This window comes from Lampetra fluviatilis, chromosome 32, assembly GCF_964198595.1.
Source record: "Lampetra fluviatilis chromosome 32, kcLamFluv1.1, whole genome shotgun sequence".
NCBI classification, from domain to species: domain Eukaryota; kingdom Metazoa; phylum Chordata; class Hyperoartia; order Petromyzontiformes; family Petromyzontidae; genus Lampetra; species Lampetra fluviatilis.
In genome coordinates this window covers 5,683,387-5,755,475 of record NC_136306.1, presented here as the reverse complement: position 1 = coordinate 5,755,475, position 72,089 = coordinate 5,683,387, and the positions used below count along the sequence as shown (strand labels likewise).

General features: G+C 50.7%; 2 long non-coding RNA genes across 2 annotated transcripts; one reads left to right on the top strand and one right to left on the bottom strand.

Moving 5' to 3' along the window:
• Positions 1–30,656: 30,656 nt before the first annotated feature.
• On the bottom strand, positions 30,657–62,000 carry LOC144943822 (uncharacterized). The gene is made up of 3 exons (XR_013639535.1): positions 61,895–62,000; positions 56,162–56,231; positions 30,657–30,820 (listed from the first exon to the last, which is right to left on the bottom strand). It is a non-coding gene; the product is annotated as an uncharacterized LOC144943822 (long non-coding RNA).
• On the top strand, positions 47,307–48,971 carry LOC144943821 (uncharacterized). The gene is made up of 3 exons (XR_013639534.1): positions 47,307–47,374; positions 48,177–48,232; positions 48,865–48,971. It is a non-coding gene; the product is annotated as an uncharacterized LOC144943821 (long non-coding RNA).
• Positions 62,001–72,089: the final 10,089 nt, after the last annotated feature.

Below are 72,089 nucleotides of genomic sequence, written 5' to 3'. Positions count from 1 at the left end.
GTGGTGGTGTGATGGGGAGGGTGCGGGGTGCTGTGGTGGTGGTGGTGTGATGGGGAGGGTGCGGGGTGCTGTGGTGGTGGTGGTGTGATGGGGAGGGTGCGGGGTGCTGTGGTGGTGGTGGTGGTGTGATGGGGAGGGTGCGGGGTGCTGTGGTGGTGGTGGTGTGATGGGGAGAGTGCGGGGTGCTGTGGTGGTGGTGGTGGTGTGATGGGGAGGGTGCGGGGTGCTGTGGTGGTGGTGTGATGGGGAGGATGCGAGGTGCTGTGGTGGTGGTGGTGGTGTGATGGGGAGGGTGCGAGGTGCTGTGGTGGTGGTGGTGGTGTGATGGGGAGGGTGCGGGGTGCTGTGGTGGTGGTGGTGTGATGGGGAGGGTGCGGGGTGCTGTGGTGGTAGTGGTGTGATGGGGAGGGTGCGGGGTGCTGTGGTGGTGGTGGTGTGATGGGGAGGGTGCGGGGTGCTGTGGTGGTGGTGGTGTGATGGGGAGGGTGCGGGGTGCTGTGGTGGTGGTGTGATGGGGAGGGTGCGGGGTGCTGTGGTGGTGGTGGTGTGATGGGGAGGGTGCGGGGTGCTGGGGTGGTGGTGTGATGGGGAGGGTGCGGGGTGCTGGGGTGGTGGTGGTGTGATGGGGAGGGTGCGGGTGCTGGGGTGTTGCGCGCTCCACGGTTTAACGACGCCGCTCTCGCTGCGAGCTGAACCCGAACGCCGAGCGTTCGGATGGGTGGAAGGAGGGCAGCTATGGAAACTGTCCCGGACGATAACAAACGATTGTTTGTCGATGCTGTTGATGCTGCGTTGGCAGCGGTGCGCACGTACGATTAACAACAACAACTCAACGCACGCGTCAACAACACTGCGGTCTTAAAATAAAAACAAGAATCGACGTTTCGCGCGAAGTGCCATTAAAGAAGGGCCGTTGCCCGGAAAGTCGCCGACGATATCTCTTGTGCGTTGAGTATTTTCGAACGATGAATCCATCGGGAAATCTGCCGCGCACAGGGAAATCTGCGACACGACTTCTCACAAAAAACATTCCACCACCAGCAGCTGCATCAGCACCACCGCCATCACCAAAGACTTAAACCCCCCCCCCCCCCGTGTAGCCTTTGTTGGGGCAAGCGTTGTTCGCGAGCATCTATGAAGGCCGGCACGGCACACGAGGGGGTCGGTGGCCAACACCACGCTCGGCCGCCTTTGTCTCCCCAGTGGCGATGTTTACACATAGTACCAGGTACTCATTTGAGGCTGAGTCGATCTCGGGGAGGCCCATAACCAGTTCAAATAATCGCCGCTGGTGCTGACCGTCAGCGGGAATCGAACACCGTCGTTCCCCAACACCGCCAGCAGCACCAATAACCACCAGGACCACCACCACCATCAGCACCACCGCCAGCACCACCAATAACCACCAGGACCACCACCACCATCAGCACCACCGCCAGCACCACCAATAACCACCAGGACCACCACCACCATCAGCACCACCGCCAGCACCACCAATAACCACCAGGACCACCACCACCATCATCACCACCGCCAGCACCACCAATAACCACCAGGACCACCACCACCATCAGCACCACCGCCAGCACCACCAATAACCACCAGGACCACCACCACCATCAGCACCACCGCCAGCACCACCAATAACCACCAGGACCACCACCACCATCATCACCACCGCCAGCACCACCAATAACCACCAGGACCACCACCACCATCATCACCACCGCCAGCACCACCAATAACCACCAGGACCACCACCACCATCAGCACCACCGCCAGCACCACCAATAACCACCAGGACCACCACCACCATCAGCACCACCGCCAGCACCACCAATAACCACCAGGACCACCACCACCATCAGCACCACCGCCAGCACCACCAATAACCACCACACCACCACCATCAGCACCACCGCCAGCACCACCAATAACCACCACACCACCACCATCAGCACCACCGCCAGCACCACCAATAACCACCACACCACCACCATCAGCACCACCGCCAGCACCACCAATAACCACCACACCACCACCATCAGCACCACCGCCAGCACCACCAATAACCACCACACCACCACCATCAGCACCACCGCCAGCACCACCAATAACCACCACACCACCGCCATCATCACCACCGCCAGCACCACCAATAACCACCAGGACCACCACCACCACCATCAGCACCAGCAGCCACCACCACCAAGCACCACAATCCCCCCCCCCACCCCCCCCCAAAAAAAACTTGAATCTTTTTTCATTACCTTTCAATTTCCTGCGTTGACGAAAATAAATAAGGTAAACAAAGCGCAACTAATTACATAGTTTAACTTTATTTAAATAAACAAAACAAAGCGCCATCTGGTAAGTAACCAGCGGAAGGGATCGCTACGTGGGTGTAGAAGGAGGGGCGATGCGGTAGCGGCGGCGGCGGTCTCGGGGTCAGAGGGAACGCTTCACGAATTTGCGTGTCATCCTTGCGCAGAGAGAGAGAGAGAGACGGCGTGGGCCCTCCTCTGCGAGGGTGGAGTCGCATGGCACGGGGCCCGTGGAGAGGGCCTGGGTCAACGCGGAGCGATGGCAGGTGCCTGAGATTGATGAGAGTCAAGACCGAGAGGGGTAGTAATAGGGTCGCGTTGCGTGTGTGTTTAAGTCTCGGTGGTATGGAGTAGGGCGTGGGTTCGATCCCGACACTCACGCCTCTTGTATATTTCGATTTTGCACGTTCTCCCCGTGGTCGCGTGGATATTTTTTGTTTCTCTCTCTCTCTCCACATTTAGAACAAAAATGCGTTCGGAGTATTTGGCTGCGATACATTTCCACGCGATTAGCCACTCCGTTGAGCTATCATTGGTGACGAGGTCGCTTCTGAAAAAGAGCCACACGTCTGAGCGGGCCTTATTTCGCAATATAAAGAATAGTTTAGCTTAGGTCTGGGCTACCTCGTGGCGGCCAAGACCAAGAAGAATACCGAACATTGCCGTCACATCCGGGGCAGATCACTCAGTTTCTTACATCGCTGCGAGTGTTTTACACATCACATCAGCCACACGGGGCTTTCTGGGAGTGCAACATTTCATCAGCTTTGGTTCAACAATTCTAAACCGGATTCAACATCCGCCGTCTACATCGGCAGTCGGCTTGGCTCGAACCAACGCTGGTGAATTGCCAGATGTTTAGAAGCAAGGGCCCCACTTTGTTCGACGTGCCTCCTAGTTTGACGCAAAGCAGTCAGGCTGATTGGTGACGCAACACTCACCCATTCACTTTGAGTCAACAACCGCTCGCTGGCGGTCAGGTGCCTCGTTATCGCTCTCCCATCACCGCTGCTAGCGTGGTGACTGTCTGCAACACCTTTCACGAAGGTGATTCCGCCTGCCCATGCGCTCAGGTCTTGGTCTAACAGAGCAGCGGTGTAGCCTCATCCCACGCCGTGTTCAACCACCAAAACGAGGCCACCCACTCCACCCGCTCACCACGCAAACCCACTCGCCCGCTCACTCACTCACCACACTGCAGGTTACAAGACACTGTCTCTCTCTCTGCTTCTTCTCTCGCACCGCTTCTATCTGAAACTCCCCTCCTGCCGCTTAATTTCCCACGTTATTACAATCGTAATCTTGAGACTTGATTTATTAATTTGTAAATCCCCTTGCTCAATTCGAGTAATTCTTGCACATTCAGCGGCGCTGTTTGTTGCTGACTGATTGGCATTTGTGGGCCTTTAGGCTTGTGCTCAGCATCTATAATTAAATATATATACGTACAGGATGGCCCAAAAGTGAGGACACAGGGTTATTTCATTTATTTTAGCACTGGCATTAAACAATTGTAATTGTGTATTTTTTACGTGAAGTTAATATTGTATCTATTATCATTATTCGTATCTATTCTTCTTCATGTAGGGTCACCTCCAAACCCGCCGTTTACAAAACTCGACCAAGAACCCCGTGAATGAATTTAGACAACAACAGAAACAACATTAATGAACGTTCACAGATGACAGTTCACTTATAATCTTAAAAAGAGTCCTACACTAATTTCAAAATATAATTCATGCGGCATACATTAATGTATGTCCGTTGTATGTATGTTGAACTTCTTTCGCACCGTGCTAACCGGAGGTGCGATTGTTCACGGAAGTCAGTCTGAACATTTGTTGAAATGTGTGAAATAACGCGATGTTATTTGTTAAAATAAATAAAGTAACCCTACGTGGCTTGGCTATTGGGCCACCCAGTATGTGTATATATACACAATACTGTGTCCAGGTACTGCCGTTATCGGTCTGAATCAGTCCAATGGCGGAGCCAGGATTTTCAGGTAGCGGGGGGGGGCAAACCCCCCCCAGCAATGAAAAATGATAGAGGAGTTGTTAGTGAGTGAGGAGTTGTTAGTGAGTAAGGAGTTGTTAGTGAGTAAGGAGTTGTTAGTGAGTGAGGAGTTGTTAGTGAGGAGTTGTTAGTGAGTGAGGAGTTGTTAGTGAGTAAGGAGTTGTTAGTGAGTGAGGAGTTGTTAGTGAGTGAGGAGTTGTTAGTGAGTAAGGAGTTGTTAGTGAGTAAGGAGTTGTTAGTGAGTGAGGAGTTGTTAGTGAGGAGTTGTTAGTGAGTGAGGAGTTGTTAGTGAGTAAGGAGTTGTTAGTGAGTGAGGAGTTGTTAGTGAGTGAGGAGTTGTTAGTGAGTAAGGAGTTGTTAGTGAGTAAGGAGTTGTTAGTGAGTGAGGAGTTGTTAGTGAGGAGTTGTTAGTGAGTGAGGAGTTGTTAGTGAGTAAGGAGTTGTTAGTGAGTGAGGAGTTGTTAGTGAGGAGTTGTTAGTGAGTGAGGAGTTGTTAGTGAGTGAGGAGTTGTTAGTGAGTGAGGAGTTGTTAGTGAGGAGTTGTTAGTGAGTAAGGAGTTGTTAGTGAGTGAGGAGTTGTTAGTGAGTGAGGAGTTGTTAGTGAGTGAGGAGTTGTTAGTGAGTAAGGAGTTGTTAGTGAGTGAGGAGTTGTTAGTGAGTAAGGAGTTGTTAGTGAGTGAGGAGTTGTTAGTGAGTGAGGAGTTGTTAGTGAGTAAGGAGTTGTTAGTGAGTGAGGAGTTGTTAGTGAGTGAGGAGTTGTTAGTGAGTAAGGAGTTGTTAGTGAGGAGTTGTTGGTGAGTGAGGAGTTGTTAGTGAGTGAGGAGTTGTTAGTGAGTGAGGAGTTGTTAGTGAGGAGTTGTTAGTGAGTAAGGAGTTGTTAGTGAGTGAGGAGTTGTTAGTGAGTGAGGAGTTGTTAGTGAGTGAGGAGTTGTTAGTGAGTAAGGAGTTGTTAGTGAGTGAGGAGTTGTTAGTGAGTAAGGAGTTGTTAGTGAGTAAGGAGTTGTTAGTGAGTGAGGAGTTGTTAGTGAGTGAGGAGTTGTTAGTGAGTGAGGAGTTGTTAGTGAGTGAGGAGTTGTTAGTGAGTAAGGAGTTGTTAGTGAGTGAGGAGTTGTTAGTGAGTGAGGAGTTGTTAGTGAGTGAGGAGTTGATAGTGAGTGAGGAGTTGTTAGTGAGTAAGGAGTTGTTAGTGAGTGAGGAGTTGTTAGTGAGTGAGGAGTTGTTAGTGAGTGAGGAGTTGTTAGTGAGTAGGGAGTTGTTAGTGAGTGAGGAGTTGATAGTGAGTGAGGAGTTGTTAGTGAGTAAGGAGTTGTTAGTGAGTGAGGAGTTGTTAGTGAGTAGGGAGTTGTTAGTGAGTGAGGAGTTGTTAGTTAGTAAGGAGTTGTTAGTGAGTAAGGAGTTGTTAGTGTGTAAGGAGTTGTTAGTGAGTAAGGAGTTGTTAGTGAGTAAGGAGTTGTTAGTGAGTAAGGAGTTGTTAGTGAGTGAGGAGTTGTTAGTGAGTAGGGAGTTGTTAGTGAGTGAGGAGTTGTTAGTGAGTGAGGAGTTGTTAGTGAGTAAGGAGTTGTTAGTGTGTAAGGAGTTGTTAGTGAGTAAGGAGTTGTTAGTGAGTGAGGAGTTGTTAGTGAGTGAGGAGTTGATAGTGAGTGAGGAGTTGTTGGTGAGTGAGGAGTTGTTAGTGAGTGAGGAGTTGTTAGTTAGTAAGGAGTTGTTAGTGAGTGAGGAGTTGTTAGTGAGTGAGGAGTTGTTAGTGAGTGAGGAGTTGTTAGTGAGTGAGGAGTTGTTGGTGAGTGAGGAGTTGTTAGTGAGTAAGGAGTTGTTAGTGAGTAGGGAGTTGTTGGTGAGTGAGGAGTTGTTAGTGAGTGAGGAGTTGTTGGTGAGTGAGGAGTTGTTAGTGAGTGAGGAGTTGTTAGTGAGTAAGGAGTTGTTGGTGAGTGAGGAGTTGTTAGTGAGTAAGGAGTTGTTAGTGAGTGAGGAGTTGTTGGTGAGTGAGGAGTTGTTAGTGAGTGAGGAGTTGTTAGTGAGTGAGGAGTTGTTGGTGAGTGAGGAGTTGTTAGTGAGTAAGGAGTTGTTAGTGAGTAGGGAGTTGTTGGTGAGTGAGGAGTTGTTAGTGAGTGAGGAGTTGTTGGTGAGTGAGGAGTTGTTAGTGAGTGAGGAGTTGTTAGTGAGTAAGGAGTTGTTGGTGAGTGAGGAGTTGTTAGTGAGTGAGGAGTTGTTAGTGAGTGAGGAGTTGTTGGTGAGTGAGGAGTTGTTAGTGAGTAAGGAGTTGTTAGTGAGTAGGGAGTTGTTGGTGAGTGAGGAGTTGTTAGTGAGTGAGGAGTTGTTAGTGAGTGAGGAGTTGTTAGTGAGTGAGGAGTTGTTAGTGAGTGAGGAGTTGTTAGTGAGTGAGGAGTTGTTGGTGAGTGAGGAGTTGTTAGTGAGTGAGGAGTTGTTAGTGAGTAAGGAGTTGTTGGTGAGTGAGGAGTTGTTGGTGTGTAAGGAGTTGTTAGTGAGTGAGGAGTTGTTGGTGTGTAAGGAGTTGTTAGTGAGTAAGGAGTTGTTAGTGAGTAAGGAGTTGTTAGTGAGTAGGGAGTTGTTAGTGAGTGAGGAGTTGTTAGTGAGTAAGGAGTTGTTAGTGAGTAAGGAGTTGTTAGTGAGTAGGGAGTTGTTAGTGAGTAAGGAGTTGTTAGTGAGTAAGGAGTTGTTAGTGAGTAAGGAGTTGTTAGTGAGTAAGGAGTTGTTAGTGAGTAGGGAGTTGTTAGTGAGTGAGGAGTTGTTAGTGAGTAAGGAGTTGTTAGTGAGTGAGGAGTTGTTAGTGAGTAAGGAGTTGTTAGTGAGTAAGGAGTTGTTAGTGAGTAAGGAGTTGTTAGTGAGTGAGGAGTTGTTAGTGAGTAAGGAGTTGTTAGTGAGTGAGGAGTTGTTAGTGAGTAAGGAGTTGTTAGTGAGTAAGGAGTTGTTAGTGAGTAAGGAGTTGTTAGTGAGTGAGGAGTTGTTAGTGAGTAAGGAGTTGTTAGTGAGTGAGGAGTTGTTAGTGAGTAGGGAGTTGTTAGTGAGTGAGGAGTTGTTAGTGAGTAAGGAGTTGTTAGTGAGTAAGGAGTTGTTAGTGAGTAAGGAGTTGTTAGTGAGTAGGGAGTTGTTAGTGAGTGAGGAGTTGTTAGTGAGTAAGGAGTTGTTAGTGAGTAAGGAGTTGTTAGTGAGTAGGGAGTTGTTAGTGAGTAAGGAGTTGTTAGTGAGTAAGGAGTTGTTAGTGAGTAAGGAGTTGTTAGTGAGTAGGGAGTTGTTATTGAGTGAGGAGTTGTTAGTGAGTGAGGAGTTGTTAGTGAGTGAGGAGTTGTTAGTGAGTGAGGAGTTGTTAGTGAGTAAGGAGTTGTTAGTGAGTAAGGAGTTGTTAGTGAGTAGGGAGTTGTTAGTGAGTAAGGAGTTGTTAGTGAGTAGGGAGTTGTTAGTGAGTAAGGAGTTGTTAGTGAGTAAGGAGTTGTTAGTGAGTAAGGAGTTGTTAGTGAGTAGGGAGTTGTTAGTGAGTAAGGAGTTGTTAGTGAGTAGGGAGTTGTTATTGAGTGAGGAGTTGTTAGTGAGTAAGGAGTTGTTAGTGAGTGAGGAGTTGTTAGTGAGTAAGGAGTTGTTAGTGAGTAGGGAGTTGTTAGTGAGTGAGGAGTTGTTAGTGAGTGAGGAGTTGTTAGTGAGTAAGGAGTTGTTAGTGAGTGAGGAGTTGTTATTGAGTGAGGAGTTGTTAGTGAGTAAGGAGTTGTTAGTGAGTAAGGAGTTGTTAGTGAGTAGGGAGTTGTTATTGAGTGAGGAGTTGTTAGTGAGTGAGGAGTTGTTAGTGAGTAGGGAGTTGTTAGTGAGTGAGGAGTTGTTAGTGAGTGAGGAGTTGTTAGTGAGTGAGGAGTTGTTAGTGAGTAGGGAGTTGTTAGTGAGTGAGGAGTTGTTAGTGAGTGAGGAGTTGTTAGTGAGTGAGGAGTTGTTAGTGAGTAGGGAGTTGTTATTGAGTGAGGAGTTGTTAGTGAGTAAGGAGTTGTTAGTGAGTGAGGAGTTGTTAGTGAGTGAGGAGTTGTTAGTGAGTGAGGAGTTGTTAGTGAGTAGGGAGTTGTTAGTGAGTGAGGAGTTGTTAGTGAGTAAGGAGTTGTTAGTAAGGAGTTGTTAGTGAGTGAGGAGTTGATAGTGAGTGAGGAGTTGTTAGTGAGTAAGGAGTTGTTAGTGAGTAAGGAGTTGTTAGTGAGTGAGGAGTTGTTAGTGAGTGAGGAGTTGTTAGTGAGTGAGGAGTTGTTAGTGAGTGAGGAGTTGTTAGTGAGTGAGGAGTTGTTAGTGAGTGAGGAGTTGTTAGTGAGTGAGGAGTTGTTAGTGAGTGAGGAGTTGTTAGTATGTAAGGACTTGTCTCTTGCTTTTTATTCGACGCGTGTGCGGCGATGGCGCAACCATCGATCAAAGGGTCGAATTCGAACCGCGTCGTGTGATCGGCATCGCGCTCGCTGGAGCTGTTGATGCCTTCAGGGAAGTCGTGTGCTGTGTACGCAACTGCGCACAATTATGTGAGTCACATATAACTGCTTTGCCGTTACTTATTGGCAATTATGGACTCGGACTATTGTCCTATCATCTCACAGAGTCCCTGGCACGTAATGATATGCTGCACAGTGGCAGTGGGGGTCGCAAAATGCCGATTTATTGCTAATAAACCCCAATGATCCGATCGAAGTTAGGGATTTCGATCGGATCATTGGGGGGGCAATGCCCCCCCGCGTCCTTCCCTGGGTGCCGCATTCTCACGGAGCTCCCCCACGATTGGGATTTTATTGCGCAAGTTCCCGGCATGTCGGGGCGCTCCCCAGAAACGGGGTCCGGGAATCGAACTTGACGTCGCTACGATGTCGGATCCGATCCTGTCGGTGTTCAGCGGCAGCGCCGTCAGAATTCGTCAAAGAGATCGTTCGCGATAAGGGGCCGTCCATAAATGACGTCACGCGATTTTAGACGATTTTTGACCCCCCCCCCCTTTGTCAGACCCCTTCCCTCAAATATGACGTCACAAAGCTATGCCCCCCCCCCCCCTCCAATTTTTTTTAATAAAACAAGCTTCAAATCGCTTTTAAACTATTGTCATTGTAGTGCGTATTTAATGTGGCGCTGCACTCTGATGTTGTAGGAGAAAACATTTATTTAAAAAGTCTACTTAATTCAGTAGAACGTGTTGTCTATATTCATTTAAAATTGCGCATTTTGATGTGACGTCACATTTCTCAAACCCACCCCTCGTCACACATCGTCACAAATGTCTGACCCCCCCCCCGAGGTGCGTGACGTCATTTATGGACGGCCCCTAAGTCACACGGACTTAGCGCGCACGAGTGCGTGCGCGTGTGTGTCTCTTTGTCTTTGTGTGCGGTGCTGGCGGTAGTTGTAGCGGTTAGCGCAGCCGCGTTCGAATCCGGCGACCCGAGTTCGATTCCCGCTCACGGCCAACAACAGTGACGTGATCTAGGCCTCATCCTAGATCGACTCAGCCTCAAATGAGTACCTGGTGCTGCGTTTAAATGTCGACCACTCGGGAGACAAAGGCGGCCGGGCGTGGCGCTGGCCACCCACACCCTCGTGTGCCGTTCCGGCCTTCATAGGTGCTCGCTCACGGCACTTGCCCTAACAGTCCGATCAGGCTATACGGGGGACCTTTGCCTTTGGTGCTGGCCAAAAGTGCTCGGTCGCGGCAACACATTCCCCAGCGACCTGTGTAAGCTACACGGGGAATCTCTGCCTTTGTGTGGGCGATTGCAGCGTGTGGAGGGGGCCTCAGGAATAACTGACACTGCTGTTAAATATTGCACTGCCGCGGTATAATGGTTAGCACGCGGCACTTGCAACACAGGGTCACCGGTTCAAACCCATCTCCTACAGAAACAGCAGCAGCATTTGAAACAACGGCACAGACTTCTTAACCCCCCCCCCCCCCACAAATCCGCCTCTTTCGACCCAGCAGTACAAACGGCTTCACCGCAGTTAATCGATTGGCAGAAGGGTCATGGATGGTGGGATAATCTCTGGGTTATTGCCACCTCTTCTAGCACGTCTGGCCAACATGAAAGTCGACAAAGTTATCCTCTTAAGAGTTCGTCAGCAGCGGTGTTGCCAAAGGGATTGCAAGGCCCGCGCCTTTACCTTATATATACAGTAAGTCCTCGTTCAACGGGGGAGGTGCGTTCCTGAAAAGTGCTGCGTTCAGCGAGAAATGTGTCCCCATAAATAATGTTTGGCGAGATACGATGTACGACTACACACACACCGCGGGCAAATAACTGAGGGTACGTCGCCGCGTTACTGTATCATTCCGCGCACGGGTTCACGCCGCTCTGCCGCGCAGCTCAATAAAGTAGTTCGTCGTCGACCGCTCAGAAACCGCCTTATAACAATGTGCGTCCCGCGTTATAAAAGGTGCGTTCCGCGTTATAACGAAGCATGTGCCACGTTATAATGGAGCATGCTCCGCATTATAAACGGGTGCATTCCGCGTTGTGCGAAAATTGTTTCCGAATGGAAGGAGCACGTTTTCGAGGTCAGCGAGGACTTACCGTACGGTATACGTAAACATTTTTTTCGACAGACCTGTTCTTCACCTGAGGACGGCTGCTTGCGTTGTGGCCGAAACGTCGTGAGAATTATTTTATTATGTTTTATTTGTATCATTTTATTATTTTTATTCTACGTGATTTTACCGAAAGAAGCAAGAAGATACGTAAACATTTCAAATGAGGTTGAGCCCCCCACGCTAACCCTACACCCCCGCCGACGCTAACGCACACACACACACAGACACTCACACACACACACAGACACTCACACACTCACACACACACAGAGTGTTAGCTGCTTCTGGCCTCGATTCAGTCAGATCGCGGCCCACGACACCGGTCGGCCTGGAACAATCTCACGGCGTGCCAACACAATTAATTCCAAGGGCAGCAGCAGCGGCAAAACACGAAGTGGCAAGCGTTGTTATTAAAGCGGCTCCCCGCGTCCCCCCAGACAAAACACAGCGGCCACGTCAGCCGCCACTTTGACTGCCCCAATTTTTTGTTGACAAATTCGCGCTCTCGTTGTTCGCGCTTGCCCGCTGTGGGCCCTTGTGGCCCAGCTCTCCCCCCCCAGCCTGCCCACCGTTTTAAAGGTGACATCCCTCCCGCCCCCACCATCCGCCACCCCCCTGCCCCGCAACCCCCCCCCTTCGCCTCTGCTCGCAACTCAAGAGAGAGAGGGAGGCCCGAGAGCTGACCAAGCAATTGTTGAGTTCAATCTAATTTTTTCTAAAACAAATTCAGTCCGGGAATGGATTTTCTTTTCCATACACAAAAATTTCTTGTACATTCTTTCCCACAAGTTCACCGCGATTTTGCTCTTGGTGTCATGTCCACGTGGCTACGGCCGCATTCTGGTCTCTCACCGAGCAGGGTTAGAGAACGGTTCGCAGAAGCGGAAATCGCAGAGCTACATCCGAGACCCCTACTTCAAGTCGCCTCTGCTCCACCACACACAGGGGGGGAGGGGGGGCAGCACTTTCCCACCCGCTCTGCCATATGACAGTAATGTTCACCGAATGATCGACAAACTCACATTTTGTGCAGTCGTCGGTGACCGGACATAGAGACCCACTCCACAACCCCTCGCTTGCAACGGAAGGGAATCGGGCCCCACGGTCTGAATAGGTAGCGTTTGGTAACATTTCAATTTGTACAAACAACTTATTGTTTTTTTCGGTAAAGTCACGTGACTTTACCGAAAAAACCAAGAAGATGAATCCCTGCAGTCACGAAAGCTTTAAATCGAAATTTGTACAAACAAATTGAGTTGGGGAATAAAATAAATCAACAAACGGTCAGACTTTCCTTTATCATGGTCATCGTCATCATAGTATCCATGGTCGATCCACTGCTGGATGAAGGCCTCCCCAAGCCACCGCCACATCTCACGATACATGTGATGTGACAATCAACCTAGCACGTGACCTACACACGAGCTGGTGTCATCGCTCCATCTCCCCGGGGGAATCTTCTTGGACATGATTCGTTCCCTTGCCGCCCCTCCATCATCATTCGGAATCAAAACATTGTATGTATGCTAGAGGAATCCGATGAGCTATCAAGCTCTTTTTCACAGATGTCCAGTATCCCTTCCTAGGCCGCTTCTCATTGTTTGAAGAGTTTGAACAATGTCCCGAAGCTGCGTGCGTTCTTCCGTATTTCTGTCAGCGATATCCCAAGCCTGAATCTCTCTCCTGTGCACACTTTTCAGATGACATTTCATTGTTGTTGCTAATGACCACTCTTCTGAACCCTCCATCGTAATAGGTGGCGCCCACTGGTTATAATGATTTAATTCCCTTTTGTTAAACCAGGTGGTGGTGGTGCACACCCTTGAAAACAAAGTTAAATCTCGGGGAGTTTTTGTTTTAATTCAGTGGGTGGCGAGGAGAGAGAGCGCGAGTCACCATGAATCGGCTTCCTGCCATGTCTCCCTCTCTCCATTGTGAGCACACCGCCTCCCACAGCCCTCCCCACACCACACGACCCACACCCCGCGGCCCACCCCCAGCGATCTACACCCCACGAACCACACGCCTCGACGGAAACCCCATGGCCCGTGACCCATAACACGCGACCCACTCCCCACGACCCACACACCCCGCGACCCACACACCCCGCGGCCCACCACCCACGACCCACGCACCCCACGAGCCACACACCCCACGAGCCACGCACCCCACGACCCACGCACCCCACGACCCACGCACCCCACGACCCACGCACCCCACGACCCACGCACCCCACGACCCACGCACCCCACGACCCACGCACCCCACGACCCACACCCCTCACGACCCACACACCCCACGACCCACACACCCCACGACCCACGCACCCCACGACCCACGCACCCCACGACCCACGCACCCCACGACCCACGCACCCCACGACCCACACACCCCACGACCCACGCACCCCACGAGCCACACCCCCACGTCCCACGCACCCCACGACCCACGCACCCCGCGACCCACACCCCCACGACCCACACACCCCACGAGCCACACACCCAGCGACCCACACACCCCGCGACCCACACACCCCACGACCCACGCACCCCACGAGCCACACACCCAGCGACCCACACACCTCGCGACCCACACACCTCACGACCCACACACCCCGCGACCCACACCCCCACGACCCACACACCCCACGAGCCACACACCCAGCGACCCATACCCATGACCCACGTCCTACACCCCGTGACCCGCTCCCTACGACTCACACCCCGCGACCCACTCTTTACCCCATCATACACAACTTGCCAATCGACTGCCGGTGGTGGTGGTGGTGTACCCACGTGAAGAGAGGTGGGGAGTGGAGGGGGAATTTAGTACATGTTTACTTCGAAATTATATTTTAAACGATATTTCCAACACATTTGGAACAATCCTTAAAGCCACCAAAATATCACATGACACCAAAAAATTCAGCTATTGGGTTTTGCTATCATAAATTCGTGCGTGAAGGGGTTAAAGCATCGAGTGTATTTTGCATTTTATTGAATACATTTAAATACATATTGTAAAAGTTTATGGTCCTGGTTCTCACTGCCAGAAGAATGTTCTGTACAGAGGTCACCTTCGAGTCACCCTCCCCCGCATTTGCCTGGCAATGGAATCATCAGAATCTTTATTCATCCTGGAGAAATCTGATGAGCTATGAAGCTCGTGTTGTTGTTTTTACAGATCTCCAGTACATTGAGATCACGCAAGCACACAGCTGCCTCTGTCACGCATCACTCGTTTGTTTATTTGTTTGTTTCCGATGTAAAGAAGTTAATAGTAGGGGCTCCGACACGAGTATTATCGTCATTATTTCGGTCATAAACGTGCTGTCACAGTTAGTCGTTCGGCTGGTCACGTGTGCGCCGGACCACAATGTGGGTAGAGTGACCTCTCCGAGTCGCCCAGAATACCCTCCACTGTCGCGGGATCTCTCTCTCGATCGCGGTGGCCCTTCCGCCAGCAGTGGCGTGAGCAAGCAATTGCAGATCTGCGCCTTTACCCGTTTAAAATGTGTTGCTTTGTAACTAAAGTTTCAGATTATTGTCGTGATTTTTTGGACAAAAATCAGTTTTTATCAATATGTTTTTTTTAACTTAAATAAAAATATTTTTGTTATTAAAAAGATATCTTTTTTTATTTAAAAAAATATGTTTTATATATATATAAAAAATCTCCGAATTTTATTTTTCACATTTAGGATTCAGAATCACGCTTCTTCCTTGTCTGCGGCAGTCAACGTCGCTCGTAGGCAAACACGCGCCTCCGATTAAATAACGGTTGGTTACGTACGGTGCGATAGACGTTCAACATACACGCATACATCAGTAAATAATACGCGTTCGTGCCTCGCCTGCACGGCAACACAGTTTGCACCTCGCTTAACTTCCCCCGAAACAAAATAGACACAGCACTGAAACTTTCCCCCCCCCACCCCCCTCGTTCAGCACGTCTAATGAGCCAACGTCTCTGCCATCTCAGCCATATTTTCTGCTGCGATACGTTGCGAGCTTCCCGTTTCTTTCTTTTCAAACTTCCCGAGACATTTCTTCCGAGAGCAGCGCTCAGGCGGACATCAGCTCCCAGACATCGCACGGTGCGAGAGAAGTTCGCCATACGTGGGACACATACATCTTTCGTGGCGTTTTTGTTGTTGTTTAGTTTTGTTAGCAATCGATCAGCGAGTCAGATTGTTTTTTTTTTAACGACGAAGTGACAGCCCATTGAGACAGCGAGTTTTATTTCGCAAGAGAGAGTGAGAGAGATAACCCTTTGATGGGTTAACGTCTATCGTATGGCATTTATTAACAAGACCACTTCCCCTCCCTCAACACTTTCAACCTCGGCCATAACTTTCAAATCAAATAGCAACAACAATCATAAAATTCCTCGGGCCAGCTCACCGATGAGAAGCGTGCCTGGCTCGGCGTGACTTATTAAAAAAATTAGAGGGACGAAAAAAAACCCACTGACGTCGTAATGCCGCGATCCACGGACGTCACTTTTCCCAGGACCCCCTCCCGCACGCACCACACGCGCTCACCCGACGCACGGAAAAATGCGCACGGTCAGGGTCAGATTTTCACCGGCCCCACCGCCACCGATCACACGTCCGCCGTCAGGTGACCGTCGAACCGAGCCGGGCCGGGCCGGGCCGAGACGAGGTCAGGGGGTTCATCAGAGGTCGACGATTCGCAACTTCGTCAAATTTTTTTCATTAGGGGCGCCGGGACGGCACGCTCGCCGATCAAAGGGCCGGAGGAATGGGTCCCCAATTGTGCGGCCAACGCGGGTGAACGACTTGCCTCGATCGCTCGCTCGCCCCCCACCCAACCAACCCACCCACCTCCCCTCACCTCCCCCCACCTCCCCAGAGGGTTCGACGAATAACTTTTTGTTTTATAGGGGACTGGGGGTTGATTCCCACCGTCGGTACGGATTGGCAGCCCAAGTGCCCCCCCCCCCCACCTCCCACCCCGAGAAAGCGGATTCCGTGCTACGGGCACAAGTTGCTTTAACTCCACGTGGCTTCAACTCCACGTTGCTTCAACTCCACGTTGCTTCAACTTCACGTGGCTTCAACTCCACGTTGCTTCACCTCCAGGTTGCTTCAACTCCACGTGGCTTCAACTCCACGTTGCTTCAACTCCACGTGGCTTCAACTCCACGTTGCTTCAACTTCACGTGGCTTCAACTCCACGTTGCTTCAACTCCAGGTGGCTTCAACTCCACGTTGCTTCAACTCCACGTTGCTTCAACTGCAGGTTGCTTCAAATGCACGTTGCTTCAACTCCACGTTGCTTCAACTCCACGTTGCTTCAACTCCACGTTGCTTCAACTCCAGGTTGCTTCAAATGCACGTTGCTTCAACTCCACGTTGCTTCAACTCCACGTTGCTTCAACTCCACGTTGCTTCAACTGCAGGTTGCTTCAAATGCACGTGGCTTCAACTCCACGTTGCTTCAACTCCACGTTGCTTCAACTCCACGTTGCTTCAACTCCAGGTTGCTTCAACTCCAGGTTGCTTCAAATGCACGTTGCTTCAACTCCACGTTGCTTCAACTCCACGTTGCTTCAACTCCACGTTACTTCAACTCCACGTTGCTTCAACTCCACGTGGCTTCAACTCCACGTTGCTTTAACTCCACGTTGCTTCAACTCCAGGTTACTTCAACTCCAGGTTGCTTCAAATGCAGGTTGCTTCAACTCCACGTTGCTTCAACTCCAGGTTGCTTCAAATCCAAAAGACTCGATTCTGTTCATGATGGAGGGGGGGGGCAAAACAACACCATGCACGTCCAGACAGGAGAACAGGCTGGACAAGAAGAGGAATAGGAACCTGCAAAGGTGGGCCGCTCACGACGCAGCAAGGAAGGCTGTGCATGCGATGTGGCCACCTCCACATTGCACGCACAGTCTTTCTCTCTTTCTCTCGGCATTGTTAAATGAAGCGTAGAGAAATTAATTCTTAGGTTTTTTTCGGTAAAGTCACGTAGGTAAAAAATTTAAATTAATAAAAGTAAAAAAAATCACGACGTTTCGGAGGCAACACAAGCCTCCGTCTTCAGGTGGAACCGTCACAGCACGATTGCTGTATCAAGTGAGAGAAATTCCAAGAAAACCGTCCTTGTATATATAGCATTTATTTATTTATTATTTTACTCTTATTAATTGTAATGTTTTACCTACGTGACTTTACCGAAAAAACCTAAGAACGTGAATCCTTGCAGTCACGAAAGCTTCAAACGTAGAGAAATATCTTTAAATATTCAGAGATGTCTGGGGACGTCCAGAGAGATGCGCAGAGAACCCACATTGGCTCCCACTGCCGCCCGTATGTCGACACCACGTGTTACAGAATCACTTGTGAGTTTCCACTGATGATGATGATGAAGCGACATCAGCTGTGAGTTCTGAGTGGTTTGAGGAGCGAGACAGAAAACCTTGTGGATATTGATCATGACAATGATTGCACAACAAGTGCATAGCCATTGATGGATCAAATTGATGTCGCAAAACCACTTCCAATATTCACACAAAGACAAAAGCACCCACCCAACCCCGTGTAGTCTACACCGGCTGTTTGGGCAAGTACTTAGCGAGCATGGATAGTGACGAGCACCACGCCCCACTGTGTCCCCGGTAGTGATACTCTTATACATTGCAAGAGGTTACTCATTTAAAGCTGAGTCGACCTAGAGGAGGCCCAGGACCGGCTCGTGCATTCGCCGCTGTTATTGGGCGTGAGCGGGAATGGAAGTCGGGGTCGGCCAGCTCGTAGCGCGGTGTGCCAACTACTACACCGCCGCTCCCCACAACAAAGATCCCCCGTATAGTCTTCAACAGACTGTTGGGGCAAGTGCTGTTAGCGAGCGCCTATGAAGGCCCGCAACGGCCCACAAGGGGGTGGGTGGCCAACATTACGCCTTTGTCTCCCCAGTGGGATGTTTACACATCACACCAGGTTCTCGTTTGAGGTCTAGTCGACCTAGGGGAGGCCCAGGATGGGTTCAGATAATGGTGATCGGGCGTCGGCGGTAAGCGGGAATCGAACTCGGGTCTCTGCCGCGTTCGTAGCGCAACGCGCTAACCGCTGCGCCACCGCTCCCCGCAACACGCACAGACAAAGTTACGCAAAGGCCACTCCTCTTGAAGAACACAAAAGGCAGCGGAACCAAATTGAGTCCAACGGCGCGTGCTCCTCTCTGTCCGCTGACAACAACAACAACACAACTCGCTGTCGCTCTTTTATTTTTTTGCTCTAATAATGTTTATTGCTTGAAAAGTCGAGCTGAGGTTTGCCCGTGTGGCGCAAATCACGGAGAGACTTTTCGCACGCGCGCGTGAACACGCTCGATGACAACGTTGAGAACTTTTCTTTTTCACGCCTCCTACTTTTTTACCACACCCCCACCACCCTCCCCATGTATAATTTATGGTGCAAACTCCCGTGCCAAAGTTGATATGATTCAAATATATTTTAATAGCGTTTGCAAAACTAGTATGGCAGCATCATGCATCCTAACACGAAGCGGAAAGAGCACCTTTATCTTCATTTGCCGTTCAATAATAGTAATAATGTAATTCATCAACCCAGGAATGGCTTTCACGGAGTTGCAAAGCTCCGTTTCTTTTTCAGAAGGGTCCCGCTACATTGGGACTTTTGTTTTTTGTTGCGAAAACCAATCACGAGATTAGTGGCTTCCCAGTGGCAGGAAACCGGAGTACCTTGAGAAAACCCATCACGCATATACGATGGGGGGGGGGGGGGGTAGCACTCCGGCTCGCCGCACAGACGGGTTCGTGATCCACACGCATGCCGTCACAGCTCCCCTCTCTCTCCTCTTGGTCACCTCACAGCCCAAGTGGGTCTACAACTCACATGGACTGCGACGCTTCATTCTTACCGGGAGGTCGCTCCTTCTCGACTTCTGCTCCCGCTGTCTAGAATTATCTTCCACTTGAGCTCCGGTGCGGTTGAGACTCAGCTGCTGCCACCCTTGTTCAAGCCAAGACCCAAGGACCCAGTTTAACACGTTGGCTTTCTTGACCAACATTCATTTTTTTTTGGGTTAGATCGCGTAAGCATGAATGTGTTGTAACCCTCCACCACCCGACACAGCCAATTAGTCAGGGATTTGTCACGTACACAAAACGCCAATTAGTTACAGCTTCAGCCCACCGGTGTGTTGGAGAGTAAATCCACAACATTTACAATTTGAGTACGATTTTTTGCCATGGCAAATCGCCCGATGATGCTGGACGTAATTACCAGCGAAACGTCGTGCTATTCAAATTACAAATGTTGTGGATTTACTCTCCAACACACCGGTGGGATTAAGTAGTAAACTAATTGGCGTTTTGTTTACGCAACAAATCCCTTACTAATTGGCTGTGTCGGGTGGTGGAGGGTTACGACACATTTATACTTACGCGATATTATGGACCTAATGACCCATTTTGATTCCATGTGCTGATGGCTCAAAGTCTTCTTTCGTGCCAGTTACTATGTCCATATCCACATCTTCTTTTTATTTTATTTTCCTGCTTTACGGTGTGTGTGTTTGTTTGTTTTGTTTGTGCTGCGAAGCGTCTGGAGATGCGGCTGCCACTTTACGCGCTCTGTAAATTGGCAATTCGCATTGCGCCGACGTTTCACTTCGCCGACGCTCCACCAGCAGTGGACTGCTAGTGGAGCATCGGAATGCAGTGGGGGCCTCCCCCCTCCCCCCCGTTCTATTCTCCCTACCCCCCGCCTCGTCGTAGCTCGGCGGCTGAGGTCACTCGACCCACTGGCCACGCAGGGCAGTTGCACCGTCTGCGCACTCGCTAGCTACGCTGCGATCCACCGCAGGTCGTCTGCAACAACAACAAAATCCCAATCACGGGAGTTTGGTCACGGAGCAAATTCAATGTCCAGTTGTCTCCCCCCACTCCCCTCCCCACCACCACCCTCCTACCCCAGAACGCGAGTCGCTAAGCGAGTGGTTTTTCAAAGCCTCGTCAACGTGCCACCCCTCAATGGAGCTCGGGGTGTTGGTCATCATCCACTCATCGCCATCAATGGTCCTACATGGCGCCAGGGATAGAAATTGCGCAATTCCAACGTGTGAGCTTCGTCGCCTCTCCATAGGGGCCGGGGGGGGGCTGCAGTCACCGCAGACTTTCCACAAAGCGCTGCTTATTTTATCCACCGCAGATGGATGAAAATTATGACGACGACGACGATGATGATGACACTTCACGTGGCCTTGACGTGCACATAGCCCGGCACAAGCGCCGTGGTGACGTCACCGCCACTTCGTGGCGAACGGCTGTCGTTGTTGTTGACGATGATGACGATCGTGGCGATCGCTGTGATGATCAGCGGCGTAGCCATCAAGTGTGTGTCCGTGCAGCCACACCGCGTGCTCCGCGCCTCCACGAGAATCACCGACGCGTGCCGCGGTGGATGACGACTCGAAGTGCGAGAGAACCCCCCCCCCAGCCCCCCCCCCCAGCCCCCCCACTGACTCCCCCCACCCCCTTCGCCCACATCCCCCCCCCCCCGCAGCGCGCACGTGTTTAATTATTGAATAAAGGATGAGGAGGACAGAGAAGGACCGGGCCAGGATGAAGCAGACAAAAGGCCAAATCGAATGTGCGGCAGGCAGGCCAGGAATCTACCCAGTGCCGGATTATCCTCGTAGCAATAGTCGCTACATGTGTAGTAGCCACATATGTGGCTATTACATACAGTATGTAGTAGCTACATATGTAGTAGCTACATATGTAATAGCCACGGGCCCCGCACTTTCAAGGGACCCGCGCTAAATGCTTTCAAGCTATCAATTCCGGTTCGGTGATTCTGCACTCGCACTATTACTATAGTACTATACTGCCTTCAACTTTTATGAACGACTGGGTATTTAAGGTTAGCGATTTGTCGTATTATCTGGCTGTATAGCAAATGAAAAAAATACAATTACTTTACTGTGCAAGTTAAAAATGTATGTTGTTAATATTAAAGTGTTTTTTTTATTTAGGGCCCCTTTATAACATATGCTACAGGCCCCGCACTAGCTTAATCCGGCTCTGAATCGGCGTCAGAGCGTTTGGACCACCTCGCCACCACAGTTTATCCATTCTCCTACCGCTGACTTTCTTACCAAGGGCATGGCCCAGTTTTGTTTCATTCCCTGAGGTACTGGAGTACAGAAACCTCCAAGGAGACATCCTCAATGGGCAGGGAAATGGAGGGCAACACAGCAAAGAGCCTCGGGGTTGTGGCGAGCGTGCGTGCGTCTCTGTGCATCTGTGTGTGTCTCTATGTCAACGTGTGTGTCTCTATGTCACCGTGTGTGTCTCTGTGTCCACGTGTGTGTCTCTATGTCACCGTGTGTGTATCTATGTCCACGTGTGTGTCTGTGTCACTGAGTGTTTCTATGTCCACGTGTGTGTCTCTTTGTCACCGTGTGTGTCTCTATGTCCACGTGCGTGTCCCTGTGTCACCGTGTGTGTGTCAATGTCCACGTGTGTGTCTCTGTGTCACCGTGTGTCTCTATGTCCACGTGTGTGTCTCTGTGTCACCGTGTGTCTCTATGTCACCGTGTGTGTCTCTGTGTCACCGTGTGTGTCTCTATGTCACCGTGTGTGTCTCTATGTCCACGTGTGTGTCAATGTCCACGTGTGTGTCCCTATGTCACCGTGTGTGTCTCTGTGTCACCGTGTGTGTGTCTATGTCCACGCGTGTCCCTGTGTCACCGTGTGTGTGTCAATGTCCACGTGTGTGTCCCTATGTCACCGTGTGTGTGTCCATGTGATCGTGCGTCTGTCACCGTGTGTGTCCATGTCACTGTGTGTCTCTATATCACCGTGTGTGTCTCTATGTCCACGTGTGTGTCTGTGTCACCGTGTGTCTCTATGTCACCGTGTGTGTCTCTATGTCCACGTGTGTGTCTGTGTCACCGTGTGTCTCTATGTCCACGTGTGTGTCTGTGTCACCGTGTGTCTCTATGTCACCGTGTGTGTCTCTATGTCCACGTGTGTGTCTGTGTCACCGTGTGTCTCTATGTCACCGTGTGTGTCTCTATGTCACCGTGTGTGTCTCTATGTCCACGTGTGTGTCTCTGTGTCACCGTGTGTGTGTCTATGTCCACGCGTGTCCCTGTGTCACCGTGTGTGCGTCAATGTCCACGTGTGTGTCCCTATGTCACCGTGTGTGTGTCCATGTCATCGTGCGTCTGTCACCGTGTGTGTCCATGTCACTGTGTGTCTCTATATCACCGTGTGTGTGTCTATGTCACAGTGTGTCTCTATGTCCACGTGTATTTTTGATTCCCGCTCACAGGCAACATCGGCGACGCATAACTGAACCGATACTGGTCCTCCGCTAGGTCGACTCAGCCTTAAAACAAGTACGCAGTGCGGTGTGTCAACATCAGCGTTGGGGAGACAACGGGGCCGGCCATGGTGCTTGCCACCCACCCCTTTGTGTGCCGTTCCGGCCTTAATAGATGCTCGCTAACAGCACTAAACAGGGGGATTCTGTGTCACAGCGTGTGCTGTCGTGGGTAGGAGTCGGGGTAGCAGGAGCAGAGGCGGGGGGAGGGGAGTGGGGGTGCCTCATTGAGAGGGGGTCCCGTGGGTCATGTGACCCTGTCTGAAGGCAGCGCCCCCCACTTTCTTTATCCAAAGGGGGGGGGGGGGTGGGAGGGGAGGGTGGCGGGTAGATTACACGCGGGGCTTCAGGGGCTAAATTTCACTGCGAAAAGACCGGAATGTCAACGAGCTCAGTCTCACGTTGAGGCGGGAGCGGGCTGCCCTGGGACGCAAGCAGGTAGCGAGCCGGGCCAATGCTCGCCCTGCCAAGTCTCCTCGAGTGCACACACACACACACGCGTCTGTACGTGCGCGCGTGTACGCGTGTGTCTGCGATCGGCGGGGCGGAGAGTCTGTGTGTTGGAGTGTGTGTGCGGAGCGCTAGGGTGCTCGCTAACAGCACTTGCCCCAACAGTCTGTGAAGGCTATAGGGGGGAATCTTTGTCTTTGGTGAGCGGTAGGGTAGCGGTCAATGCGCTGCGCTACACGGAACCCGGCCACCCGAGTTCGACTCCTGCTCACGGCAAACACCAGCGCACGATTGTCTGAATCGATCCTGGAACTCCCCTAGGTCGACTCAGCCTCAAATTAGTACAAAGGCGGGTCGAGCATGGGGCTGGCTATCATCGGTGCTCGCTAACAGCACTTGCTCCAACAGTCTGCTAAAGGCTATAGAGGGAATCTCTGTCTTTTGGAGTGAGTGTGTGTGTGTGTGAATCTTTGAAACGGTCTTGGTCCTGCCCCTTGATCGCCTCGAAGTGCCTGGTGCGGTGTGTATTAAACATCGCCACTGGGGAGACAAAGGCGGCCGGGCGTGATGTTGGCCACTCACTCCCTCGTACGCCGTTCCGGCACTTAAACATGTGCTCGCATGACCGGTTCAGATATTATCACCGTTAGCCTCGGCCGCGTGTCAAACTGAGGCCTCGAGACTCGCATTGCAGTGCACTGACCAGGGCACCACCGCCACGTAAATCTGATGTAAAATGTTCCTCCCCTTGCTGGTTACAAAGACAACTTGCTATCGGGCAACAGTCCTCCTTCATAGCGAGCGCGTACATAAAAAAAAACGTATGTTATAGGCGACGTTTCGGGCAAATGGTCCTTCTTCAAAGATAAAAAATCAGCTTTGTTGTTTGTGCTTGTGCACCACTGCCAACGCAGTAACAGCAGCAGCGTGACCACCGGCGATTGTGCCCGATAGTTCTGGTTCAGAACTCGACTGTAGGTTCCACGGACGTTAGCCGTCGCACGGGAATCGAACTGGCTCGTAGCGCAGTGCCCTCATCACTGCGCCTCCGTTCTACTTTGCACGTGATGATTTATATCTCGAGCGTGCGCGTTACTTGACTCGGCTCTTCTTCTCGCTCCGAAACGAAGCGACGCGCGGACCAAGCGTCGTGACTTTGCAGAATTCGCACAAAGGGCTCGCCTGTGGGTTACCTGGCGTCTCGTCCCCTCGTCGGCGAGACGGCTGCCCAACTTGCACCACCACCCCCCACCACTCTTCCTCTTCTCTCAACCCCCCCACTCCCATCCTCGCCATCCCGTGCCCTTCCCTCCCCCCCCCTATTCTTTCTTAAGCCGCACTCCCATCATCCACCACCCTGCCCCCCCACTTCTCATCCTTTCTCAATCTCCACTCCCATCCTCGCCAACTCTTGCCCTTCCTCCAATCCTTCTCAACCCCTACTCCCATCTTGATCATCCCTTGCCCTTCCTCCAATCCTTCTTAGCCTCCACTCCCATCCTCACCATCTCTTGCCCTCCCTCCAATCCTTCTCAAGCCCTACTCCCATCCTCATCATCCCTTCCCCCTCACCAATCCTGACAGAACTCTTACCATTTCTGGATATTCTGCTCGGACGGGGTCGAAATGCTAAAATAACACACAGTGTTTACCGAAAGAAAACGCCTACTGACGCCCATCTCAATGCAGAGTCACACCATCACCCAGCACAGAAATCTGTTCTTATAAAGACGCTCATTCATTGAGCTAAGAAAGTGTCAGATGGTGACAGTCTGAGAAGCGAAATTCAACATGTTAAAGAAGCGCCGCAAATCAACGGTTACAATGATGCACAAATCAACAGGGCATTGAATTCCAAAACCAAATCAAATAACACGAGCATTGAAACTGCCCACGTAATTAAAACGACCAAAATACCGTACATTGCGGGAGTAACTGATAAACTAGCCAGATGTTTCGACGAACAAAATATCCGAGTCAGATTTGGCACGGTACATAAAATACAGAAATTAATATCTTGCACAAAAGATGTATTACCGAAGCTATCAACAGAAGGTGTGTACAGGATTAACTGCACGTGTGGTAAATGTTATGTTGGGCAAACAGGACGAGACTAAAAGAACATCAGAGAAATATTAAATTCGCCCAAATACAACTGTCAGCAGTAGCAGAACACGCGTGCCAACAAGGACACTCAATTCATTTTGATAATGTTGAAGTTACGTGCAAAACTAGCTACTACTGGCCAAGACTAATTATAGAATCTATCGAAATTGAAATAAATAACAATAATTGTAACTATTCGAATAGCTACCGCCTTAGTGCTGTGTTGAAGCAAATCATAAAATAATACATTGTTTAAACGAATGCCTATAAAGGGCAGCGTACTTCAATAGGGATTACCGTTGGTCCGGCTATTTTAATACACACAATAGACAGGAAGGACAAGATCAAAGGGCTCGCATAATGCACATGCATAATGTGCGTTGACTCATTAACCCCCCCCCCCCCACTTTGTGTAAGAGCGCAGAAGCGTGGTCACCACATCTACGCCTCTATATAAGGAACGAAACAGGTGGACTTTGTCACAAATCTGGCTGTCGCCTGATGAAGCTAGTTGTAATTACTGGCGAAACGTTGTACTCAGATTGTAAATGTTGTGGCTTGGCTCTCCAACACACCGGTGTGCTGTACTAGTGACGAATTGGCATGTTCTGTTTACGTGACAACCCTTACGAGTTGGCTGTGTCGAGTGGTGGGCGGGTTTAACGACACTTTTATATATTTATGCGATCTAACCTAAAAAAAAAACCTCTATTATTAATCATTTCTTTACTCTCATCATCACCCCGACATTGCAACTTCCCCCCAAACTCCCCTTCCCCCCTCCTTCCCACGAAACACAAAAAAACACTCGCAACCTCCTACTACCACCACTGCCATCTCTGCTCTTCCTCCCACCATCACCACCGTCTCAATCCATCCTCCCACCACCACCACCAACTCCATCCATCCTCCCACTACCACAACCACCTCCATCCATCCTCCCACCAACACCACCACCACCAACTCCATCCCTCCTCTTCCTCCCACCACAGCCACCACCAACTCCATCCCTCCTCTTCCTCCCACCACCACCACAACCACCACCAACTCCATCCCTTCTCTTCCTCCCACCACCACCACCGCCATCTCTCCTCTTCCCACCACCACCACCACCACCGCTGCCGCCTCTGAGCCCACGGTTTTACAGGAATCGCTGTGTTTTGTTAACCTGATCTTCACGGCCAGCCCCGAGGAGCTAGCCAAGATGCTGAGTCGGCGCTGGGCAATGGCAGCAACGCCGACCGCGGACTCTGCCCCCCCCCCCAGTGCGGGTTTGACGGCGAGCGGCGCACTGGACTCGCACTCCAGGGGTCGTCGATTTGATTTGATCTCCCAGCGCGCACGTTGAAACAATGTTGCCAGTTTTCATATCTCCCCCCTCCCCCCAAATAATTAAATACCCCCCTCCCCCGCCTCTACCACCCCCAGCCAACTCCCCACGGCCTGTACCCACCGACCGGTTCTGTCCCAATGAGCGACTGCACAACAGTCGGATCGGCAGGTCACGTGCAGTGGGGTGAGGTGTGGGCACTCCCACCTCTTCCAATAACGTGTGGCGAGCGAGCGAGCAAGAGTTAGTCCGGCAACACGCTCGAGATGGAGCTGAGAGAGAGAGCTCCGTCTTTTGGTGGCCACTCCCCCAGCAGTGGCGCGAGCCGAGACATTGCAGGGCTGCGCCTCTACCTTTGCCCCTTACCTCCCCCCTCCCTCCTACATGCACGTGTACACGTACAGCCCCTTTGTCAATCCACTGCTGGATGAGCCCTCCCCCCGTGCCGTACGGGTCCCGTAGGGGATATTTGACCATACTTCACCCCCCCCAACCCCGCTGACAACGTAGCTCCGCAGCAGCCTATAACACATGCGGCACACATTGTTGTACCGTACACCCTAAGCTCCCACCACGTCTTCGCTCCCCGCCAGCATGTAAACCGATGAACGTCGCCGCCATCCAGAGAGGTGAAGTATGGTCAGGAGACCCCTCATCATTCATTCCGCAGTGGATTTAACAACACCCACACAAGTGTGATGCTGACTGACCCCAGCGGGAAAGAAGTCGTGTCTCCCATCCATATATCCTGTGACCACCACGTTGCATGTACCGCAGAATGCTGTCACGGCCTTGTCCAGACCACCAGTTACACGGGGCTGAAAGCGTTGCCGTAATGTCGTTTAGACAATACGGCAACGTGGTGGTCACACGGGTAGCACGGTTGGCTACGTACGGTGCGAAAGAAGTTCAACATACACACAAGGACGGGAGCCAGTGCCCGTTGGCTGTCTGTGAGGCGCAGCAGCAGCAGCACCTCTGTGGCTTTATGAATATATTTGTTTTCCAGTTTGCACGCCCTATTCCCCTGTGGCGGTGATGATGATGATGGGAAGTTCTCACCATTCACACAAAGTGTTGGATATGAGGTTTTCATTTTAAAAAATCGGTAAGGTTTCTCACGTGAGCAAAACGTGCGAAAGCCTCCGCGTTAAATTGTGGATTTGAATAATCTGGGCAGTAGGGTGGCGTAGCGGTGACGCTCCCGTCTCAAGGGCCCGAGTTCGATTCCCGACTGGGGGCACCTCTCAGTGTGGAGTTTCTATATTCTCCCCGTGCTCGGCACGAGGTTTCCCTCCGTGCTCTGCTGTCCCCATCCCACCTTGAGAGCGGAAACGAATCCTTGCAATGTCACCGGTATTGGCCCAAAACGTCCCGTGGCTGAAAAATGACCTGCAAATTACTGGGTTGGGAATACACAAAGCAGCAGCAGCAGCAACATCTCCACACTCGTGCAAATACTTGCCAGGAACACTCTTGAAAGAAAAAAAACCTTGTGAGGCTTTCCTGGATAAACAATTAAACTAGTAATATGATTAATATTCCAGCCATTGATTGACCAAAAACGGCTGTGCACGTTTGAGGTGCAGCCACAGGCAAAATAAAATCCACCTCCGTTTGGGATTCCCAAATCGGAATTTCCCCGTCTCCCGCTTTGCTGCGAGCAGAATGTTTCACCGGCGCGTGGGAATTATTCCGGCCCAGGTGGTATATTACAAGGATTTGCCAAAGCTATCCCCACAAGCCCCTGATAATGAGGTCGTTTGGTTAATTTTAATTTCAGGCGTCGCAATGATTCCACACGGGGCTCTGTTTATAAATTGAGTCTGTTATAAATCGAAATCGGAATGGAGGATGTGGTTTACAACCAACTCTTTTTTTTCTCCCGTGGAATGTTTCGCATCAATTCTTGTTTTTTTTTCCTTTCTTCATTCTTCAAATCGTAACTCTTTCCACCTCGGTGCGCCGTGTCTCACCGACGGAGAGATTTAAACGAAACAAAAAAGCGGAAAAAGTGCCTACGGAAGCGTGGAGAGATAGATGCACAAAGAGAGGGGAGCGAGGATCGGTGAACCGATGCGAATGACGCAACGCATCGTGGCGACTGCTAAAGTACACAACCGAAGCTCAGCACGTGGAGTCGACACGACACTGTGGCTGTGTGATTGAGGTAATGGCTCTTTATTCATGGCACGTACGAAAGATGACGAAAAAGATGAGGAAAAAGATGATGAAGAAGAAGATGACGAGGAAGAAGATGACGAGGAAGAAGATGACGAAAAAGATGACGAAGAAGAAGATGACGAGGAAGAAGATGACGAAAAAGATGACGAAGAAGATGACGAGGAAGAAGATGACGATAAAGAAGATGACGAAGAAGAAGATGACGAGGAAGAAGATGACGAAGAAGATGACGAAGAAGATGACGAGGAAGAAGATGACGATAAAGAAGATGACGAGGAAGAAGATGACGAAGAATATGACGAAGAAGATGACGAGGAAGAAGATGACGATAAAGAAGATGACGAGGAAGAAGATGACGAGGAAGAAGATGACGAAGAAGATGACGAAGAAGATGACGAGGAAGAAGATGACGATAAAGAAGATGACGAGGAAGAAGATGACGAAGAAGATGACGAGGAAGAAGATGACGATAAAGAAGATGACGATAAAGAAGATGACAATAAAGAAGATGACGAAGAAGAAGAGGAAGGGGCCATGTTTGCCTGACATCACGATGTGTTACAAAAGAAGGTGGCTATGCACGTGACTGTTTGTAATCCACAGCGCTGTGGAGGCAGCAGCGAGGGCTGGTGGATCACCGCACACACAATTGTTGTGAATCTCCCCCTTCCCGTAGGCGCCGACTAGGTTCCGTATCCTGGCTCACCAGAAGGGGGAGATGTTAACTCCCTCGCTCGGTATACAAGAGGTCGTGGGCTCGATCCAGACCCTGACCACTGTATATTTGGAGTGTTCTCCCCGTGGTCGCGTGGATTTTTCTCCAGTTCTTTCGATTTTTCCATCCATATTTAGAAACGTGCGTTTCGAGTATTCGGCTGCTATAAATTTCCACGTTAAAACCCACTTCGTTGAGATATCATTTGTGGACAGTTTGTTTCTGAAAAAAAAAATGTTGCATAGCTCAGTGGGCCATGTATGGTAAAATAAAAAAATAGTTTACAGTTTTTTTTTTATTGTTGAAGGCGGCACAGAAATATGTGAACCCCTCCACATGTTCCATCCGTATGGGATAGAGTGTTTCCCCCTCGCATGCGTGGGTTTTCTCCAGGTGCTCCGGTCTGCTCCCCCTTGCATGCACTCACATCATGAGGCCTCCTTTGCCAGTAGCAAAATATAATAAAAACCTTTACCCTTTTTTCTGGCAACAAAACTGAAACCTTTTTTTTACAAGGAATAATGTTTGCATTAACCACATATGGTGTTCACACCATATGAGACTAGGCTCTAAGGAAAGCTGTCTCTGGTGTGGACCAATCAATTTCAAGGACAATGCATACATTATCAGAGTGTTTTTTTTTTGCATTCTGACTACAGGTCTTGTGGTTAATGCAAACATGATTCCTTGTAAAATAAATCAGTTTTGTTGCAGAAAAAACGGTAAAAAACCTATTATCATTGCATGCACTCGTTTACATGTGGGAGGCAATAGCCGAAAAGGCGACGTTTCGGGCAACAGCCCTTGTTCACAGCACACGCTACGAAGAAGGGCCATTGCCCAAAACGTCGCATTTTACGTGCACCGAAAATAACACAAATGAATGGCTTCCCGAGAAAGCTGGTGTTGAAAGAAAACCGTTAGAGGTGATTCAACCAAGGAAAAGAGCCTACGATGGTTCATGTCATGTACATTTTTTGTTTAACTTGTTTGGAAGAGCAGTATATTTGTGGATGACGATGATGGTCAGAAGGGATGACGATTGGTGGATGGTGGATGACGATGATGGTCAGAAGGGGTGACGATGGGAGACAAAAGCGAACGCGCCAGAGAGGGCGACACAAGCCACCACCCTCCCCTCCCCCCGCGAGGTTCGTGGCGTGCAGGAGGCGAGACAATCGTCACAAGGGACAACACGGGGAGACCTCTTCATCCAGCAGTGGGTAGACCATGGCTCATGATGACGACGATGATGATGACGACGAGGAGGTGGAGGTTGTGAGCCGCGTGGTGGGAGCGAGGCAACACTCAAACTGCCTTTAAGGAAGGACATTGGCCCGCTTTAGTTACGGGCGCGGTACGGAATCTTTAAATTATGCATTAAAACAGACTTTGCCTTCCCACACACACCACCCCCGCCCCTGTTCAGATGCAGTAAACCCAGAGAAAGCGACACGGACTGCTGCGCGCACACACACCGCCCATCCTGCCCTCGCCGGCTACACAGCGGCGGGATTGGGGGAGGGTAGGGAGCGGGGCACGGTTGTGGAGGAGACGGAGCGGAGAACGCGGGGGGGGGTGGGGGCTGTGGTGGTGGTGGGGGTGGGGGTAGGAAGGGCGGTGATCTCAGAGGATGACGGCGGCGGGAGACGCGGTGGCCGAGCCAGGAGGCTTGGCAAGAGAGCAGTCGGGCGTCAGCTATTGAGCGTGCAGGCGGTGCAACTGCGCCCGGGGCCTGTTGGCTGGAGCGGGCCCAGGTGTCAAACTGCGAAGAAGGGGGGGGGGGGGGTGGACAGCAGGAGGAGGAGGTGCAGGAGAAGGGATGAGTGGTGGGGGGGGGGGTCAATTGCATTGCTGGCACCTGGGTTGATGACAAGGACGCTTCACCACGCTCGCTGGTAGGGGGGCACCGGGTACGGGGGTTGTTGTTGTTGTTTTGTTGGCCTCAAAATTGATCCGTGAAGGCCACTCTGGGCACATTTGAATACACGGTTTTAATTTTGCCACCTGGGTTTGATCACAGCCACTCGGAATCCGAGTGTGGGCGAAGAGGCGCGGGACTGTGCAAGACCGCACTTGGTGTGTGACGTTTAAAACGAACCGTTTGAACTATAACCACCGTTACACAAACAAAGTGACTCAGTGTGTACAGCCGGTGCCAGATGGTAAAAGCTCATTTTCTAATCGAATCATCTCGTGATTCTGCTGATGCTGCTGCTGCGTTGGCAGTGGTGCACAAGCACAGTCAACAACAACAACTCAACACGCGTTAATAAACATCGCCGTGTGGCCTGAAAAACAAATATACATCACAGGCGACGTTTCGTGCAATCGCCCCATGTGCGTTGTCCGAAACGTTGCCTAGTAGAGACTTTCCCTTTAAGACCACACACACCGTGTTATTGACGAATATGTTGATTTTTTTAATATTCCAATCTGCACAGCCAACTCCGTGTGACATCACCTTCCCCCGCTCCTCTCGCCTGCCCTCCTACCATGCCCTCCCCTTCCTCTCTCCAAGCCCCGCAAAATACAAATTAATGCAAATCGTACGCAAATCAGATGCATTCAATCTGCTCCGTTCTATAATGTCACTATAGCATGTCAATTACCGCAGGTTGGCACGACGAGGAGAGAGAGAGAGAGAGGTAGGGTGGGTGTGAGTCGTACCGTGGGTTTGGACTAATGAAGGGCGCGGGAGGGGGGGTGATGGGGTTGGGAGTGATGGGGTGGAGAGTGATGGGGTGGGGGGTGATGGCGTGGGGGATGGTGGATGATGTGGGTTGAAGGGGGGGTGAGAAGGAAGCGGGTGAGGCTGGAGTGTTCAGCGGGCAGGTACCGTAAATCCGCGCAACCACCACCACCACCACTACCATCCCCAAACGTGTTGGCCAATATCCGTGGGTGAGAGATTGAGCGAGGCACGACGCGAACACTCAACTCGCGCGCGGCCCCGGGGCGCGAGGGTCAACCCGCCCGTCCACAGGGCCGAAGAAATAAATGCGAGCGGCCCCCCCCCTCCCCCCCACGTGCGCTCCACGTGTCGATCTGCGCGTGAGCGCGTGCCGGAGAAAGTGGCGGTGTCGCGGTTCGCGCACTGCGCTACGAACCCGGCGAGCCGAGTTCGACTCGCGCTCGCGGCCAATACCGGCGACGGTTATCTGAGCACGGTCTATCGGCCTCCCCCTAGGTCGACTCGGCCTCAAATGAGTACCTTGGTGCGGTGTGCAGATAGCTAGGGACGTGGAACAGATGGGGCGCCATGGGGGAGAGATTTTATCTTGATAGTTATATTTATACTCGAAATATGTGTGTCGTCGATGGTGCATTGGTTTGTGCATTCTCGCTATGAATCCGGCGACCTGAGTTTGTTTCCAGGGCACTGCTATGATCAGTGGCGAGTGATATCTGAACCGGTCCTGGGCCTCCCGTACGTCGACTCAGACACATTTGTGGTACCTGGTGCGATGTGTAAACATCGGTACAGGGGAGACAAAGGCGGCCGGGCGTGTTGTTGGCCACCAACTCCCTCGTGTGCCGTGTAGGCCTTCATAGGTGCTCGCTAACAACACTTGCTATTTGGGAGATCTGTGTGTGTGTGTGTTCATATGTGGGGAGCGGTGGCGCAGCGGTTAGCACGCTGCGCTCCAAAAGCCGGCGGGCCGTGATTCGCTTCTCGCTCACGCACGGCCAAAGCCCTGGGACCGGTTCGGGTCGTCGCTAGCAGCGCTGTCACGCCGCCACTCTCACTCACGTCCGTCCCTGGCCCTTCGTAGGCGCTCGCGAACACCGCTTGCCCCATCAGCCTGCGTAGGCGACGCGGGGCGACGTCGTTGTGTACGGTGCAGCGGCTAAGGCACTACAATCCCCGTGGCCTGAGGTCGTGATGCCTGCACCGTGAACCTGGCCAGCTGAGTTCAATCCCCGGTAAGGAAACGGCTTTCGTCAGATTTATTTATTTTTCCTCCTTGATACTCAACCGAGCCGTGAATGATTTTACGCGGTGCAAGCTTGTCAACGTCATCAGCAATGGGAAGACAAAGGCGGTTTGGACATTTATGATCGTGGCCACAACACACCTGCCTTGCATGCCGTGCCGGCGTTAATAATAGGTGATCGCTAACAGAACTAAACGGGGTGGGGGGGAGGTATTTTGTATTTGGAATTTGCATCTCGCATTACACAAGCGAGCTAATCTGGAGCGGAGCGTCTCCACCGGGGGTGTGAGTGGCACTCGATACGGGTGACGACTTCCCTGTTGCCCGCCGACCTCGGCGAGAAGTTTAAAGTTTTCTCACCTTCGGAACGCGGCGCTGCAAAGTTTCCAGTGAGTCACAGGCGCGCGGGAAGCCACGGACACAGCGAGCGGCGAAGGGGGCAGCAGAAGCCGGCGTGCTACCAACAATTGGGCCCAGGCTCTGTGGGCCAATCTTGGGCCGTGGTGGCCAAATCCATTGTTATACACTCTGCCCATCACTCCAACCAGAGGTGGCGTGTGACTTCTTTATTGGGGGGGTAGGGCAGGGGGTTCGCTTTGTCCCTCATTACGTTCATATAATGATGAAATTTTTTTTCATCTTAATTGTAAACTACTGAAACTAAATTAATAAAGTTTTAGGAGAGGCTTTGACCCCTCCCCACCACCCCGCAAACTCCACCAATGACTCCAACCACTCCAGCCACTCCACTCCATCCACTCCACCGCTTCCCACGTACGCAGACGACAAAGATCCCCAGCGTTGACTCAACAGACTGTTGGGGCAAGTGCTGTTGAGCGAGCACCTATGAAGGTCGACACGGCACACGAGGGAGTGGGCTGCCAGCACCACACACGAGCGCCTTTATCTCCCCCAGTACCGATGTTTACACACCGCACCGGGTACCCAAATGAGGCTGAGTCGACCTAAGGGAGGCCCAGGACCGATTCAGCTATCACTCGCCACTGATGATAGCAGTGCCCTGGAAACAAACTCGGGTCGCCGGATTCATAGCGAGAATGCGCTAACCAATGCACCCACCATTACATATATATCGAGTATAAATATCAAGATATAAGCTCTCCCCATGGCGCCCCATCTGTTCCACGTCCCTGCTATCTACACGGGAAGCCCGGGCCTAGGGCAGGGAATGCATCCGTCTGCCCCATCCTAAGATTTACAGTTCGCCCTTTTTGTTAATAGTCACCTGCTGCGAGCCATTAAAACACGCGCTGTTCTCTCCTAACTTCCTCCCCCTCCTCCCAAACAGCACCACTCACCACCGCTACCGCCCACCAACCACCACCAGCTCCTCTCACGATTCTCACCACCAACTCCACCACCGTCGTTCTCACAGCAGTGGCTGTTGGCTGACCATCGCACGCACAAAGACGGTCCAACGGCGTCGCGCGTTCTCGGCTGCGCTTCTGAGACCGTCTGGAACGCCCTTCCTTCCGATATTGGGAAGCCACTGGAGCTTATGCACTTAAGAAAACTCCGGGTTGAAAACTAATTTCTTTAGAACTGCTTTTTTGTGTTTGTTGTCCTTCCCCGCACCTCCGATTAGCACGGTTGACTATGTACGGTGCGGAGGAATTTAAACATAATACATCAACACAACCACTCCCGCCAAATCAAATATACCCGTTTATCCGTCACAGGCTATAGGGGCAAGTGCTGCTAGCACCACGGCCGGACGGTTTTGTCTCCCCAGTAGCAAGGGTTTGCACATCGCACCAGGTACTCATTTGAGGCCCAGGTCTGGTTCAGATAATCGCCACTGGTCTTGGCCGTGAGTGCGAATATAACGAGGGTCGCCGGATTCGCAGCGCAGTGCGTAACCCGCTACACTACGGCTCCCCTCCCCTCCACCACCGCCACCCCCCACCATTCCTCCCACCATCTCCACCCCCGCACAACCACCAGTGAAACTACCCCCATACCATCTTCACCACCGTTACCACCCCCCACCACCACCACCAATATAACCATCCCCCCACCATTATCCCTACCACCTCCAGCACCCATTCCCCCCCACCATGCTACCCGTGCCACATTAGACGTCACTTCCCCTGCCGTCTCCTGTCACCGTTCTACCGACAGCTGAATGTGTTTACTATGGGAAAATATTTGTAATCTAAACGTCTCTAAGCGGTGTCATCCCCTTCCCCCAATTAGAACCGAATTGCATTGTGGGCGTCGCGTCACGTGACAGGAAAGGGGTTCGCTCGGATCTCTGGCACAGCAGCACATCAGCGGGTCCGCGGAAGTAGATATTACAGCACTACAGCGGAGTGTGTCTGCCAAAGGGGAGTAAAATAAAAACCACGCTCAGCAGTAACGAAGTCGCTCGCGGAGGGTGGATTGTTGCAGCACAAGAACGTCGTTGAGAGATGGCACCTTCATTTAGCAGTGGATAGATCATGGTTGATGATGATGATTGCATCACATCAAGATCTTGAACCACAGGGCTCACTGCTATAAACGTGGTCACAAATTGCGGATAGTGATGTCCAGTTGTGCCTCCCTACAATTCAAATCTGCAGCGCTAAACAGTTCAAACTAAATATATCCTTAAAACACTGCTATGCGTACAAAGTGCTTTGCAAAAAAAGAAAGTTGGCGAAACACCTTGGCAGTGAAGTACATGCGATCTCACAGAAGGCTCGAGTCACACGGCTGTGGGCAAATCTGTGGCGCCGTGGTGGCGAATGTTAACTACCTCGCTTGGTTTGCAGGAGGTCATGGGTTCAGATCCCGACCCTGACCATGCCTGCTGTATATGTGGAGTTTGCATGTCTCTCTCTCCCCGTGGTCGCGTGGATTTTTCTCCTGGTCCTCATTGACATGTAGAAACACGCGCTTAGAGGATTTGGCTTCTATAAGTGTCCACGTGGTAAGTCACTCCTCGTTGAGTCAGGTCGCTTCTGAAAAACAGCCACACAGTTCATTGGGCCTTGATCTTTTCAAATAAAAAAAAAATACTTTCGTTTAAAATAAGAAATAGTTTCGTTTCGTGTAGTTTGGGATGGAGTACCCAGCAGCTCCGAGCTCATCCCACGCGACTATCGCTTCTAACGTAGAGCAGTCAGGGTGATTCATGGTCCAGGCCTCGCCTATTCACTCCTGGCACTCGCTCCCTGGCAGCAAGACGCCTTCTTATCACTCTTCTATCGCTGCTTCCGCAGTTATTGTTGCGACGTTGCGATGAACATCACTAATCGATTCCTCAGCCAGTCGTCGAGGACTCGGGTCTTCGAGGCTCACCGTTTCATCTCATCTATGCTCTGTGTTCAACAACTACACTTTTTTGAGTATTTTGCTGCTATAAATGTCCACGTGATAAAGTTACTTCCTCGTTGAGCTATCGTCTGTGATGGCTAGGTCGCGTCTGAAAGAGATCGATGTATCTAAGTGGGTCTTACCTTTTGATTTAAAGCTTTCGTGACTGCAGGGATTCATATTCTTGGTTCTTTCGGTAAAGTCACGTAGAAGGGAAATAATAAAATAATAAAAATATAAAACAATACAAATGCTCACGACGTTTCGACTGCAACACAAGTGTAGTACCGTCGAATACAGGTCGACACCCGGGGTTGAGGCACACTGAGGTTTATTACAACAAACGTTGTGACATACACACTTGAGGGGGTATTGGCCCCCTCACCCGTCTATCTGAGGACACACCTCCTAGCTAACCCTAGCCTGCCTCAGAGTCCTCCTCTCGTGGACTAGGGGAGGCTATCTTGGCCCGACACTGGTCAGTCGGGCCCGGTACTCAGAGTCCAGACCAACACTGGCTCTGGCTCTGGCACCACGCCACTGGCTCGAGCCTGCGCGGTCCTGACAAGGACGGCGTACCAGGGGGAGACCAGGGCTCTATCTCGGACGTCTTCCGTCTTCTCTTCTTAGCTAACCCAACTCTCTCTAGCCCCCCGATACATTCCCCTTTTATACATCCCCCTCCCTGAGGGGTGGGGCCCCGGGGGATCGTAACGTCCGAAGCGCGGACGTCGTAGAGGGCACCTGCCCGTGCACTGACGTAGCCCCGCCCACTGTGCTAGTTTCCCGTAGGATCCCATACATATCAGCTCGACACATATTTCCTCCGTAAGACCCCTACACAAGCAATCATCATCAGGTGTGAAATCCACAGCAAGAAAAAAAATCTTGCTGTGGATTTCACATCTGATGATGATTGCTTGTGTTGCAGTCGAAACGTCGTGAGAATTTTTCTTATTGGTTTATCTTTTTTATTTATTATTTCCCTTCTACGTGACTTTACCGAAAGAACCAAGAATATGGGTCTTACCTGCTAAAATAAAAATTGTTTCGTTGAGTTTACTTGCTGGTAAAAAAAAACCCTTCTCTTTCTGCTTCGGTTTCTACCACTGCCGTGCTGTTTGTGTCTGGCCGCTCAGCGTATTGGGATTTTGGTCCTGTACTAGCAGCAAAACGTGATGAAAATGAACGAGGATAATGCACGCTCTCGAACACGTAAATATCAATATCAATAAATAAGATCAGATTAATAAAAATGGGTACTCGCTATACCGCGTGATTACAGACCGTGGTTCAAACTTATCCAAATTAAAACGTGACAGACTAGAACCCAGCCAAACGAGGATTTCAAATTATCTGCTGCTGGTGCATTGGCAGTGGTGCACAAACAAAAACAACAAACTCAACACATTCGTCAATAAGTGTGACCTTAAAATAAAATACTCTACAAATAGTCCAAGGACGGGTGTATTGCGGTAAATCTGAAACTTGCAAGCGAAAAGCAGACTGCGACGTAATATCCATTGCATCCATGCGTGTGCAATTTGTAAGGGCGCGGTGACACAGACTTATTTCATTTAAAGGTTAAAATCCCTTGTTCATCATGACGTCCTTTTTACTTCGATGTCTCAACAGCGCTACGGAGATCGCGTGACGTGAGGGTTCTGCCTTTGTAGTGAGGGTTGTAAGTTGACGCCGAGGAGGGGGGATGGGGCGCCTCGCCCCCCCCCCCATATATCGAAAAGCTAGCAGAGGGATAGTAATAGGCTAGCAGTGGAGAGGCTAGCAGAGAGCCCCGAGCGAGCGGAGCATGGCAGACAGGCTAGCCGTGGAGAGGCTAGCAGAGTGAGAGAGATGGGCTAGCAGGGGAGAGGCTAGCAGAGAGAGCGGAGCGAGCGGAGCGTGGCAGACAGGCTAGCAGTGGAGAGGCTAGCAGAGTGAGAGAGATGGGCTAGCAGTGGAGAGGCTAGCAGAGAGAGCGGAGCGAGCGGAGCGTGGCAGACAGGCTAGCAGTGGAGAGGCTAGCAGAGTGAGAGAGATGGGCTAGCAGTGGAGAGGCTAGCAGAGAGAGCGGAGCGAGCGGAGCGTGGCAGACAGACTAGCAGTGGAGAGGCTAGCAGAGTAAGAGAGATGGGCTAGCAGTGGAGAGGCTAGCAGAGTAAGAGAGATGGGCTAGCAGGGGAGAGGCTAGCAGAGTGAGATAAATGGACTAGCAGTGGAGAGGCTAGCAGAGTGAGAGAGATGGACTAGCAGTGGAGAGGCTGCGAGAGAGAGAGCGCAGAGTGAGCGAAGAGAGCGGGGCGAAGCAGGCGATCGGCGCAAGGGGGAGAGTTACGACGGAGTCACGCGGTGTTGACACATGGATAAAATAAAGAAGTTGTCCGCGTGAAATAACACCACCTGCAGGTGGAAGGCGACGTTTCTGGAAATGGCGCTGCTGCATGACCCTTCTTGATTTCTGTGCTATGACGAAGGGCTCTTGCCCGAAACGTCGTCTATTATATATCTACTTCTTTTTTTACTTTAGACGCCACACAGTGGTATTGACGAATATGTTGAATTATATATATATGTGTGTACAGGTACTGGAGAGAGAGAAAGAGAGGATTTCAAGAGGCGTGGGAGAACCGTTGTGAGCTTGCCCGGCCTGGCCGCCTTGTTAATTTGCACTAAACCTGCGGGAGATCAAAGAGTCGGTAATTCCGTGCATTTGCTCACACGCCACTCGTGATGACCACTCCACATGGGCCTACTGCTCCGAGTGCTGGAGACGTGGATTCGTTTTAACAGTCACATTTACCATGGAAAGACGAAGATTCTTCAACCCCCCCTTTGCCGCTCCCCACCTCCCTTGAACAGACTGTTGGGGCAAGTGCTGCTAGCGAGCACCGACGAAAGACGGCAGGGCACACGCTCAGAGTGTGACGGGCAACACCACGCCCGGCCGCCTTTGTCTCCCCAGTAATGACGTTAACACGCGGCCCCAGGCACTCGTGCAAGGCGGAGTCGACCTAGAGTGAGGCCCAACTAACCGGTTCAAGGAATTATTGGTTTGTGAGCCAATAATCACGAGTCGCTGGATTTGTGGTAGCGCAGTGTGCTAACCACTGCGCCACCGTTCCCCATTGGAACACACGAAGCACGCACGCGTCCCCGCTTGTGTTGTTTATATGTTTCTCTCCAGCCGGGTTGTATGTAAACGCATGTCGATAATGATTCTATAGAATGTGCTGTTCTTAACTCGAATGCGTCCTGCGGGGACACACATCAACTGAGTAGTTGTAGCAGAGTTCTGACATATAAGTGTGAGTCCCTCGGCAAATGTTGATTCCACACGTCGTCGTCGTCGTCGTCGTCGTCGTCGTCGTCGTCGTCGTCGTCGTCGTCGTCGTCGTCGTCGTCGTCGTCGTCGTCGTCGTCGTCGTCGTCGTCGTCGTCGTCGTCGTCGTCGTCGTCGTCGTCGTCGTCGTCGTCGTCGTTAGCATTATAACTGCGACTGCAATCATCATGAGCAGCAACATCGTTGTCAAAATCGTGATCGCCACTGCCATTTTCATCATCATCAGCATCATTATCATCACTAATCCCACCAACGCCATTGTCATTTGTATCATAATCATTAGGAATGCCAACAATATCACCATCATTAGCTCCATCTTCTTCATTAGCATAAAAAGCCACCATTATCACAATAACTACCATCATCCATTTTGCCATTAGCATCACTCATCACTACCACCCCTATCATTATCATCACAATCATCACTACCACTCATCATTATTAGTATCATAACCATCATCATGATTGTCATCATCGTCTTAACCATCATCAATAGCATTAAAATAATCACGAACACCACAAAGCATCATCATCACAACCACTACCATAATTCATGTCAAAATCACCAGCACTATATTCATCACCATTAGTAACACAATTGCCACGAACACCAACAAAGACAAATATCCCCCGTGTAGCCTTAACAGACCGTAGGGGCAAACGCTGTTAGAGAGCTCCTATAAAGGCCGGCACGACACACGAGGGGATAGGTGGCCAGCACCACGCCCGGACGTCTTTGTCTCCCGAGTGGCGATGTTTACACAGTGCACCATCTTTTGAGGCCGAGTCGACCTCGGGGAGGCCCAGCACCAGTTTCAGATAATCGTCACCTGGTGTTGATCGTGAAGGGGAATCGAACCCGGGTCCCAGGGGTTTGAAGCGCAGCGCGCTAACCGCTGCACTACCGCTCCCCACACTGACACCGTCGCACCGTGCCACTACATCAGCCGCACGCGAGACAACGCTCACCACCCCCCTCCCGTTCTCGCTCAGACACACGGGGGGAAACCCGTCAACGCGCAGCTTCTCGCGAGCCTCATCCAAAACAATTTAATTTCGCATTTATCCCAATGGCTATTATCATCATCATCGCCATCATCATCATTATCATCACGGTAATTACCGTTATTGTGCGCGACGTCCCCCCCCCTCTGCCTGGCCCCGGTTTCGTCGGACGGAGGAACGTGGCGAAATGGAGTGGGGAATCGCAGGGGTCAGCCTCATGCTCTAGCCTCGCAGATTAGCATATTAATTACTCAAACAAAAACCTCGTAACGAGCTATCCTCTCCATTCCGCTCCCATCACCACGCTCCCCTTTCTCTGCCCTTCACAATTGCCACTCCTTTAGGCTATTACCACCACCATCATCACCACCGCGGAGTCTCGCGGCTCATCTCCGGAGAGCAATGCGGCTCCCAACTGCGTAACGCACGGACTACGAGCGGCATCAGCTGCTGTTAAGGTGACGAGGCCGCGGGCGGACGAGACAATGGGTGGACGAAACCGTGGGTAGAAACTGATAGTTACCACTTTGGCCATTTACTCTGTTTCCCTTAACATCCCTTTCATTTGGGTTGTGGGGGTAAAGGAGCGATGGCACCGTGGTTAGCGCGCCACGCGACATTCCACCACGACCAAATCACCTTCACTACGGACCGTTGTGGGGGTGATGGCACCGTGGTTAGCGTGCCACGCGATATTCCACCACGACCAAATCACTTTCACTAAGGACCGTTGTGGGGGTGATGGCACCGTGGTTAGCACGAAGACACCCAGACCTGTGTTCGATCCCAAACATCAGCAGCACGCAACGCCTCAACCAGTCGTGCCCCCCCCCCTCTGCCTTTACCAACAAGTGGTGAAGTATGGTCAAAGGACCCCCATGATGGACACAGCGTGGAGAAGGCCTTCTTTCCGCAGTAGATTGACAAAGCGATGTGAATTAGCTGTTCATTATTAGAATACGGGTGGTGGAACGGTGGCGCAGTGGTTAGCCTGCTGTGCTTTGAAACCCGGTAACCTAAGTTCAATTCCCAGCCATTGGCTAACACCAGTGGCGAGTGATATCTGAACCGGTACTGAGCATTCCCACTTCTCCAAACCTACACTGATCAGCCGGCATGGTGAAACAACCCCCAAGACTGGCATTGGGAAAAGTCCTCCATCCATTCATGCAGCAGTTGGCTGACAGAGAGGCCTGTACATTCGGATACATTTTGCATATTGTGTCAGCAAGAATTCGAAGAAAAAATTTCTTCAAGTTTTTTTTGTGGGGGGAGGGGGGTAAAGTTATGCGGATAAAGAACCCATTTGGACGTTTCGTCCAGTCATCGCCGCTGGGTTATTATCGCGGCTTCTAATCAGTGAGCCGATGATGGGATGTTTGTCTGACTGCCTGATTGCCCCAGCTCGGGGGATGGACGGTGGGCGGCTGGGTCACAGGACGGGGTTTGTGTGGACTCCACGGAAGGAATGCGGCGAGCAGACGGAGGTTGCTACGGGGGGGAGGGGAGGATGACCCACCACCATTGAGAGTGGAACCTCTCTCTGTCTCTCCACGCTGTCTGCCGAAGGTCAGGTCATCGCTGCCGATAAAAAAAAAATCGCGGCTTAAAATTCTCCCTTCCCTCGCTGCCTCCCTCCACACCTTGCGTCACGCCGCCGACTCGAGAGGAGTCGGCGTGAGCCGGATTGGCAGCTGCAAATTATTGATACATCTGTTTACCCCAGGAAAGCCACGCTGAGCCTCAATCGTTTGTTTACAGGCGGTTTAACACGAAGTCGGCTTTCGCGACCAATATTATCCATAATAAATGGGGGGGTTTTTTGAGGGGGGGAGGGGCTGGTTAGATCGCGTACATAGCAATGCGTCGTTAAACTGGCCACCATCCCACACTGTAAATTCGTAAGGTTTGTTCACGTAACCAAAAACGTGCAAATTCGTTACGACTTCAGCACAAGCGGTGTGTTGGAGAGTAAACCCACGACATTTACGATGTGAGTACCATGACGCTTCGCAGTAGGAGGGGGGGGGAGACAATAGCTATCGATGTGTTTCCCCAATCGAGTATAATTTGCGGGTAAATTTTTGTTAAATTGGACAAATCCGAGACCTTGACGCCGGAACACACTCATGGCCTACTTATTTTCCGAGTCACATCCAATGGGCAGCAGACGGCTCGCGTACACACACGCGCGCGCACACACAGTGTATACATTTACACTAATGGTTAATACACCGGCAGTTATTAACCAGGAACGGCGGCTGGGTTCGAACCGCGAACAGCAGTGCCATAAGCGGAAAAAAACAAGCTACCCGCTTTGGCCATGTTGCCGTTCTGAGAAAGAGCTGTATAGGGCCTCAGTTGGGGAAAAAAAATGAAACATAGTTTAGTTTAATAAATAGTCAATAGTATTTCCAAAAATGTATAAATATGTACGGTTAAGTAGAGGAAGGAAAAAAATAAACCTTACCTGGTTAAACCGAGCTTTCTGTAGCAATCACATGCCTGCACGGCGAGCTATAGGGGGTGGAAGTGTCATTTAAATCTCGTCAGGGCATGGAATTTAATCTAATAGCATCGCCTCTGCGGTCATGCTCGGTGGAATAATTCAGACGGATGCCTCGGGGCAGCCCGATGTTGCTGGTAGAATGTACACAGAGACAAAGACCCCCCGTGTATCCTTTTCTTAACAGACTGTTGGGGACAAGTGCTGTAAGCGAGTACCATTGAAGGCCGGCACGGCACACGAGGGGTTTGGTGATCAGCACCACGCACGGAACGCCTTTGTCTCCCCAGTGCTGAATGTTTGAACACTGCACCATTTTTCGATTTAAAGCTTTCGTGACTGCAGGGATTCATCTTCTTGGTTCTTTCGGTAAAGTCACGTAGAAGGGAAATAATACAATAATAAAAATAAACATCATAAAATACAATTCTCACGACGTTTTGGCCACAACGCAAGCAGCCGTCCTCAGGTGAAGAACAGGTCTGTCGGAAAGACAGCATCTGAACCATGTTACGTGTTTGAGGCTGAGTCGACCTAGGGGAGGCCCAGGACCGGTTAAGATAACCGTCAATAGTCTTGGTCGTGATCGGAAATTGAACTCGGGTGGCCGGGTTTGTAGAGCGGCACGCTAACCGCTGCGCTACCGCTCCTCACTACACGTAGACACAAAGACAAAGATCCCCCGTATAGCTTTAACAGACTGTTGGGGCAAGTGCTGTTAGCGAGCACACATGTACAATCTTGATGAGAAGCTTTCGTGACTGCATGAATCCATACTCTTTGGTTCTTTCGGTAAAGTCACGTAGGTAGAAAAATAAAATAAAACATAAAATAATGGTTTATTAAAAATTTTCTACCTACGTGACTTTACCGAAATAACCAAAGAGCACACGTGTACACAGTGGATATATACCCGAGCGTGTGTGTGTACTACACACACACGCTCGGGTATATATCCATTATTTAGTGATTCTGCTGCGGCCTTGACAGTGGTGCACAAGCACAAGGAACAATAATAATAATTAATAATCTCAACACGTTCCATGTCAATAATAACAGCAACACTATGTGGCCTTAAATGGGAAACATATAACGGGGCTTTGTAAGGCAGGCTTATTGACAAATGAATGTTTGTTATGACGTGTGTGTGTGTGTAGAGACACTGAAGACATGCCGGGCACGCGTAAACATACGGCCTCGTATACACACACACACGCTATTTCATCATGGCTTTTATTTTAAACATTATTTTATTGCCTTTGCATTTTATTTTAAAGTATAATGTTTTGATACCCCATTGGGTGGAGGTGATATTAGATTTTAAATAAATACGGTTTAAGGTTTACATGCATGTTACATACGCAAAGACACAGATTCCACGTTTACCCTTTAACAGACTCTGGGGGCAAGTGCTGTTAGCGAGCACCTGTGAAGGCCGTCACAGCACACGAGGAGGTGGGTGGCCAACACCACGCCTGGCCGCATTCGTCTCCTTAGTGGCGATGTTTGCACATCGCACCAGCTACTCATTTTAGGCTCAGTCGACCTAGGGGAGCCCCAGGACCGGGTCCAATATTCGCCGCGTGCGGTAATTGAACTCGGGGTTTGCCGGGTTCGTAGCGCAGCGCGCTAACCGCTGCGCCACCGCTCCCCATAAAGGCGCACACACATTGCCAAACATACAAAGACCCTCCAAATAGCCTGAACAGACTGTTTGGTGCCAGTGCTGTTAGCGAGCACCTATTGAAGCAGGCTCAGAGGACTAGCAGAGGTCGTGCGGATACCACCACGCTCGGTCGCCTTGCTGTTCTTTACGCATCGTAATGGGTACTCATTTAAGACGGAGTTGATGGAGTTGGCTCAAGCCCCGACTCGGATATCACTCGCCACTGATGTTAGTCGTGCACGAGAAACCACAGCGAGGTGCAACTGCATCTAAGAGCCCGGGGTGGGGGGGGCGGTTGCGGGTTTGGGCGAGATGTTAACTGCCTCGTCTGGTATACAGGATGTCATGGGTTCGATTCCGACCCTGACGCCTGCTGCTGTATATTTGGAGTTTGCGTGTCTCTCTCCGAGTCCTCCGGTTTTTCTCTCCATATTTAGAATCGACATTTGCACGTGATAAGCCACTTCGTTGATCTATCATTGGTGGCCAAGTTCGCTTTCTGACAAAGAGCTATACAGCTGAGTGAGCCTTATCTGGTAAAAAAATATATATATATTTACCGTAGTTTAGTTTAACGGCGGCGTGGCGGGAGTGAAAATAAAATACTCTATCAATAGCTAATTAATTATATCTCACGTATTTTTTATTACGAAAAACAACAGAGTTTATGGTCACCCGTAATCACGCTGATGGTCGTATGCGCGCACACTTTGAGAGCAGCCGTAGAAGTATTATTATTATTATTTTTTAGGGTGATGCGTCACCCCCACCACCGCCCCCCACGAAGGGCAGAATAACACGACGAACACCCTCTACCATTATGTCATTACTCTACGTTGCTTTATTAAAGAATATGTGACATGCTGCACCCCCCCTCCCCCCGAAACGCACACTAGCCTCCCTCCACTTCACATTTCGCCACCCCCCACGTTTCCCCCACCGAGAATTTCCTCCCCCCCCTCCTCCTACCCCTCTCCCCCACTCCCCCCACCCCACCGCTCGCTTTGTGAGCTCGTCAAAACGATGGTAATTACGGAAGAAACCCGATGGGAGTCGTTCCCACACTTTCTGGCTCGGCTGAGCTCTTGCGAAAGTGGAAGGAAGAAATGGGGGGGGTGGGGGAGGGAGGACACGTGGTGTATACTCGTGTTAAGGATGCGTTCACGAGTTTCAGGTTAATCCAAATGAATCGGAAGAATAGAGCAAAGATGTCATCACCAATCTTGGGACGAACCGAGGCCAAGAGAGTCAACAACAAACAACAACAATAACCAAAAACTCCCCGCGTGGCTTCTCGTGACATCAGCATGAAGCCATTTGAAGCGAGTGCATTGCGTCAATAAATTTACACACACACATACGAAAATGGCCCCAAATGTCTTTAAAATAATAAAAAAAATCCGACACACACACACACACATACCGTACGCGTACTTACACATTGCCACCCTGAGGATATTTCCGCTCCCGGCACACCGCATCCAGTATACCGCCCTTCGCTATGCCTGTGGCTACCGCTAGCCACGTGCCAACCTACTCTCGTCTCTGTCAAGCGGCGACCCGACAAATATTCAGTGAGACATGAGGCCCTGGCTGGATCCTTCAAACGCAAAGTGGGGGGGGGGGGTTACCCCGGGTGTGGAGGGAGCCCAGAGGGACGTGTCTCATACACAATCGAGGGGGGCAGGAGGGCGAGAGGCTCTTCAATAGCCCCCAACCCCCCCCCAAAGACAAAGACCCCCCCACGCCCCGTATAGCCTTAACAGACTGTTGGGGCAAGTGCCGTTAGCGAGCAGCCGCTGCAAAACTACACCAGAGGGCAGGTGGCCAGAGCCAACGCCCGAACCGCCTTTGTCGCCCGAGTGGCAATGTTTACACACCGCATCAGGTACTCAGTTGAGGCTGAGTGGACCTAAGGGAGGCCCAGGACCGGGTCAGATAATCGTCACCTGGTGTTGGTGTTGACCATGAGCGGGCGGGAATCGTGAGAATCGAACTGGGGTGGCCGGGTTAGTAGCACAGTGGCTGTAACCGCTTACACTACCGCTCCCCTCTGCCCCTTCACCACCACCACGACCACCAAAAACGAATCCCAACTCTGCAACAACAAGAAACAAAAACCCCTTCGATTCCCCCGGTCAGAATACAAATTCTTCACGGATTGGCCCCCACTTACAAACGCCCTCCCCCCACCCCCCCCCCAAATAAAAAATACAAAGCGGATATCTTTTTAGAACATGCGCCACCGCCGTTGCTGCATTAGCAAAGGAAGCTCAGTTTGTTTTTCTGTCATTCCCTCTCTCCCCTCTCTCTCCTTTCTCACCGTTGCCTGGAGCTGCAATTGCCATTTGCTCGCCGGTTCGAGCATTCCTCATGCGCCACCTGCGGACGCCGTAATGAATTAAGAGGAGAAATTAATCTCCGCACGTCAATCACCCGCCCGCTCGCAGCCCGTGGAGGATGGAGGCGGGGGGGGGGGCGACGACGACCCCGGGGGGGCTCCGTGCCAGCGGGCAGTGCCAGCTTCGGATGAGAATGCATAGGTGGGGCATAGGTATGCGCGTGTGTGTATGTGTGTGTGGTGCTGTGGGGAGCGGTAGTGTAGCGGTTAGCGCGCTGCGCTATGAACCCTGCGACACGGGTTCGCATTCCCGCTCACGGCCAACACCAGTGACGATTATCTGAGCGGGTCCCGGGCCTCGCCTAGGTCGACTCAGCCTCAAATGAGTACCTGGTGCGGTGTGTAAACATTGCCACTAGGGAGATAAAGGCGGTCGGGCGTGGTGCTGGCCACCCACTCCCTCGTGTGCCGTTCTTTGCCTTCATAGGTGCTCGCTAACAGCACTTGCCCCAACAGCCTCTTACAGGCTATACGGGAGATCTTTTTCTTTTTATACTGTACCGTATTTGATTGTGGGGAGCGGTGGTGTAGCGGTTAGCGCTACGCTGCGCTACGAACCCGGCGACCCGAGTTACGATTCCCGCTCACGGTCACCAACACCGGTGACGATTATCTGATCTGGTCCTGGGCCTCCCCTAAGGTCGACTCAGCCTCAAATGAGAACCCGGTGCGTCGTGTAAACATCGCTACTGGGGAGACAAAAGTAGCCAGGAGTGGTGCTGGCCACCCAACCCCTCGTGTGCCGTGCCGGACGTTATAGGTGGTCTCTGACAGCACTTTCCCCAACCGTTTGTTAAGGCTATACGGAGGCCCTTTGTCTTTGTCTCCGCTGGTGAACGCGACTCCCCCCAACTGTACAAATAACAATCTGCGCAGTCAGGCGAAAGGGGAAGATCGCGCTAACTAGAAACTAATGTTTGCATTCTGCTTGGGGCATTTTGCAGCGTTGAAAACGCGAGACTGTCATTGGGTAAGGAGGCAGCGGCGGGCGAGCAGACGGGTAAGCGAATGGATGGGTGAACGGGTGGGTCTACCGGTGGGGTGGGTGAACTGGTGGATGGGTGAACGGGTCGGTCTACCGGTGGGGTGGGTGAACTGGTGGATGGGTGAACGGGTCGGTCTACCGGTGGGTGGGTGAACTGGTGGATGGGTGAAAGGGTGGGAGTGCGAACGGGTGGGTGGGTGGATGGGTGGGCGGATGGGCGGGTGGGTGAACGGGAGGGTGGGCGACTCGAGGAAGGAACGGCAGGGCGGGTGACTTGGGGGGGGGGGGAGTGAAGAAGTAAAGGGAAAAAAGTAAACCTTTGTGTGCTTTAGAAAATTATAACAATTACGCGCTGCCAATTACTTACGAGCGCATTTCAGCAGCATATTAAAAACTGCGACATAGCCTCCGCTACAGCTGGTTCCTGCATTCCCGTCTGCTCGAAACTATTACGGTGGCACTCAGCATCTGATAGTCATCCTTTGTTCACATTAGCATTGCAATTTATAAGCGTTACATATATACAGTATAAAACACACACGCACATATATATACAATTGCACGGATAAACGGTCCCTCGTTTTGACAGACGCGTGGGGTGTCGTGGCGAGGTTGAAGTCTGGGTGTCTGTTTCTCTTGCCCACCAGCCATCCGTGCTGCCAGCGCGATGTGGACACGTGACAATTCATACAAATCTCCAGATGCGGCAAACGTCGAGTAAAACGAATTGCATCATCGAAGAAGCCCTTCTCGGTTACGCCATGCATCGCCACACTGGACAATGCGTGTTGGTTCAACAAAGGCGGGGGGAGAGGGGGGAGGGGCGCTGGACCATTTCTCGTCAATTTATTTTCGGTTAACACGTGGCGCCTGTCTGCCACAAATATGCCACCCACAGCGCCATCACATCATTAAACACCCCCCCCAAAAAAAATCACAAATCTAACATCACTTGCCACTGATGATAGCCGTTGCTGGGTATCGAACTCTTGCTGCCGAATGCATAGCACGGCAAGCTCCGATTAGCAGGGTTGGCGACATACGTTGCAAAAAAAGACACGCTGTCCACCGCACCACCCATATACACATATTCTTGGTCGTACACTTGAACGAGCCTTGTTAACAAACTGCTGGGGCGAGTGCTGTTAGCGAGCACCTATTAAAAGGCCGGCATGGCACACGAGGCGTTTGTGGCCAACACTAAACTCGCACGCTTTTGTCTCCCGAATGGCAACGTTAACACACCGCACCAGCCACTTATTTGAGGCTGAGCCGACCTAGGGAAAGCCCAAGACCGGTTGGCTACGTACGGTGCGAAAGAAGTTCAACATACATAATGGTGTTGGCCATGAGCGGGGATCGAACTTGTCTCGCCGAGATCGTAGCGCAGTGCGCTAACCGCTGCACCACCGCTCCCCCAACAAACAAACACATATCTCCCTAAAGCCTTAACGGACTTTTGGGGTAAGTGCTGCACACTCGTGCACACATATAAATATATACACACACACGCATACAATGTGTTTCTGCTTCACCGCTCACACACAGTATAACGAAACATTTTATTATTATTCTCCAAGCTGCGAGGATCAATTTCACCATTTTGGTAAAACCTGGATTCTGTGAGCAGCTTTGGTTAAAAAAAAAACCCGTTACATTTTCTCCCTCCTGGTTGGTTGAGAGCGAGAAGAAATATCGGTTTCATCAACGTGTCCGTCCGTCCGTCCTCTCGCAGCGGAACGCGCGAGGGCACCCCAAAAGATTGCCAGCACAAAACAATTACCCATCGTACAGACATTCGGGAGAGAAAAAAAAAAATCTTAAAAATTGATGACCAAATTTATCTGACCGGGTCGAAATAAATAAAAACTCCAAACAGAAAAGTGAATTTGACCCCCCGCCGCCACCGCCGCCGCCACCGCCGCCGCCCTCCCAAATCACCAAAAATAAAATCTCAGTTTTATTTATTCGGCCGTGAGTCTGTGATGCACGGGACAATTTCCTGGGGCCCCGAGTCGGCACAAAAGGCGCGAATCATCAAAGATGACTTTCGCTTTGATGGCGAGTGCCACGAAATGGATGCTGCTTCGCTTGTGTTCCCAATTCACCGCCCACCGCACAATCAATCGCCATATTCATTTACAAGGCGAGGGGGCGGTGGTGGTGGAGAGGAGGCGGCGGAACAGTGGAGGACATTGATCGTAGGGACAGGAGAGCTCCTGTAGGCTGCCAACGTGTAGGCCAGCCACACCGAGAGGGCGCGCACACACACACACGCAGAGAGCGGCAACATCCCCATGTTGTTTACGGTAACGTTGCTGTTGTTGTTTATCGGGTTAGGATTGAGTAACGTGTAAATGCGTCGTGCACCCAAACTCCTCCACCCGACAGACAATCAGTAAGGTCCGTCACGTGAATGTAACGTGTTCACTGTGTTAACGCTTCAGCGTCGCCGGGTGTACGTGTGTGTGTGTGTTGAGAGAAAGGCCACAACATTTTACCTTTGGAGATAGCGACGTTTCGTTGGTGACCACAACAAACCAGCATCATCATCGTCGGCGGCATCAGCAGGCGATTTGCCAGAAGTATGAAAATGTCTTCCTGTTTTCGGTCTGAAATGCTGTCCGGGAATATAACCCCCCCCACCCCCCCAAAAAAAGAAACGTTGTCATTAATATCCGTCTCCGTGTTAAAACTAACAAAGCCTTGCCTTGCTCCCCTCTAGAACTACGCCTACGTCTCCGTTGCAGCTCCGACTTCACCGCACGGCTCAATCCGCTCATCGCGGGGTGACCGGACACCCGCGAGCGCCGCCGGAGAAAGTCAACACAAAAGCAACACAAAGTCAGCACATAAAGTGTAACACAAATCAACACAAAACCAACACACAGAGTATAACACAAAGTCAACACAAAATCAACACAACGTAAACACAAAACCAACACACAAAGGCAACACAAAACCAACACACAATCCCAACACACAAAGTCAACACACAAAGTCAACACAAAATCAACACAAAGTCAACACAAAATCAACACACAATGTCAACATAAAGTCAACACAAAATCAACACACAAAGTCAACACAAAATCAACACAAAGTCGACACAAAACCAACACACAAAGGCAACACAAATCAACACAAAGTCAACACAGAGTCAACACAAAATCAACACACTAAGTCAACACAAATTCATCACACAAAGTCAACACAAAGTCAAGGACGCGCCTACGTTGTGTGCGTCGCTCGCCCAAAGTTATCCAGCAATTGGAAGTAATCTCTAGTAATAGGATTACTCAGGAAGTGAAAACATGTCTACGGTAGTAGTTATTTAATTCCATATATTCTTAAACGACCAATTGATGGACCCCCCCCCCAACACCATAATTATTGATAATTACGTTTTAGTTATCGGCTGAGTAACACTCCATTGTGGTGAAGATTCAACACTATTATTTGTGCTGCCACTTAGCTGTCCGTGAATAAACTGGGATCTAATCCAAAAGTGAGTTTGACGGTCTTAAACCTAACTTGCACACACACAAAAAAATCCATCAATTAATTTGGCAAACTTCCACCACTTTGTTTCCAGCGACATACAGTACCAGTGTTTGAGTGCGACCTTTTACGCGACCGTTTTTAAGGTCGCGCTCAGTACACACAGAGGGGCTCGCCACAAATGAACCACGATACCTTGCCGATCTCGTCAGGGGACATAAACCATCAATCCAACTCCGCTCATCCTCGCAGCAACGGCGATTGTCTGGCCATCGAACAAATTCGGCCACCGCATCGCGCGCTTTCGGATGCGCTTCTGCGGCCGTCTGGAACGCTCTTCCTTTCGATGTTAGGAAGCCACTGGAGCTATGCACGTTCATATCTAGATTGAAAACTAATTTCTTTAGAACTGATTGTTGTCCTGCCCCCGCACCTCCATTTAGCACGGTTGGCTACGTACGGTGCGAAAGACGTTCAACATTCATGTCCATTCAACATATATCCTCGTCTGTTTAAATATTACTAGAATAGTCACCCCTTATATCCGTTTAATGACTCTGCAACTTAATCTGTGATTGTGCTATAATTATTCAGTCCAACAATACATCTGACCGAGCCGACTTGCGCTTTATGAATGTATAATTCAACATCGATGTTTGTTGGTGCAATATTTGTTTTTCGATTACCTCGTGCGACGGTTTTTTTTTTCTCGCATTCCTATTTTTTGTCGTTACTCTACTTAAATGTCTTTTTTTCAGTGGCACTCTTGCAAATGAGACTCCTACCCTGGTCTCACGAGTTCTCACCTGGTTAAACAAATCTACTTTATTTGACGCTGCCTTCTAACAGAAGAAAAAAAAATACAATAAATATAACTAACTACATTAATCTAATCTTTGGGGTCATGGCTTTTCATAGAATTTATCCTCCGTCTCCCGTGCGGGTTATTTTTGGTCAGAAGGCCGCGTTAACCATGACAGTGGCAGCCTGGACGATGATGATGATGGTGGCAGCAGCTGTGCAGTGTTTTATTTCCGTTGCCAAAAGAAGAGCCCTTTTACACCTTCAGGATGGAGACACAGAGCGGGAGAAAGGAGTGTTTATTTGTTTTTGCTCGGGGATTTCCGGAGGTGAGAGGGTTGTGGGATTCTCGCCTCCCGTGCTATTGCATCGTCCTTCAGATGAACATGAATCGAGACGAGTCTTCTGCTCACCCACCCACCCAGCAAAACAACAACAATCATTGCAAATGGCTTCAATTCCTCCGCTCCCGGAGGTCTCTCGGGTTGAGGGGAATTTTTTTTTTACTTTCTCCCTCATGGTTTTCAACAAATGGCTCACTCGATCAGTGGGACCGCTGCCAGCGGCCACCGTGGTACCAACGGCAGATGGGTTTTTAGTTTCTTGTCAAAATCAAAAGTACTCCTGCACACTGTACCCCGAACAAAATCCGCGGACAAATTCCCATGGCGAGCAGCTTGAGGAAAGTATTGCTCGCCAACGAAGGAATCCTCCCGCGCCATTCATAAATAATAATCAACAGCGACCTCACCGTGCCCTCAAAGGCGGCGGAGTACCTGAAGAAACCCCCACGCACTGCCAGGGAGATTGCCGCTCAGCACAACACGCTGTTACAGACGCGTCCGGATAGTCACCTTACTTGCTGCGCTGCCCTCAAGTGGCCACCGTGGAACTCTTGCGGACTCCACCTCCTCGAGTTGGTGCCGTTGCGTCGTTTCGCGAATACGTCGTCGATTCGCGAATGCCGATAGCCGGTGTTCCGTCGTCGCAACCCCGACACTTGCGTCGCCGACGGCATCGGCCGTCGCTTCTCGGCCTCGACCACCGTTAACCCTGCGGATCGCTTCGATTTACGCCGCTTCGATATTCGTCGTCGCGCCCTTCGCGAACGCATCCCCGACGTAAAAGCGGGGTACTGCCCCACGCGAATGATGGTGTTTGCATGACCCTATTACAATGAATGTGCCAGCTCTGTGGTGATGTGGCAGGAAATTTTACGGAGGTGACGGCGTCGTGATCAGCATCACCACCGTCGCCATCACCGCCGCCGCCACCACCGTCATCATCGTCAATCTCGTGTCGGTGTAACCTCTTGACCCCGTAAGCCACTCTACCCCCCAGCAAAGACAAATTATCCCACACGCGGAACTTCAATCATTACTGGCAGGGCCTGCAGTGGAGACTCAATCATAGTCTCACCCACTCTCACCGTCAACTCTTCTTCAGATTCAAGCTGCGCGCGCGTGTGCACATCTCTATGTGCTACGGCGAGCATGTATGTACACGTATGTTGAACTTCTTTCGCGGCGAACGTAGCCAACGTCGTGAGAATTATTTTATTTTATTATGTTTTATTTTTATTATTTTATTACTTCCCTTCTACGTGACTTTACCGAAAGAACCAAGAAGATGTAGCCAACCATGTTAATCGGAGGTGTGGGCAGTCGGCGAGGAGCGGTAGTGTGGCGGTTAGCGCGCTGCGCTATGAGCCCAGCGACCCGAGTTCGATTCCCGCTCACGGCCAACACCGGTGATGATTATCTGACCCAGTTCTGGGCCTCCCCGAGGGCGACTCAGCCTCAACTGATTGCCTGGGGCAGTGCGTAAACATCGCCATTAGGGAGACAAAGGCTGTCGGGCGTGCTACTGCCCATCCATCCCTTCTTGTGCATGCCGGCCTTCATACGTGCTCGCTAACAGCACTTGCCCCTACAGTCGGTTACGGGGGATCTTTGTCTTGTTGCACATATGTATACGTCTGCACGTACAATATCTGCGTGTGTATACGCGTGTGCATGCGTGGTCACGTAAAATGACTTACTTTGCATGAAAGGCGACATTTGTAAATAAAAGCCAGCATTTAATTTCTAATTAATCTCCAAAGAACGCAATTCCGTTATTGTTATTAATGAATTACTGCTACTCTTTGCGGCCTCATTACACGAGCCGGTTTCTTTATTTCGTTACCGCCTTTGTCGACGCTGATATTTGCCATCTTTTGCAACATTAGGCGATGATATGTTTTTCTTCTTCTTATCCCTTATACGTAGTGAACAATACATATATTGTATTCAATATCACAATCCAGCAACGCTAATTACCACGTGCGAAAAGTGTGACGTCATTGTCATTGTACTGGAATATTTCATTTAAAAAATAAAATTGCGGGCCCATCGGTGCTGACAAGGTTTACAATTAAATTATCTGGTTCACTTGCTTCTTGTTTTATGCTACACAAAACTCAACTGATTTTTTCAGAATAAGAATATTTATTTAAACTCGAGGAACTATTAAAGCTTCATAGCTCATCGTTACAACAAACGTTACAACAAACATTCCAAAAACACGATATTATAGCGAAGTTATATGAAGGTTAAACAAATCACGAAATATAAATATACACAAATAAATCTAGACAATGTTTGATCTTACCAGGTAAAGCCCACTGAGCAATTCACTTATTTTTGAGAAGTGACCTGGCCACAACTGATAGCTCAACAAAGTGGCTTATCGGGGGGGGGGGGGGGGCAAAAGACGGGGGGCGAGGGAGGGGAGACGAGGGGCGGGGGGCGAGAAGGGGGGGGCGAGGAGGGGGGGTGGCGAGAAGGGGGGGGCGAGGAGGGGGCGGCGAGGAGGGAAATGGCGAGGTGGAGGGGGATGGCAAGGAGGGAGGGGGTGGCGAAGGGGGGGGGGGCGAGGAGGGGGAGGGTGGCGAGGAGGGAGGGGGTGGCGAAGGGGGGGGGGCGAGGAGGGGGATGGCAAGGAGGGGGCGGCGGGGAGGGGGAGGCGACGGGGGGGGGGGCGAGAGGAGGGGGCGAGGGGGTGGATTTGAGAATCTTCATTTTTCCCATTCCCAAGTGCCGCGCCAGACGATGGACATGGAGTCGATGTCACCGTGTGCCAACCGTTGCACCACTGAGGCAGCTCCACGTATAATGGGGATGTACAGCCTGGTCCAGATGTCTTGTGACCCCCATTTAATTTACCCCAAACATGTTTTTTTTCTCTTTTAGCATGTTCATTTCTGTTTTAAATCAACGTTACGTTAAAAAATATTAAGTTTTAGAGAATTAAATGGGGGTGTCACAAGACATTTGGACCACGCTGTACAAAAATAGCAAGGTCAAGATTGAAGGTCATCGTGACCAACGGGTTCCTGAGTTCGATTCACAGGCACGGTGGTAAGTGTCAATCGTAGGGGTCCTGGGTGCCCCCCTTCTCCAACCTGCACTGAACCAGCGTGGTGAAGTATGGTCAAATAACATCGGCCTGGGGAGACCGTCAATCATTAAGCTGCTTGCTTGGTCGCTTGAACGAATTTCTGCTGGATAATATTGGTCTGGAAAAGCAATAGGCTGATGGACTAAACCGTCGTTTGTATTGTGTCTATGTGTGGAGATAGAGAACGGGAGTTCTGCTCACCATGTTATTCTACCCACAATGCTCCACTGCATCTCTTCTTTCGCACCGTACGTCAGCCAACCGTGGTAATCTGAGGCAAAACAAAAACTCTCTGAGGTGGGCGTTTGAGTCTGCGTTGCGTGTGGCCTCGTTGCGTTGAAACCGAGGCACCATAGTTTAGAATGGAGCTCTCTTACTCATAACAGCTGGCCCAAAACAGCAGCATTTGTTTGCACAAGCTTGACTGCTGATGAGAGCCACGCGGTCGAAACCGCTGCCGAGTTTTGTTTTGGAGGATTTTTGTTGTTTTGTTTTTGCCAACAAACGAAACGGCGCTGTCGGACACGAGTGGAGTCGGAAGAGCCGAATAAGCCCCGTGGACTGAATGCTGTTATTTTGCTTGCACACACCAAGGAGATGAGTATAGTCGCTTGCAAATCGGTGTATAAGTCATTCGGATGCATGTTGAGATTTTTTCTACTGTACGTAGCCAACCGTGCTAGACAAAAGTGCGTGGAGTGAGGTTGGTGGCAGGGTTGATCGACCGAGAGCGAATTTTTTTGCGGGGGGAGAGAGAGAGAAGCCGGGGGAGATTCCGCGGGGAGCACAACTGTGATTTACTGGGTGACGCCACAGTGATTTGTGTTCTGTTATCGCCATCGCTTAGGCTTTAGGTAAATGGGTAACGAAGGAGGTTAAAGACGCTATCTCCAGTTCCGTGGCCCCGTGACACAGAAACGCTCACGAGGGCAAAAGGGTCAATGTATAAAAAAACCACAGCTCTGGAACCATTCGTCTTGCGAGCTGCTCACATTCCCTACGAGTGCCAGTGTGCTCATGCGTGTGTACACGTGTGTGTGTGTGTACACGTGTGTGTGTGTGTACACGTGTATGTGTGTGTGTAATCGGGCGGCATTATCGTTTTATCGGCTGCGCAATGCTGCGTGGAAGCTACCTGGTCTGCCGCTCCGCACGAAGTCATGCCCTCCCTTCTCAACGCTTGTGAAACGTGGAGCCCCTCTAATGGATCATCTGCGCCGGTTAGAAATATTCAGGCTGGCATGACTACGATCCATCCTGGGTTTAATCAGGCTGGATTGTGTGAGGAGCTCACACATCCTTGAAATATCTGGACACATTCCCATCAGTGAGCTCCTCCGACAAGCAAGGCTGCCCAGCCACCGCATACCCAAGCAACTTCTGTTTGGTCGCATAGAGAGCGCTAAACGGGCACGGCATGAGCTGGAGAAGAGATGGACTGGTGTGGTACGGGGGGATGTGGAACTGAGTGGATTTGCCGACGACTGGTACCAGCGGTGTCAATATCGGCCTCTATGGAAGAGGCTCGTGAAGGACGCTGCTACTGGACAGTTGGAGGCAGTCGCCCTCCAGCAACAACGGAGGGCAGGGAAGCGACGCTCACAACAACGAGCGGAGCTCCGGGCGCCTAAAATGCAGCAAGTTGGCACAGTAAGGGGTACAGCTGGTGCATCTACCAGTCATCTCCGTCAGCCGACCGATTGCACCTGGGTCTGTCCCGAGATCTCCTGTCAGCGAGCCTTCGATATGTCACGTGGCCTCAAAGTGCACCTTGCCTGGTACAGTCGCCGTGGTGACGCCACCGTCACTTAGTGGCGAATGGCGGGTGTTGTTATTGGTGTGTGCGCTACGAACTCCCGTCTACCCGAGTTCGATTGCCGCTCACGGCCAACACCAGTGACGATTATCCGAACCGGCCCTGGGCCTCCCCTAGGTCGACTCAGCCTCAAATGAGTACTTGGTACGGTGTGTACAAACATCGCCACTGGGGAGACAAAGGCGGTCGGGCGTGGTGTTGGCCACCCACCTCTTCGTGTGCCGTGCCGGCCTTCATAGGTGCTCGCTAACAGCACTTGCCCCAGGGGTCTGCTAAGGCTATGGGAGAGGAGGTCTTTGTGTATTTATCACGTGAGCGTGTGCGTCTCCGTATTGCTCATATGCATCCCCTGACATATATGCAATTGTTGCATTAGGTAGCGATGACTGGCACACAAAAGGAGAGCTCTTAAGTGCACCTCACAAGTTCGGGTCAGTTTGACTTGTACGTCTTGTTCTGAAATCGGTTTGACCGCTCGACTATTACGAGAACACACGCCCCCACGTACACAGTGTGCACGCATTCGCAAAACACGTTTACGGTACGGTATAGGCGTATCTCGCACACACAAGTCAAAGATCCCCCAGGTAGCCTGCGTATGCCGGTGGGGCAAGTGCTGTTATCGGAGCGCCTATGAAAGCCGACACTAGCCACGAACGGGTGGTGTGGCCGACCGCCTTTGTCTCCCCGGTGCTGATGTTTGTGCACTGCACCCGGTACTTATTTCAGCCGAGTCGACCTAGGGGTGGCCCAAGCCAGGTTCAAATGGCAGCCACTTGTTTTTGGTGTGCATCACTGACCCAGGGATCAACAACTGCCACTATGTAGCGGTTACGTCACCACGGCGCCTGTGCCAGCCTCGGTGCACTTTAGGGCCACGTGTTAATGCAAAGGCTTGCTGGCAGGAGGTCACAGTGGAGACCCAGGTGCTGTAGGTTATCTCACCAAGGGGACTGGCAGATTCACTACCCGCACACTCGCTCGATATTGTGCCAGAGTCTGCTTTCGCAACTACCTGCTTCGGCGGTGCGGTCACGAGCATCTTTCATCGGCGCCGGTGAGACAAAGACGGTCGGGCACTGCGCGGTAATTGTCACAGCACCCACACTCTTAATTCACGCGACGAAGAAAAGTCACGGCTGGCAGGGATGACGGCGAGTGGTCGAGACTAACAAAGGAATTACAGTCAAAGGACGGAATAACGGCCGGATGAAAAGCTCCGCCACACGATGCGGGGCCGTGACACTTGTTTGACCATACTTCATCGTGCCAGCCGTGGGCTGACAAGAGACCTGCAAATTATTATTATTAATAATATTGTTGTTATCTATAATGTACACACATACGGGGAGACGCGTGCTTCTCAATTGGCCACAGCAAGAAGGAGCACGTGGATTATAGAACATTTGGTGGGCGGGCAAAAAAAATACAACATTCTCCTGCTGGAAGGGGTGGCGGCCGGTGGTCGAGACTAACGATGGAATTGCAGTCAAAGGAGTGAACACAACCAAGAGGAAGAGACGGGTTCAGTTTACGTGCATGAGCCAGATTGATGCGTGTCGGGACTGAGAGATGGCGACCGTAGGGAGGGGGCCTTCGTCTAACATCCAGCAGTGGATTGAACAAGGCTGATGATGATGATGATGTGGACGAGCGGTGAGGCTGGGTGCGTGTGCACGTGAGATATTCGGCGTGCAGCGAACAGGGGCAGAAGTCGAACTCAAATCTGCAGCCAGAGGCCACACACACATACATACACAGAAAAGAGACAAAGATCAGGATCTCACGTATATCGTTAAGGGGCCGTCCATAAATGACGTCACGCACCTGAGGGGGGGGGGGTCAGACATTTGTGACGATGTGTGACGAGGGGGGGGGGTTGAGAAATGTGACGTCACGTCAAAATGCGCAACTTTAAATAAATATAGACAACACGTTCTACTTAATTAAATAGACTTTTTAATAAATGTTTTCTTTTTACAACATCAGAGTGCAGCGCCACATTAAATACGCACTACAATGACAATAGTTTAAAGCGATTTGAAGCATGTTTATTTTTGGGGGGTGACGTCATATTTGACGGAGGGGGGGTCTGACTTTTTGTGACGCCGTGTGACGAAGGGGAGGGGGGGTCAAAAATCGTCAAAAATCGCGTGACGTCATTTATGGACGGCCCCTAACATACTTTTGGGGCACCTATGAAGGTCGCCACGGCACACGAGGGAGTGAGTGTCCCACCCCGCGCCCGGCCGTCTTTGTCTCCCCAAGTGCTCATGTTTACTACACACCGCATCGGGACACTCGTTTAAAGGGTAATTCGACCTCGGGGAGACTTAGGACGGTTTATAGATATTCGCGGAGCTCCGCTGCAAATACAGGAAGAGACGAGAGGTGAGGCAGTGAAGAGCTCAGCCTCCCCTCTGATTGCGCAACCCCTCAGTAACTGGATGGAGTGCGGGCACTAAGCCTGTTACTATCTCAGTATGTCACCAATGTAATGTTTGTAGACCCCTTCATTTCATGTCCTCGCCTTCCATACTCCAGGTAACTTATTTCACGTACGTGTATAAAGATATTTAGGCTCGCTGGTCTCGTCATGAAACTGCAATGAATAAGCACCAGGGGAGGCAGCTATCACATTTGCCTCACCGAGGGAGACGTGTCTAACACGCCCCCCTCGGTGAGGACACGCCCCCTCCGTGAGGACACGCCCCCTATGTGTGTGAATCTGGCTCTGACACTTGCCAGTGCCTCCCCAGCCATTGACCTCACCGCACGTCACTGGTGCGCATATACATACCAACGTGCCAAACCACGTGCAGGAATACACATGATACGAAATACCAACACATACCCACCTACAGATTAATATAAACACCTTGACAGATTGTTGGGCCAAGTGCTGTTAGCCAGCACCTATCAAGGCCGGAACGGCACACGAAGGGGAGGGTGGCCAGCAACATATCCGGCCCCATTTGTCTCCCCAGTGGCGATGTTCAATATACACCGCGCCAGGCACTCATGTAAAGCTGAGTCGACCTAGGATAGACCCATGACTGATTCTGATATCACTCACCACTGATGGGGTGACCAGGTTCTTGGAGCGCGCTAACCACTGGGCCACCGCTCCACCGCCCACCGACTCAATTAATTATTCCTAATCAGTCGCCACACCTGTTCATGCATTATCCGCCCTCGTCAAACAATCATAGTACAGCGCAGATCTTATGTCGATGGAAATTCCACATTCCTGCGACGAGTAGCAGTTCAACCAGAGGGTCGTGGATGACATGGCGGTGTTGTCCACGTGACAAGATTCGAGTACACGATGGGCTTTGTTGGATTGGACTTATGTTCAACCCACGTCGGAGCCAAATAACACGCGTGGCGATGGTGAGACTGAGCACGCGATTAACACGCGTGTACCTACATAACTCGCGCGTGCATTGGGTAATATTGGAGGCAAAGGTAAAGATCACCCGTATAGCCTTGACAGACTGCTGGAGCAAGTGGTGCAAGCGAGCACCTATCGAAGCCGAAACGGCACACGAGCGGGGTGGGTGGCGAGCACCACGCCCGGCCGCCTTTGTCTCCCCAGTAGCGATGTTTACACGCCCGTGCTACGTACTCATTTGCAGCTGAGTCGACCTAGGGGAGGCCCAGGACCGATTTAGATAATCGTCACTGATCTTGGCCGTGAGTAGGATAATTGAACTCGTGTCGCCGTGTTCGTAGTGCAGCGCGCTAACCGCTACACCACCGCTCCCCCGCTACCCACACGCACAGACACGCGCACAGGGAAAAACACACACACACTGACGTCTTCGCACACACAGACACAAGAACAGACACACGGACACACAGATGCATTGCTGCACAAATGCAAACATACACAGAGACGCAGATACACATACGTACGTACATACAGACACACACACATACACACAAAGATAAATCAAACAAAAACAAAGACACACACTACACACGTGAACACGATTTATCATCATACAGCAAGAATTAGCATCATCACCACCAGCAGTGCCATAGCCCTCATCACCACCAAAATCATCATCATCATCATCACCACCACCACGATCATCATCATGATCATCACTAACCTCGGCAGGACATAACGCGTGGAGACGGCGGTGTGGGTCCTGTGTGTTGCAAAAGCACTGCATCAGGTAGGCGGTGTACCCACTCGCCCAACACGTGCACCCTACACGCCTGCTGCTGGAGTCGAGTTATACGGGACCCCTTTAAATGATCGCGCCGATGTGGCTCTACGTATGAGATGTGTATGTAATGATGTGTCTATATACATGCGCGTGTGTGAGCGGTAGCGCAGTGATTGTGGGGAGCGGCTGTGTAGCGGTTAGCGCTACGTTGCGCTATGAACCTGGCGACCCGGGTTCGATTCCCACTCACGGCCAACACCGGTGACGATTATCTGAACCGATCCTGTGCCTCCCCTAGGTCGACTCAGCATCCAATGAGTACCTGGTGCGGTGTGTTAGCATCACCACTGGGGCTGGCGTGGTGCTGGCCACCCACTGCCCTTATGTACCGTGCCGGCCTTCGTAGGTGCTCGCTAACAGCACTTGCCCCAAAAGTCTGTTCGGGCTATACCGGGATTCTTTGTGTATATGACAATATGTGTGGCGCAGTGGTTAGGGCACTGCGCTACGAACCCGGCGAATCCGAGTCCGATTTCACGACCAACATGGGTGACAAATATATAAACCGGTGCTGTGCCTCCCTCTCGGGTCGACTCACACTCAAGTCAGTACCTGGCGCGGTATATCAACATCAGCACTTGGGGAGATTAATGTGCCGGGCGTGGAGTTAGCTACCACACCGCCTTTGTGCGTGCGGGGCTGGCTTTCATAGGCGCTCGCTCACAGCGCGTTTCCCCAAAAGACCGTTAAAGGCGACACGGGGGATCTTTGTCTTCGTGTGCGCGGGACACATGCCACCACATCACGACATGGGCGTTATGGTGGACACGAGTATGCTCGTGCGCGTGAGTGTTGCTGCTGAGTCGACCTAGTGGAGGCCCAAGACTGGTTACATTTTTCGCCACTGATATTCGCCGTGACCGGGGATCGCACTCGGGTTCGCCGGGTTCGTAGCGCGGTGCACTAAGCGCTGCTACCCAGGATCATACTCACAGCAGCAGTATGCCGTGAGTATGGGTGCGCGTTGTGTGGTGGTGGTGGGGGTGTTGGTGGGGGTGGTGGTCGTGGTGTGTTCTGAGCAGCTATGCCGCGCGCGTGCGTCACGGGTGAGGTTGGTGCCGAGTCTCCGCTGGGCACGGGAGGAGGGGAGGAGGAGACAAAGACAAAGATCCCCCGTATAACCTAAATAGACTGAGGCAAGTGCTGTGAGCGAGGCATCTATGAAGGCCGGAACGATACACGAGTAAGTTGGTGGCCAGCACCACGCCCAGCCGCCTTTGTCTCCCCAGTAGCGATGCCTACGAGGGTACAGTGCGACATGCGTCAATGCGCATTCCTGAAGAGGGGCACCGCCAGAAACAGCCAGCTACCACTCGCCATGAAATCTGTCTTCGTCTTCTTTGTCTTCTCCTCTCGTATGGCGTTTGAAAACAACTCAGCAGCAGCAGCAGGCCTTCAATGGTATTGTTAATGTTACGAACCATTCCACGGCAGCATTTGGGGTGGGTAGCTGAGTGGAGCCCACTTGTTCCACCTCAATTCGCGTGTTGTATTGGGCGGGCAGTCACCGGTGATGTACGGCCCTAGCCACATTCGCAGTTTGGTGGAATCCCCTGATCGTTCCATTTATGGAGGATATGTCTCCACATACCTCTCGTCTCTTCCTCCACGTGGTGTGGTTGTTGTTGTTGTTGTTTTTTGGACCACGATTCACTGCACCGGTCCCCACTGGTGTCTCGGCTGCCGAACGAACCCAGAGCTGTTCCTCCGTGGGGAGTGAAGTTACCGTCTCTTGTTTGGGACGGCCACTGGTTTCCCACGGATCTTGCCATTGGGTGGCAGGGGCCTTTTTGGCCGACGGAAGAGGCCAAGCGTATGAAACCTGTAAATTTGATCTTGAAAAAAAAGCACACAGCCTCTCTGCATTTCGCAACAACAAAAAACATCGGCAGTTCCTGAAGGAGTGCATTTTGGTCCGATTGCCTTGGGTCACCATTACTGACAAGCAGCAGCATAAATAAGAAGATAACATCACTTGTGATGGGTGGTTTTATTCTCGTCATTTACTCATTTCAGTATTGTTGACATGGACCAAAGCTAATGGGCCCCCATGTAGTCAGCCCATGGACCCCGGACCAGGTATTTCACTTGTAGGTACCAACTGAGTTGGAGAAGCAGTTTCAGTTCCTTGCTGTGGCCAATAAACAGATGATTACGTGATAACAATTTAAAATGTGTGGGTTATCAAATACTTCGGTACAAGCTAAATCCTCCATAATAGAATTGTTTTTGGGTTAGATCGCGTAAATATATAAATGCGTCGTTAAAACCCGCCACCACCCGACACAGCCAACTAGTAAGGGTTGTCATGTCAACAGAACGTGGCCAATTCGTCACTAGTACAGCACTAACCTATGTGTTGGAGAGCAAAGCCACAACATTTACAAACTAAGTACGACGTTTCGCCAGTAATTACAACTAGCTTCATCAGGCGACAGCCAGATTTGTGGAGAAGTCCACCAGTTTCGTTCCTTATACAGAGGCGTAGATGTGTGATATTTGTCGCGAAAGCCTACGTGTTAAACCAAGCTACATCCTACTACCTTAGTTGGTTACAATTTCAAATAAGGCCTGTGGACTAACATTGTGGAGGTCGGGACTCCAAAATCTGTGTATGGTTTCCAGAGGCAGACTCTGCAGCAATGGGCACTGACGAATATACTGCGCCGATGAGTCCTAATAAACACGAAACAGGTCCACGGTTGTCTTCATATTTATACTGTTGCCTGTAAAGTCGGTCACATTGGCTCAAATTGATTTTGACGGTGACCCTAGACAATCGAGCCGCAATGCACTAAGTCAAGAACTGCTGAAGGTTGTTTCATAACATCCACAAGAGAGGCTGTGCGCTTTATACCATTCGTCACCAAGTGGCTGTCACATCAGCACCACACCCGCGCCAGGCTAGGTGCACCTGGAGTGGGCTTAACGGAGGTCACACAAGCAGGCTGGGCTGATCTGGCGTGCAATGACGACGACATTGATCCCCACGTGGCCTACATAGACTGCTGGGGTAAGTGCTTCAAGCGAGCACCTCTGACGGCTAACACGGCACACAAAGGGGGTGGTTGGCCAGCCCCCGTGCTGATGTCTGGACACCGCACCAGTCACAGCACTCGCTTGAGACTGATTCGACCTATGGGGAGGCTTGTACACGGTTCAGATATTCGTCACCGACGTTGGCCGTGAGTAGGACTCAAACTCGGGTCACCCCGTTCAGAGCGCGGTGCCCTAACCATAACGCCATCCACTCCGCCCACATTATTTAATTACGTGATAAATTGCACTGCATCATATTCCAAGCCCTAGATTTGGCAATTTAGCCCCCCGGCTAAATAATTAAAAACTAAAATAATAATGATTGTCTCTATACTATTAGTGGTCATCTGGGCCTCATGTGTAAGGGGAGTAATTAATCCCAATGGGCTCTCGCCTGATTAGGGGTAGGATAATTAATTGAGTGACACGTATGAGTATGTAATGTGTACACGCTTGGGATGGAATGTGATTTCATAGAAAAAAGGATTACCGTATTCTCAGTATCATAAGACGCTCCGGAAAGTAATGCAGGTTTCATACTCTTAGGTTGTTTTCGGTAAAGTCACGTAGGTAAAAATAAATAAAAATAATAATAAATAATAAAAATAATAGAAATAATAATATAAATAAAATAATAAATCACGACGTTTCGGGCGCAACACAAGCGTCCGTCATCAGGTGGGACAACCACAGAAATTGTTTCTTGCTGTGGTTGTCCCACCTGATGACGGACGCTTGTGTTGCGCCCGAAACGTCGTCATTTATTATTTTATTTCTATAATTTGTATTATTTATTTTTTACCCACGTGACTTTACCGAAAAAAACCTAAGAGTATGAATCATTGCAGTCACGAAAGCTTCAAATCTATAATTAATGCAGGTTTCCCACGCTTTATGCGGGTTCGGTTTGTGCGATTTCACGCTAACCCAGTGTTCTTCACTGATTTTCAGAGGGGGCGAGGGGGGGCACGTTTACGAGATAAGACATCAGTGCGTGAGGGCCGCTACACATTGGAAACCATTGGGCCGCACGAAAAGCCACCAGGGACTGCCAGTGGCCCGCGGGCCTTGCAATGAAGATCACTGGGATAACCTATTTCTACCCAAAATTTGATCTGCGCGGTTTGAATTCACTCTACATATGGCAGTGCGGTGAGACGTGGGACGACTTCGTGCGATTTCGCTTTGTGCGCCTCTTTTTTTAATCCTTTATATTAAGTTCGCTTGCGTGCTTGCTTGCGTGCTTGCGTGCTTGCTTGCTTGCTTACGACCGTGCAAATCTTTCGGTCGTTTTTTAACCCACTTCCCGTGATCCAATCGAGCTGACGTTTTGCACACAGACTCGTTGTGCGTGACAATTAGGGAAAAAAGAATTAAATATGTATTTACCAATTGCTTAATGGTGGCAGACAATCATCTGACCCATAGGTGGCAGCCATTTCAAGCCAGAGGACGAGAGGACTCTAGTCGCCACGCATATAAAGGATTTATAGTGAAAAACTTTGTTTTTACGGGTTAATTTTTTTGTTTGAAACGCATCTACCACCGCGTAACGCGAGGGAAACCTGCACGGACCCCACACTTGTCGAAAGTCACATCAGCATTGCGGCTGTGCTCACATCTCCTTGTCCACACCCCTGAACCATTGGTGTAAATTCCACGTTCCTATGACGGGGGTGAGTGTATTCTATAGCACAATCACCGTTGACTTCTCCACAAAGTGTTGCTGCCATTGCCCCTGGATTTTTCTCCAACTCCTCTGATGTTTCCTTCCACAATTAGAATCAACGTGCGTTTCAAGTATTTGGCTGCTATGAATGTCCACATGATAAGCCACTTCGTTGAGCTATCATTTGTGGCCAGGTCGCTTCTGAAATAGGTCAATGGGCCTTACCTGGTGAAATAAACATAGTTTCTAGTTTTTAGTTTACTCCAGAGGGATGATTATAATGATGATCGGCTGAGTGAACCCCCCAACTATTTTCGTTACCACTGCCATCGTTTATCAGCAGATGGTATTGATGTAAATATCATTAACACGCAGAAGCTACTTCAATCTTTAAAAAAACACACACACACAACCCTTCCCTCTGCTTCTCACTTCACCTCATTTAATTTAAATTAAAATTTTAAAAAAATAATTGGCACTGCATTTTATGCACGATGTGAAACTTAGAGCACAGGCTCAGACACCGTGACATTTTATAATTGGGAGGCATCACAAACATTCAAAGTGGTGTGCGATAGGCTAAGTTATCAAACATTAGCCACATTTTTTTTGTTACAACGAAAGTTTGGTTTTACATCGCAGTACAAAATGTAATTTGTCCATCTGTCAGGGCACTCATGTAATCATAATATGCAGGTTGTTATCAACCCACCGCTGGTCTTTGTCAATCCACTGCTGGATGATGGTCTTCCCACACACGCAATGTCAGAATTTGAGTTTTACTGTATTTGAATTGTTCCACGGATGGTCGCGTTTAGCCAGTTGCCCAGCTATGTTTACGAGGGAGATTCGTGGTGCGTAAGAAAGCACAGCAGCAGCAAGAACAAAAAACGAAAGTCTACAACATCAATATTGCAGAGATCGAGAAACAGGGTCCTGAGGAATACTGCACACCTTACGAGGTATTTAACCACGTGGAGGGGGGGGGGGGTGCGGGGGGGGGTACTGTTTGACCATTAATCATGCTGGTGGTCAGTGCAGGTTGCTGACGGGAGTAGACCCAGGACTGCTTCAGATATCACTCACCCACGGATGTGTCGCTGCGGCTGCGGGAAATGAACCCGGCTCGCTACCGTGGCAAGTTTACTCGAGTAATTTTTCATCGTACTACAGAGTTGAGTAAATGGCTCATGCTGACCAGAGGCAACCAGGAACATGCGGCAATGACGATGAGCTGGGGCACATGGCATTCGATTTGAAATGTTGTCACCACCGTGCTCATATTATGGGATCTAATACATCTCTAAACACTCTTCTCGTCCAACTAATTGTATTTTTTACACCTCAAATAATTGAATCACTAGGGCGTTCTGATCGAGTGTCTGACCGTGCACTTTAAAGCATTGTTTCTCATTAGCACAATTCAATCTCCTCGTGTGAGCCTTTGGGACACGCAGCCTAAAGTGGCCGTAAGAAGGCGGCTGTTGAGGTTTTGGTTCCATAAATGAAACCTGTTATTTTTCCGATGCATGCCACAGCAGGTAATAATATACACGGATTAACTTAAGGAAAACTACACGCGCACAAACAAGCAGGGACAGGCGCAGGCTTGGAATCGCACCAACAGACACCACGGGCACCACGGTGGCCAGGAGATGTTAACTACCTCGCCTGGTATACGGGAGGTCGTGGGTTCGATCCCAACCCTGACGCCTGCTGCTGTATATTTTGAGTTTGCACGTTCTCTCTCTCTCCCTGTGGTCGCGTGGATTTTTCTGCGGGTCCTCCGGTTTTTCCCTCGACATTTAGAAACATGCGTTTATAGTATTTGGCTGCTGCTAAACATTTCCACGTGATGATAAGCCACTTCGATGAGCTATAATTTAAGGCCAGGTCGCTTCTCAAAAAGAGATGTATAGCTCAGTCGGCCTAAACTAATAAAATAAAAGAAATAGTTGAGTTTAGATTGCGAGAGAAGCACGTGGATTAGAGGACATTCGCTCGTTCGACACCGAATTGATTGCTAATTTTTGTTTCATGTACGCGGGCTTGTGCAGCATACGTGGCTAGAAGGGACGATGGTCGAGACCAACGATGGAATGGCAGCCGAGCGAGTGAAACACGTCTGACAGCCCCCATCGTCCACTGTGGTGATGGAGCGATGCCATCAGCGCGTGTGCAGGTGCCCAATAGGGACTGTTGCATTATGAGTTCATGAGAGATGGTGACAGATTGTGGAGACCTTCATCCAGAAGTGTATAGATCATAGCGGCTGCTGCTGATGATGATGAAATAAATCTTTAATACGGCTCGTCCACCCATCGCTTTGTTTCACTGTTTCACCCTCACAACGCGAGACGTATACACGCGGCGCTTTCAACTCACAGAGACTTCGCTCAAGGAAAAAAACACATCAGAACAATGGCCCTGATTGCAGTAATTACCCACGAGGCAATCGGGAGGAATTAGCGAACAACCAGAGCGCCGGGTTACACGGGGGGAGGGAGGAGTGGGGAGCTTTCCGTGACTTTCGCTGCAAGGCGAGCAATTAACGGCGATAACACTTAATAACCAGGGCGACTCCTTCAGTGGGCAATGAACTCCATCACTGCCGTCCCCTAGCCACATTCCCGCCTCTCCCAACTGCCCCCCCCCCCCCACCAGCCTCGAGTCGACACAAATATCACGCAGCCGGACGCACGGACGCACGGTTGAGCAAGCAAATCGCTCTCGACATGATCACTTCTCGCAGCGACCTTTGTCCGGCATCCCGAGCGAGTGGTTGCGCAGCGAGGGTCAATCGCACGCGGCTCAGGATCGGAGTTCGACGCGAGATGCGCGCGCGACGGAACTCGCGTCGCTGTAGAAACAAAAATCGCCGCGAGAGACAGAGATTGCCTTACTGGACTCTACTGTGATCAGGAGAAAAGGTAGAGCCTTAAGAGACTTTTGGGGCAAGTTAGCAAGCGCATGTAATGGCCGGCGCTGCACACGAGGGGGGTGGGTGGCCAGCACCACGCCCGGCCGCCTTTGTCTCCCCAGTGACGATGTTTACACACACCAGTTACTTATTTGAGGCCGAGTCGACCGAGCGGAGGGCCCTGGACCTGTTCAGATATTCGTCACTTGTGTTGTCCTTGAACGGGAATCGAACTCGTTGTCGTCGGGTTCGTAGCGCAGCGCGGTAACCGCTGCACTACAGCAACTGGTTGCAGAGACGTCCGCATGAAAGTGATTCAGTCACGTGGCAACCGAGTTGCATCCAACCGAGGCACCGGCTCAAGGCTCTCTCCAAACACGACAAGTCAAAGAGGATGCAAGTGTAGGGCCCCAACAACGCACCTCCGATTCGCACGGTTGGCTACGTGCGGTGCGTAAGAAGTTCAACATTCATACATGCAAACAATGCAAACAACAATAAGCACTCGCGGTGAAGACGTCGAGCGAACGGAGAGAAATACAGGAGCCTCAAATAAACAAAAACGCACATTCTACCCCTAAGCCAAGCATTGTAAAGCCTGGTTTAATAATTATTGGACGGTGACCGCTTGCCAAGTCGCTAATGATCAGCGAAGGGGGTCAGCATTATTTGCTCGGTTGGTTATATGGCTGTGACTAGTGGCTGGTTGGCTACTTGTCTCGGCTTCGGGGTCAGCGCTACAGTGGCGTGTTGGTCAGGGTTAAGGTCAGTGAGATGGCTATTACTACTGACCGATGGTCAGTAGGGGATATGCTGCCGGGGCGAGCACCTGTTTGGCGAATACTTTTCACCCCAAACCGCACAACGGCAATGTTACGGCCTTCTCAGATTTTATTTTTGAGCGCCGCTTCTCTTTGCAGTGCCTCTGGAGTGTTTAAAAAAAAAACACACAATGAGTAAGCGATAGGCGGGCGTTGTTAAATATTTCAGCACGGGAAGCCTAGACAGCGTGTAGCGCTCCCAGGTATAATTACGCTCTCCGAGCTCATCGCTGCAATCACTGGGCAAGCGGAACGATTCTGCACAGACAGGGGGGCAAGCAGGCAGGGGTCTCTCCTCAATCGACTGCCAAGCGGTGGCGTCCCCCACAGCGAGGCGCCCGGAGACGACTCAAGAGGCGGTGGAAACGTCGAAGGCGAGCGGCGAGTTCGGCTCCAAGTCACGGCTCAATTCGGCCCATCAGCTGTCATTGCAGGTTTGATAAGAGTTGAGTATACCACCTTGTTTGGAAATCAAGTGGTTGTGCTCTTTTCTCTTAGGACGACTTGTTTTGTTATTGAGCATCACAACACACACCAGTACATATTTCATGAGGATAAATGTTATCAATGCAATTGTTTTTTTGTTTGTATATCCATTGATTTGTCCCCCCCCGCCCGCCCCGTTCATTTCAATTGTGCTATTGATGTCATGTCATGAAAAGAAGAATCCCTTCGGAAATCTCACATAACGGTGCGCTCTGTGTGTTACAGAACGGCCCAGAGGCATTAACTTTGCATTACACGGTTGGAAAGCAGACCTTCCCATGTCCTCTGCAATGAGATTGTCGCAGGACATTCAACCCTATATCTTTTAATCTCAAGAGGGGTGGAAATTAGCCAAAAGCGGCACTCCTATGGGATCAGGACTCCAGGAATGTGGTATTTCCACCAGCGACTCAGAGCTGTTATTGGAGACAAGCCCTGGCCCAATGATCGACTTGAGAAATAATACGGTCATTTATGTTCATATAACGGCGATGTAAACTACCCTGCCCCGACCGCACTGTTTATTATTAATGTATTTATCCACGAAGGGGCTCAAGTTTCAAACTAAATTTTTCAGAGGGGTCCTACATTGTGATTTTTGTTGTTGTCCAACTCATTAGTTCGCGTTTTGGTTGCACGTGAAAGGGCACCGGAGAATCTCCAGAGAACCCACCACACACGATGATAACGCTCAAAGGGCCCACACAGATGGGTTCATGAATCCACGCGCTGCACTGCTGCCGTCTCCTTTGCAGCAGTCCAGTGGCTCTGGGAGTTGCACAAAACTCGCTTGATCGAACGACATCTTGCCTCTGAAGGGCTGTGGTGGGCTGGCTGGATACCACACACACCTCAAGTTTCATCCCATCGTTTGTCATTTATATCAGTATCAGGGCAAACATTAATACGAACAATACAAGGCACGTACAATATGTTCACTGAACAAAGGAAGATAATTGCTGGAGAGATTATCCGAGCAGAGAGAAATGACATTGCCAAAAACATCAGCCTCATATATATTTTTTTGTCAAAAGGCGGTGTTCATGACCAATGTGATTCGATGTATTCATTTTCTGCGTGCAGATACTGAAGCGATCCATCACGAGACTGTCAGCTTGGGGAGGTCTTCGTCCAGCAGTG